At 40.1% G+C, this 72089-nt stretch overlaps 1 protein-coding gene across 3 annotated transcripts; it reads right to left on the bottom strand.

Annotated features, from left to right (window-relative positions):
- Window positions 1–40799: 40799 nt before the first annotated feature.
- Window positions 40800–70839, bottom strand: IVD (isovaleryl-CoA dehydrogenase). Of its 3 annotated transcripts, XM_083367798.1 has the most exons (13): window positions 70719–70821; window positions 70430–70625; window positions 68460–68544; window positions 59575–59626; window positions 59246–59415; window positions 55601–55694; window positions 53923–54059; window positions 52011–52107; window positions 48656–48749; window positions 44982–45063; window positions 44067–44171; window positions 42801–42873; window positions 40800–41875 (listed from the first exon to the last, which is right to left on the bottom strand). In XM_083367798.1, exons 2-13 carry the CDS (start codon window positions 70453–70455, stop codon window positions 41742–41744), a joined length of 1149 nt encoding a protein of 382 aa, XP_083223924.1. In that variant the 5' UTR covers window positions 70456–70625; window positions 70719–70821; the 3' UTR covers window positions 40800–41741. The 3 variants fall into 3 exon arrangements, with proteins under 3 accessions (XP_083223924.1, XP_083223923.1, XP_083223925.1); XM_083367797.1 differs by lacking the exon at window positions 70430–70625 and having other exon boundaries at window positions 68460–68549; window positions 70689–70839; XM_083367799.1 differs by lacking the exon at window positions 70719–70821 and having other exon boundaries at window positions 68460–68549; window positions 70430–70622.
- Between the last annotated feature and the right edge of the window lie 1250 nt (window positions 70840–72089).

Genomic DNA, 72089 nt, shown 5'->3' with positions numbered 1-72089 from the left:
ATTATATACGAAGATGTAAGGCAGTCAATCCAGCTTGACACCCTCTGGGTTTGTCAAACTTTAACATTACTCCCCCTCCCCAATCGCCAGATAAATTTGAAGATGGCTTGGAATCCAAGTACCATCCTTATAAGACTGGAGGAAGCTGCATCAACGTAACTCAAAAGCAAAGCTTAATTTCTCTGCATTTATAAAGCACTAAAGTTCCATCCTGGAAAACATGACTTAACAGCCATTTGTTTAGTGACTGTATGAAAATACAAGGGCACTGAGAAAAGTGACTTGACCGTTGCAGCATCCCTATGATCACGTGATCAACATTCGGATGCTTGGCAACTGGCATGTATTTATGATGGTTGCAGTATCTTAGGGTTCTGTGACTTTTCGCAACTTTCTGACAAGCAAAGACAGTGGGAAAGCCAGATTCCCTTGAAACCAAGTTACTAACTTGCAGTGATTCACTTAACAACTGTGGCAAGAAATGTCTTAAAATGGGGCAAAACTCGCACAATAATTATGTTTAGTACTAGAAATTTGGTCGTAAGTCAAGGACTACTTGTACTGTAATTTTAGTTTGTGCCTTTTTAAGCATGTGAAGATTGCCTTGGTTTGTAGCCATACAGTTAAGCAAAGATAGGTTTGGAGGCTTTGTGCGCTATGCTCACCTGGAACTTGGAAACTGGCTCTGGTGTATATCTTCCTTCTCTTAATAGGCTACTTTAGAGATATTACAGGGAAATCTTGCAGCACCTTTTCTGATTAATAAATTTTATTAAAAGGCATAAGCATAAGCTGCAACTTACAAAAGCTCATGCCTTTTAAAAACTATTTCAGTTGGAAAAGCTGCTACTAGTATCCTTTTTTTGTCACTGAAGAGTAATTTTGGCAGTTTAAAGTTTGATCTAAACATGGAAGAAGACCAAGACCAAAGACTAATTTGGCTGTTTGGGATAGCTGTCAGTTATAGAGAAGAAAAACTGCTCCTACATGCTTATATTCTCCTATGTATGGAACTACTGTAATGGTGGATCCTGGCCAGCCTTAAGCTTTGGTCAGGGGTTGGGACACTCATAGGGACATGAGCAACCCAGGGTGGGACTCTCCAATTCGTAAACCTTCCTTGAAGTATGCCACTGTGGAAGCTTCAGTACAGCTATAGCGCTCCCAAGTTTGAGAACCTCTGTGAGTTAAAAATTTTAGGGGGTTGTGTATTGCAGTGTTTGAGAATTCCAGCTTACCCTATTGTCTGAACCTAGTCATGAGCTAAGTATGGCTGATATATGTAGCATGATGTGTAAACTCAATGAATATGCTTGGCAAATTATAACTTAAGATTTATCATGCATGAATTCAGCTTACTGTAATTGATTAACTGTAGTTAAGCAGACCATCACTTGAAACATGACCACTGCCAATGTATTTTGTAAACCAGGGTTTATGGCATAGCTGTTAAAAAAAGATGCTATAAAAACTCACTTTAAATGTGTGAACCAGATGGCTTACTGGCTAAATGAGGATTTGAATTAAAACAAGTTGATATTTTTGCTGGCTAATTTCTTTTGTACTGAATTTTGGATATGGATTCACAGGGCAAAACCCTGTCCTTTTTATAAATATACTTCTCCCATCATCCTTTTATATCCTGCCCCAATCCTGACAGATTCTGCATAATATTGTTACTCAAAACATAAGATACAAAAGCCAAGTGAATAAAGTAACACATGACAAGGCACTAAGATGCAACTAAGAACTGAAAGTACACTTGAACAAGATGTTTTTTTACTTATTTATGAGATGGAAGCAAAAATAAATATAAATATAAAATACTGTATCTATAAAATACTGTATCTCCAAGGAGAAAGTATTTTAAAGGGTGGGCCCACCACTGAGAAGCCCATCACCTGATCCACACTCCATGAAATTCACAGAAGGGACCCTCAGCAGACCCTTATTAACTTGCTTGACTGAACAGGCAGATTATCTTCTGGCAAAACATTTCCTGATACTGTATATTCCAGTAATGAATCGTACAATGCTTTAAAAAGAATAATATTTGAATTACACCTAAAAGCATACTGTAAACCACTTAAAATTTGGGAGTTATATTGTGTTGGCTGGAACTCTTTCCAGTGTCAGGGATGTCAAATTGCCGGCCGGCAGGCCAGATCCGTAATCCGGAAGCCACGCCCACCCCATTGCCAGCAATGGCAAAACCGTCCCGATACGTTGTGCGACATCGCGAGTTTGACATGTCTGAGTAACCTACCTGCCAAATTTGTATCACCTGTAGTTGCTGGGTTGCCTTCAAAAGCAGTGTCACTTAAAACATGTTCTAGTAATCCAACCACGAGTTGTGAGATATTATTGCCAGGGCACATTGGCCCAAGTAGGATTATAACTGGCATACCCCCAAAGGTAGGCAACCCCAGCTGCCCTCTGCTTTATCAGGAGCTGAGAGGCCAGGAGGACTCCTAAGAAATGAGGAAAACCTCTAGGAAGAGGACTGTGACCCAGCTGAGAGTAACAACAGGGAGTGGTGTTAATTGTGCTGCCTACCTCTTATTAACAAACAACACCTCTGTCTTGTAGGATTTAGTCCTTGGTCAACCTGAATTGATCCTTGACCTCTCTGAGTGATTTTGTTGTCAAAGAAAGCTTTTGTTCAATTTCAAACATTTCCCCATGATATAGTTACAAGGGAGTGTCTAGAATCCTTTGGTTATCTGTTCCACACCTACTTTGGATGGCTACTGTTGTCCATATGTCTAGGGTAGATGCTGCAGTAAGAATGTAAATTGTATTGCTCGTGATACTCATGATGAGCTTCAAACAACTTGTAATAATTCAGCAGCTATTCAATAATGGATCAATTTTTCTTGTGTGAGTGGAGCATTACTACACTGGCTATGTAATAGAGAGCCGAGGCATAGTTTCTCATGATTTCTGGCTGAGCCACTCAATCAGAATTTGCAAGCTTGATTTTTGGGCAGTGACTTTGTTTCTCAGTTTCACTGTACAGTATGTGTTTTAAATGAAAGTGGACAATACAGGATCACTGTGAGGTGTGCCAGGTTTTTTATTGTGATCCAGCCATGTCCCACTGCAGCTAATGTCAATTTCCTGGTTTGTATCTTGATTGAACAAATGGAAGAACCTTGTATAATTTTTACTTATTATCTGTTCTAAATAGAAGATGCTAAGTTTTTTCTAAAGCTGCTGCAGGGCCCTTGGTAAATTGAATAAATTCCCTTGCCTGTGTTGCTATGGTTAGATGATACAACTTGGAGCTTATTTTTTAGTTGTAAGTCATTCCATTTAAAATACTATTATTTGCATTTACCTCCACATTCAACACAGAACCAACTTAATATATACGGTATATGGATCATTTGTGTTTATTTGTAATCCTTGTCATATTGTATATTCCCCCCACCACCATGAATTCTGTTGAATCTTATCTAGTGCCGATTTAGCTTGTTAGATGACCAGATTCTTGTGTATATGTAGCAATAATAAGATCTTCAGTGCTTTGAACTCAGCAAGTGTTTCTGGTTCTTTGACTCTGATAGTTAACCATTGCATCTACTGATAGTATCACCATTGTAAGTAGATCTTTAAAATCTTCATTATCTTAATCTTCCTGCTCATGTTTTGTCTATAATTTGTTGGAAGTTTCTTATATAGAAGCAGATGGTGGTTGGTTTTTTCATTATGGTGCTTCTTTGGGTCATTGTTCAACTGTAAAAATCATAAAATCATATCCCAAATTTTCTTTTTGTTACGAGGCATATCATATGTCCTGTGTTCTTCTTTAACCAGCATGTCTGCAAGCTTTAGTTCTACAAAGAAAGTATTTGGATGTAATTATCAAATATTGTGGATGGGTAAGGTGTAAATCAGAAACATATATAGCCTCTTATCATATGTTCCTGGCAGTTCAATGCAGCACCTTCCTAAAATTTTTGTAGTTTTCTGAGCTGAAAGAATAAGTGTTGCTCAAGGCTGCTACTGAAATTATTTAGGGTTTTCTAAAAACCTTTTTGTCATTTACAGGCTGCTTGAAAGAAGTCCTAAAACATTATTATTATCTTTATTAAGACCAATAAATATGGAATAAAAGTGCAAGCTTTTAAATTTTCCCAAATGCTTAATAGGGCAAGATATTTTGAGAAACAAAGAAGAAATGAGAAAAAGGTAACAATTAAAACATGGATATTGATTTCTAAGATGATTGGCATGTCATCCCTGTCCTTTATTTTTTTTATAGAAAGATATATTTTATGCCTAAAAAACAGGGATTGTACCCTGTGCTTTGTATAATGTATACATTGAATTTGTATTTAAGGCCCAAAGCCTGAAGTTGATGTCATATATGGATATGTTGCAATATCATACAGGTATTTCTTTGAACTAGGAAAAGGTATATACTGAAGAGATATTTTGGATGGGAAAACCAGTGAGGATTAAAATAATTCTTAATCCTTTTCTGTCAAACATTTGCTTATTCCACATTGTTCATATTCCTTGTGCCTTCTAAAAATCTTTTTTTCTTTCCACATTTAAATCATAATAGGAGAAATAATACTTGAATGGAATTGTTGAGTTAGCTCATGAGCAATAATTGATAGGAAAAAGAGTAACCCTTTCCACATTTCAGTGCAAATATATCACCTGTTCCTCATTGCCATTGACTGTTTTAATCATGCTAAAATGTTGATGTTATCAAGTTAACTCACAAAATATTGTCTTTCCTGAGCACTGGATGGTTTTGCTACTAATTTTGTTTTACTTGTTTTATTGCATTTACATTGCTAATAATGTTTTAGTAGTGAGATATACATTCGTAAAAAATAAAACAAGCTGGAATTGATGACCTGGCTTTTCATTCCAGCAGAATGGATTCTTATCAAATATGTATAAATGAGATATAAATTAAGGCTTTCATCAGTATTTTCTTCAAGGATCTGGGAAAGCCACTACAAAACATTTTCTGTTTGGTAATCTTTGAATATAGTCCAGAGATTAAGTTTATTTTCAACATTTTTTATGAATTTCTTTGGGTGCTCTTTAATCTTACCAACCTTTCAGCATATTGTTATCTTGCTGAGGATAACTCATTATGCGAAATGCTTCATGTACATATTTCTTTTTCTGAGTTAATCCCCTTTTATTCTATGGGAGTAAATACAGAACAGAATGACTTGCTGATCCATCCATGGATTGGGCTATAAGTTACATAAACAAAATATGTTATACAGATACAATGTATAGACAAGTGTCATGGAAAATAGACTAACTTTGTTTTTAGTAACTTTTAATCTTTTGCTAACTCTGTTTTATTGTGCTTTATTGAGGTGGTAAAAGTTTGAAATGGCTTTCCACACAGAATGTTAGAAATGTATAGAAATAACTGATTTGTTATCTGACAGGAGAAAATAAATAAGAAATATAAACATTTTCAGACTTACATAGATCCCAGTGATGTGTCTTTGATTTGCAGTGGTCCAAGGCTCAAAAGAAAATGCTTGAGTCAAGCATAAGTTCGCATTCTGTTTTGTTTTTCAAAATAACAGTATTTTCCCCCAATAAATGTTTTGTTGGTTTTCCTGTTAAAAACATAAATTAATTTTTAAAATCACATAACACACCACATGTAACTTTTGTCAGTTATTGAAGTAACTGCAAGATAATACCAGTATGTACTAAGCAGCAAAGTTAGAAATAAAGGTGTTGTTAATGTTCTTTTTTCCATATTGCAGTATATAAAACAAGAACTAAAATCAGCCTTTATTGATTAAATATTAACTGATAATGTACCCCTGCGAGTCTTCATCCAAACATTTTAAAGGGCTAAAGAGGCTCAGGAAAATTTCATTTTTTGTCTTTAACTGTTTCTGAAACTGATGGATTCTTCCTGTAGAGTTTTCACAGGACTTAAAGAGGATACCTACCATAGGTAATATTTTGCCTTTCCGTCTCTGAGGTTTTACTTATTTTTTAATCTCTCAGGAAAAACATTCTTGGCATTATCAAGATTAATGAGGTTCAGTGAAATAAAAATTTGGAATTGCTTTATATAGTTATGTGCATATGCTTGATTGATGGCAGCAAAATGCCATGATTTGAGATAAGATGACCTTTATTAGTGACTTTTCATATTTTCCTTTTCAAGCTCAGAGATCGGCAATTAATATTAATATGCAATTATAAGACTGGAATAAAAGCTATGTAGAAAGCCTTCCATTAAAAAAAAATGAACTCAACTCTGTAGAATAAATACAGGTGAAACTCAAAAAATTAGAATATCGTGCAAAAGTTCATTCAAAATAAACAGTTTTCAGTAATGCAACTTAAAAGGGGAAACTAATATATGAGATACTCATTACATGCAAAGCAAGATAGTTCAAGCCGTGATTTGTCATAATTGTGATGATTATGGTTTACAACTCATGAAACCCCAAATCCACAATCTCAGAAAATTAGAATATTGTGAAAAGGTGCAATATTCTAGGCTCAAAGTGTCCCACTCTAATCAGCTAATTAAGCCATAACACCTGCAAAGGGTTCCTGAGCCTTTAAATGTTCTCTCAGTCTGGTTCAGTAGGAATCACAATCATGGGGAAGACTGCTGACCTGACAGTTGTGCAGAAAATCATCATTGACACCCTCCATAAGGAGGGAAAGCCTCAAAAGGTAATTGCAAAAGAAGTTGGATGTTCCCAAAGTGCTGTATCAAAGCACTTTAATAGAAAGTTATGTGGAAGGGAAAAGTGTGGAAGAAAAAGGTGCACAAGCAGCAGGGATGACCGCAGCCTGGAGAGGATTGTCAGGAAAAGGCCATTCAAAAGTGTTGGGGACTTTCACAAGGAGTGGACGGAGGCTGGAGTCAGTGCATCAAGAGCCACCACACACAGACGGATCCTGGACATGGGCTTCAAATGTCATATTTGCTGCTCCTGAACAACAAACAACATCACAAGCGTCTTACCTGGGCTCAAGAAAAACAGACCTGGTCTGTTGCTCAGTGGTCGAAAGTCCTCTTTTCTGATGAGAGCAACTTTTGCATCTCATTTGGAAACCAAGGACCCAGAGTCTGGAGGAAGAATGGAGAGGGACACACTGCAAGATGCTTGAAGTCCAGCGTGAAGTTTCCATAGTCTGTGTTGATTTGGGGAGCCATGTCATCTGCTGGTGTTGGTCCACTGTGCTTCATTAAGTCCAGGGTCAACACAGCTGTCTACCAGGAGATTTTGGAGCACTTCATGCTTCCTTCCACAGACGAGCTTTATGGGGATGCTGACTTCATTTTCCAGCAGGACTTGGCACCTGCCCACACTGCCAAAAGCACCAAAACCTGGTTCAATGACTGTGGGATTACTATGCTTGATTGGCCAGCAAACTTGCCTGACCTGAACCCCATAGAGAATCTATGGGGCATTGCCAAGAGAAAGATGAGAGACATGAGACCGAACAATGCAGAAGAGTTGAAGGCCGCTATTGAAGCATCCTGGTCTTCCATAACACCTCAGCAGTGCCATAGGCTGATAGCTTCCATGCCACGCCACATTGAGGCAGTAATTGCTGCAAAAGCGGCCCAAACTAAGGACTGAGTACATATGTATGCTTATACTTTTCAGAGGTCCGATATTGTTCTATGTACACTCCTTGTTTTATTGATTGCATGTAATATTCTGATTTTCTGAGATTGTGGATTTGGGGTTTTCATGAGCTGTATGCCATAATCATCACAATTATGACAAATCACGGCTTGAACTACCTTGCTTTGCATGTAATGAGTCTATCACATATATTAGTTTCCCCTTTTAAGTTGCATTACTGAAATAAATGAACTTTTGCACGATATTCTAATTTTTCGAGTTTCACCTGTATATAACCTCCCCAACAGTTATTTCTGCGTCCATCATAATCAGCACTTATTATATAAAGCTTTTCCCATTCAGAATGATTTTAATGGAAATTCTCACTAGAGAAAAACCTCAAAAATCTTTGCTTCTATGACTTTCCAGGTTATTTATCAACATTTGATATATTTAAGAAAGGGGCTCTATGCTTCAGTTTCTTCTTATTGTTAGAGTGAAGCTCAATTTCAGAATGCCAGGAACGACCTCCCATCGCCCGGTGCGCTCACACAGGGAGGGCCTCCTCAGGGTGCCGTCGGCTAGACAATGTCGGCTGGCAACCCCCAGGCAGAGGGCCTTCTCTGTGGGAGCGCCTGCCCTGTGGAATCAACTTCCCCTTGAGCTCTGGATGGCACCGGATCTCCGGTCCTTTTGTCGCGGCCTTAAAACATTTCTCTTCCATCAGGCTCACCTGGACTGACGATAGGGATTTTTAAGTAGAATATTTTTAATATTTTATTATTTTATCATTGGGGCTTGTTAGTTTAATCTTTTTTAACATTTGTATTATTGTGTTTAATTGTTGTTAGCTGCCCTGAGTCCTTCGGGAGATAGGGCGGCATATAAGTCCCAAAAATAAATAAATAAATAAATACTTTATATGCATTCCCATGGCAGCATATGATGTTGTGAATAAAAAATTGTGACTTAACTACAGCTGTTGCCACAAACAAGTACTCTTGTCTAAACCCTTCAGAGAGAGTGTTGGATATCAAGGTGGAAGGAAAGAAAGGCTAGCAAATATTGCAGAAGGTTTGTGCTGATGTGCCATGTTTAGACAAAAACAGGCATATAATTCCAGTATAGCTCTCCAGAAATATTCTAACCCAACATTCTCCATTTTGGGAATGTCATGTAATTGTGGGACCTGTAATTTTAACAAAGCTGGAAGCATCAGGTTTAGAAAGGTGAAGTATATAAATGAAGTGAAAAAGACAGGACATTGTTTTAAAATTAATCTCACTGGTTCAGGTAAATCAATATTCCATTCTGAAGAGAATATTACACAAAGCCAATATTTATTTTAATTACACTTTTCTGAATGAACTCCAATGGCTGGATTCATGCAACATGTAAGCCATAAATGATAATTTATAAACATAGATTCTAGTAGATAAGCCATAAAGTGTTTTGGTAGAATCCATTTGCTATTTTAACTTAGTGTGAACCCAACCAAATGTGGTTTATTCAGTAAATCATAATTAAACGAACTATTTGTGAACCAAGTGACTTGTTTACTTTAGTATATAAATTAAGATCCACCAAATTTTACCCCATTAGGTAATTTAATGAGGTAATTGAGGTTTGACATGTGGGAATACAATAAGATGATTTAAAACAGTATATGGAGAATGTTTTTCATTCTACCTAGAGATATAATGAAATAGTATTTGATCATTCATTGCTTCTGCAGACTGAATTTATGGTTACTTACTTTTATTTGTCGTCATGGCTGTTCCCCCTTACAATGTTAAAAGTGACATACACCACAATGGAAAAATAGCTTATTATTATAATGTATCTGCCAAGAACGTCTGCAGTTCCTCTGTAAAATAAAAACAGAGACAGATGCCCCCCTCCTCAATTATAGTCTTGCCCAAAAAAAGTCATGAGATGATAAATTCTGTGGCATATTATTCCAGGATTGTTTTCTGACAGTGCCTTGGCCTGACATAACAAAAGTAGGAGGCAAATAATAGAACTATAATCATTGCTGCTTATTCCTCATGTGACAAAAACAAATTTATTACCTTTTATGATCAGCTTCCCCCAGAGCATTTGGTAAGCTGCTGCTGGAGATAGAGAAACTACCTGGATCCTTATTTAACAAAATACTTGTTGTGTTGTCATAAACTACTGTAGGCACAGATTTTTTGTCAGCAGAGGCCTGCAGCTTTATGTCAGCTTCCTAAGTTTGTGGTAAGTGAACGGAAATGGTTAATTACAAGTAATGAATTAAGAATAAAGAGCTGCTTGTTTTTTTTTAAAAAGAAGTCAGAAAATATATGTAAAATAACTGATATAAGTTGCTTAAAGTCTTGCATTTTCCCTTGCTCACTGTTAGTAGATAGTACTAATAAGAAAGATTAATAACATGTTTCCTTCCTTAATTTCCTCCTCCCCAACTCAGTCCCTTGTTATTTGTGTATTGTTTTGGTGTGGGTAATATTTGAAATGAGCATCATGTTGAATATGAAGAAAATGTTTAGAAAAATTGTACTAGTTTTATAGTTACAGTATTCTGCATTGTATTTTTCTGCTTGTAAGCCACTTAGAGTCACAATACTGAAGGGACAAAAAAGCCTACGCAAATAAATAAATATGATAGAGATCTGATTTACACAGTACAGTAAGCTACTAATCTGAGCAATCTGCAAATATGAAGATGAAAATAGAGATGGGCCAAGGTGGGAGTGACTTCCAATAGCAGGGAAGGTATAGTTCTTGTTTGTACAATAAACTGTGCATGTGTAGTATTAATGATGGATAGGATGTAAACAAGGACCTGTTTAGATAGCCAGTAATCTAGACAAAAAATAGCAGGAAAAGTGGTGTGAGATTATAATTGGTTTGAGGTTCCAACTCAAATGAAACAGCTTGTGAGAACTTTCCTAATATAAGGGATTCCACACATGGTTTTCAATAAGAAAATACCAAAAATACAAAAAGTATTTAAAAAATACTTTCCTGAATTATATTATTCGGATGATGCTTATATTGATAAAAGTACTTGGTTTGAAAAGCCCTTTACTTAATTCAATTGTAAACATGGATCTCTCTCTCTCTCTCTCTCTCTCTCTCTCTCTCTCTCTCTCTCTCTCTCTCTCATTTAGCACAATTTAAACATTGTTGCTACTGTGTGAGAATGGGTGGGTGTAGCAAAGAACTAGAAGAACTGTGTTCTTCAGTTATTTTAGCAGAAAATAAATATCCCCATGTTGGGTCAAGTCTTCTGCTGGGAAAAGATTTTCAAAGTCAGCAATACATTTTGCAGAGCAATATGCCACATCACTATACATAGTCTGCATCTTTAATAAGCAGGAATTTCAACGTCCATCTGCTAGATTTATGCCTAGTGGAAAATATTGTAATACAAATTGCAGAGAGCTTTTGAGTATGGAGCAAACTGTAATTCGCTGATTTGTCAAAAGTTGATAAGGTGCTTTATCATGTTCAAAGCACAATCTGACAATGCTAGTCCAAACGTCGTTTAGATTCAGCAGGAACAAACTATAGGGATTAAAAGTAGAAGATCAGAGGATTATTTATTTAAATTGGTTATTATAAGTCACATTTCCCAAGACAGCTTTAAGTCACAGGCTGGATTCACAAAATTGGCTTAATGCAGTTCATTTGCTTTTGGTTTAGTGCGTAATATTAATTTAGCTATTGGAATTTATTTGATGAACTGTATCTAAGCAAATTATGGTTTTGTGTGATGTATAAACCAGGTCACTGTGATATGGACTTCATAGAAAATTATATATGAATAGACTTCAAGACTGCTGAAGACTGGAACCAAGATTGGGCATTCAGTGTAGATTATGTTTGCATGACACATTAACTATTATGTACGGAATAAAGCAATTTGCTGATCTCACTCAATATATTAAACATTTTACAGATCATACACACGGATTGATTCAACATGTTAAGCCATCAAGCTCAAAGTACCTTTTGGCTTAGCTTGTTCTTTGAACGCATCTAACTATCAAGAACAGAATCAGGCTGAATTAGGAGACAAGGCAAAAGAGAGTCCAAAATATCTGTGAATCTGCATTTGAAATACAGAATGTAGTACAGAAAAAGATGCAATGAAAAATGTCAAAGATGAAAAACTTAAGATTGAGCCAATCAACAAAGCTTTTTCTTTTACAAATATTGTTTGAAAACAGTACAGCAAGCCAGGCAATTAAAATTATTTTCTCCTATAACTCATTTCTGAAATCCACACATATGTGGTCAATCCTTTCAGTACCCCTATACCAAAAGTCATGCTTTTCCCCAAGTCAGCAAGAACCATCTCCTATTTGTTTTTCTCTAGCCCAGGATAATAATAATAATAATAATAATAATAATAATAATAATAATAATAACAACAACAATAATAATAATAATAATAATAATAATAATAATAATTATTATTATTATTATTATTATTATTATTATTATTATTATTATTATTATTATTATTATTATTAAATTTCTATACCGCCCTTCTCCCGAAGGACTCAGGGCGGTGTACAGGGCAATACAATAAAATACAACATACAAAAATTAAAAAATATATTAAATATTACAGCCCAATTCAATACAATTAATACAATAACATTAAAATACCCCTAAACCCATCAGACCAGGCTGGCTTGTTCAAATAAATATGTTTTTAGGTCACGTCAGAAAGAGCGAAGGTCAGGAGCCATCCGGAGCTCCACCGGTAAACGGTTCCACAGGTCTGGTGCGCCCACAGAGAACGCCCTCCCCCTGGGGGCCACCAGTCGACACTCTTTGACCGACGGCACTCTAAGGAGGCCCTCTCTGTGGGAGCGCACTGGACGAAGGGAAGTTGATGCCGGCCGCAGGTGCTCCGGTAAGTAACCAGGACCCATGCCATTTAGGGCTTTATAGGTCGTAACCAGCACCTTGAATCTTACCCGGAGGACAACCGGAAGCCAATGCAGCTCGCGGAGTAGAGGTGTTACATGGGAGTGTCGGGACACCCCCACAACTCACGTGGCTGCATTCTGCACCAGTTGGAGCCTCCGAGTAGTCTTCAAGAGCAGCCCCATGTAGAGAGCGTTGAAGTAGTCCAAACGGGAGGTCACGAGTGCATGAGTGACTGTGCACAAGGCATCCCGGTCCAGATAGGGCCACAACTGGCGCACCAGGCGAACCTGGGCGAAGGCCCCCCTAGTCACAGCTCCTATATGATCTTCCAAAGAGAGCTGTGAGTCTAGGAGGACACCCAAGTTGCGAGCCCTATCTACGGGGGGTAATATCTCACCCCCCATAGTTAACGGTGGAATAATCTGAATTTCCCGAGACGCCGGCACACACAGCCACTCAGTCTTGTCAGTGTTGAGCCGAAGCCTGTTCCTCCCCATCCAGACCCGAACCGCCTCCAGGCATCGGGACATCACGTTGAGGGCATCACTGGGGTGGTTTGGGGTAGAAATAAAAAGCTGGGTATCATCCGCATATTGATGATACCCAACCCCAAAACCACGAATGATCTCACCCAGCGGCTTCATATAGATGTTGAACAGGAGAGGTGAGAGGACTGACCCCTGAGGGACTCCACAAATGAGAGGCCTCAAGGCCGACCTCTGCCCTCCTGCCAACACCGACTGTGAACGTCCCAGGAGGTAGGAGGAGAACCACCGTAAGACGGTTCCTCCCACTCCCAATCCCCGAAGACGCCGCAGTAAGATACCATGGTCGATGGTATCAAAAGCCGCTGAGAGGTCTAACAGGACAAGGACAGAGGAGCAACCCCTGTCCCGAGCCCGCCAGAGATCATTCACCAGCGTGACCAATGCCGTCTCCGTGCTGTACTCAGGCCTGAAGCCCGATTGGTACGGGTCTAGATAATCAGCTTCCTCCAGGAACAAAGGAAGCTGCTGCGCCACCACACTCTCGACAACCTTCGCAAGAAAGCGAAGGTTGGAGACCGGACGATAGTTGTTTAACACAGCTGGGTCCAGGGCAGGCTTCTTGAGGAGGGGTCTCACCACCACCTCCTTCAAGGCAGCAGGAAAACTACCCTCGCTCAAAGAAGCAGTTATCACTGCCTGGAGCCAGCCTCATGTCCCCTGCCGAGCCGAATATACCAGCCAGGAGGGGCACGGGTCCAATAAACACGTGGTGGAGCTCAGCCTCCCCATAATCCTGTCCACCTCTTCTGGAGTCACAAGGTCAAACTCCTCCCAGATGACATCGACAAGACCACTCATGTTCTCACCGTCAGACTCTGCCCAGTCGGAGTCCAAACCAGTCCGGATCCGAGCGATTTTGTCTGACAGATGCTGGCTAAACTCCTCGGCACGACCCTGCAAGGGCTCCTCCCTCACCTCCCGATTCAGGAGGGAGCGAGTCACCCTGAACAGGGCGGCTGGGCGATTCTCTGTGGACGCGATGAGGGTGGCAAAGTAGTGAGACCTCGCCATCCTCATCGCCACGAGATAAAACCTCGTGAAGGATGTTAATCGCAATCGGTCGGATTCAGACTGGCTGGACCTCCAACAGCTCTCTAGGCCCCGTCTCCGATGCTTCATTTCCCGGAGCTCCGCGGAAAGCCACGGAGCCCACTGGGATCTGCACTGGGTCAGGGGCCGCATGGGTACAACTTGGTCGAGTGCCTCCGTGGCAGCCTTTTCCCAGGCCTCCACTAAGGCCTCGGCCGAGCTGTGAACTAGGGCGGCAGGTGGGGACCCAAGCGCCGCCTGGAACCGCTCAGGATGATCTAAGTTCAGTTATAGTAGCTATAGATAGCAACTGATGTCTTTATTTGCTGTGGTGTTACAATACTGCATAGTTAAAACAAGGGATATTTCAGATTACAAAGGACATAATTACAATACTAGTTTCACTTTTGCAATTTGTAGAAATATTTATTTTTTATCTCACCTTTATTATTCTCTATAAATAACTCACAGCAATAAACATACCTATTATTCCTCCCTCCTCCTATTTTCCTACAATTACCTTGGGTTGGATTGAGAGAGAGTGACTGGCATCTATTTGACTGGGATAACCTTTTGTCCTGGATAACCCTACTACAGGTTTATATACTCTTGGCATTTGCTCGTCCCTCCCAGGAATATCTTGCTCTGCTTCCCACCATAATGAGGCAGTTCAGCAGGACTTGGCAGTTGGGGAACGATGATAAATACAGGTACCAAATATTTAGAGACTACTTAATTAGAGGCTATTTGGGCAAAGTTCCAATAAACTCTTACAACTTTTTTCAATGTCTAACTAGAAAGTCTTCATGCTAATTTATAGAAAATAAAACAATAGACAAGTGGTCTAGATAAATAAATACGCCTAGTAAGAAATATAATTATTCCCTGGAGACCTCAGCAAGGCTGGAGTTGCTAAATGACCTGCACTACAATCTCCCTTAGAGTAGCTCAGGTTCCCTTCCCCGCTGCATAAGCTGGGTGGCTTATAAATAAAGTGCTGGGTGGCTGTAACCCAGACCTATGCTTGGAGCCTGGAAAAATACAAACAACAATAGTACAGTTATAGTTCTAAGAGAAGGAAAACTAGAGAGTTTAACCCGGCAATTAAAATATATTTTAGTAAGCTGTTTTGTAAATGGGTAAGCTATTTTAATATCACAACGTATTTTGAAAATTCAAGAAATGCTCACTTGCCTAAAAGGGCTAATGATACCTGAATTACTCCACTGATAAAAATACAAAGTAACTTCTCTGTATAAGCTAACTTGGACAAGCAACCTTAAGATGTTCCCAAAGTCTTTTAGACCTGGTGAACTAGCAAGGCCAACTGCATAAGACCATGGCGGTTATAATAAAAAGCACTTGGAGTGTCGACGTCTACATTATATTCTAAATCAGGGGTCTTCAGACTTGGCCCTTTCATGACTTGTGGACTTCAATTCCCAGAATTCCTCAACCAGTGTGGCTGGCTGAGGAATTCTAGGAGTTGAAGTCCACAAGTCATAGAAGGGCCAAGTTTGAAGACCCCTGTTCTAAATTATCCATTGTTTTTTTATTCAGCCACTATGACTTGCCAATGAAGCCTCTGAGACAAAAGAATCCCTTGTCTATTGAGTTTTTATACTTTAAAGTTTAGTGCTATTTTTTTACCATATCTTCTCTGTTTAGAACAAAATACATTTGCACAATCTAGGGCTAACCAATAGGTATTGCATGTCAATTTCTGTTCTGGCTTTTTCTTAAGCTATAACAAGTATGATAATTCCTTTCATTTCAAATCTAAGAAAAACACACCTTACAATTTTGCAAAGATGGGAGGAGTAATTTTTCTTACTGATGTTATTTTTTATTTTAAAAAAGTGTAGCTGCACTTTAAGCATCACCAATTGACATGTACACTATTCAGACTGCTGTTTGTTTTGCTTTTGTGATTCTCCCCAAAATGTGGTTACTTCCAGTTATATTTTAAACTTAATTTGATATTTGTGAATCATTTTACAATATCTGTTTTCAGCCATAGTTTATAGATTAGAATGAGGCATATCTAGCCATTATAATTATTTCATATAACATGAATTAGTGTCAAACGTAAACCCAATTCGTAGGGGTGTTGCTTTAGTGAGAGATATTACTGGTTTTTTTTTTAAAAAAAGCTTGAAATGCAATTACTGCCTATATAGTGCAACTGGTGGAATATATGGCAGCTTTTCAGAGCTCCTGTGCCTTTAATTAGAAGCTTTCTTGCTGTAGCTTTTGCCTGTAATTGCTTTCTTCTCAGTAGGGACACTCATTATTTATCCCCAAAATGTATTTTTTTCTTTTTTAAATTAAAATACATTTCATTACAGTTTAAAAAAAATAATAAGAGGAAATCAATTACTAAAATCCTCTCTCATCTATATACTGTAGGTAGAAGAACTGGCTGATTCCGTGGTAATATAGTACAGTTCCATAATGATGCATGCTAGCTGAATGAGAAGCAATTAGAGGGGGATAAGCTGGCAGAAAAAACAGTTTCAGGGGAAATTTTCTGAAAGAATAAAGATACTGAGAGCAGGCAATAATATACAGTAGAACTATATTAAGTGATTACTGGGAACTCTGCTCTGAGTCTATAGGAGAAAGGCAGTATTATAGCAGTACTAAAGAATATTTGTATAGAATCAGTAATTTTTGTGAGATATGGCTATAATATTATACAATGTTCAAAATAGAGGTCTATTGTCTAATTTGTAATGGTTAGATGTATTATTAATATCCACCCAAATTAACAGTTTGCTATGTGAAATGAGATTCTGTCAGACTTTGAGTTGATGCTGGGAAGCTATGTGAAATGATTATTTAGTTATGCTGCCCAGGTGAAGTCTATTGAAGGGGAAAAAAGCAAATATGTAATGCATTTTTTATAGTCAGCATTTGGAATATTCTATCTGCAAGCATGAAAAACAAAACTGGATGGATGTTACTTGTATATGGCTACAACTGAGCCAACCGCTAGATTTCAGCAAAACGGTACCCCAAACTTTGCTTCCATCTAATGGTTGTCCAGATTTTACAGTCCAGAACCAGCAGCAGGATTTGTTCAACAGATTTAACAGGGTTCCCTTACCAATTCAAAATAAAGGCATCCAAAGTACTATTCTTTTCTGTTAAACAAGATTGCAAGCCTCCAGTTAGTAAGTCATTGGTGATAAGTGGTTTTCACAAGTATATTATAGATACCAAGGGTGAGGTTACTCATGTAAAGCAGAAAAAGAAAAATGTAGGGAAAAATTGCACCACATGAGAGGGAGAGGGTGAGAGGGACAAAACCTAGAGTCATTCCATTTTGCTAGGGTTAAGTCTTCGCCATCCAGACTATCACAACCTCCAGGCACTGGGTCAGCATTTGAACAGAATCAACTACCAGACAGAGATGAAAATTTTTGTCATTTGCATTTCTTTTTGTCCCTCCTTTTGCATCTTTTCTTTAATGATTCTATTCCACCAGTTCTTTGATATTAGTGTCCCGTGCTGAGTTGTCCCACAGTGAGCTGGCTGTGGTGAATTGTCCCGTGGCAAGTTGGCTGTGGCAAGTTGTCTCAGGGGTCTAGGGTTAAACCTCTCTCTCTCCGCTACACTGTCTGGAACTGGCAATAGAGGGAAAAACAGAGCTACTGCAAATAGTGCCACCCCCATTCCCGATTTCTGATGCCACTCCAGCAGATGCCACAGTTCATGACATCAAAAGCTGCCAAGAGAACCAGGAAGCCAGGAGAGATGCATCATCCCCCTTTTGAGCAGTGCAGATGTCATCTACAGGTGTGACTAATACTGTTTCAGTACTACAACCCAGTTTGAACTTTAAGTTGAAAAAGTCCAGATAATTTGCTTCAACCAGAACCAAAACATAGGTAGCAGAGCGCAGTAGTAAGGATTGCTGAAGGTTTTCAAGAAAAGATTGGACAACCATGTCTCCTGCTATGGACAGGGGATTAGACTAGAAGACCTCCAAAGTCCCTTTCAGCCCTATAATACTGTAATCTATAATCCTTGGGATCAATTAGTTCAAACTCTTTTCATATAACCAAATTTAGAAATATCTTATCACCTTCATAAGACCTGCTCATCTGGAGTCTAATTTCAAATGTGCCCGAGCGACTTTGTCCAAAAATGCTAAGAATATTTCCCACAGCAGCCCTACAAGAGCTTCTCAGGCCCCTCCAAGAAGAAGTGAGTTTTCCTTGCTGCTCTTATCACCACAAGGTAAATAATAAAGGGTCTTACCTCAGCCTACTCAACCTAGCCTTTTCCATTTCAGTTTTCCACTCACTTTTATTTCAAATAGCATAGTGCACTTTTTCCCCCTTAATGCCATTCATTCTACTCGAGGCTCCTTGTTTTGCCATTTTTACCAATTCCCTTTTTTAAATAAACAAACAAACAAACAAACAAACAAACAAACAAATAAATATTACTCTACATTTTCTGCCTCTTTTAATGTTAACTAATCCAGCACCACTATTGATGTCACAAGTGCATTAATCTACTATTAGAAATAAATCACACAAATTAGATCTATATGGGAGCTACGTCAGGTGTGTCTCTGCTGTCCAGAAAGAACATCAGAGCAAATTTGCTTCAGCACATCTAAGCAAAGGCCAGAACTTCTGAAACAGGGAGCTCAGGACAGACAAGGCAAAGATGGAGCTATTTGGCCCACTACCAGAATACACGTTTGGTGAACCATATTTAACATTTACCTTTAATTTTGGGTAGCTTGGTACCTGAAAAAATTAAGTTAGACAAGTTATATTATCGCTTAGCATTAACATGTGGATCCAGTCTGTATCTGCTGATTAAGCCTTTATCTTTTGTGTAAAATTATAAAATGCCATTTGCATGTGTGTGTTTGGGGATAGAAGTTATTGTTATTGGCCACCCAGTCAGCCAGATATTTAGACTGGATTTTTCATTTTGGTCCACCTATTAAGCCCTTCCCAAGAACCTGGGATAGGCAGATGTTGTTGACTCTGAATGACTTACAAAATCCAAATGAAATAAAACAATTAAAAACATATAACACACAAATAGCCCAGGATAAAACAGCCATAGCAATAGCAACCCACACCAGGACCTTCATTTTTATTTATTTATTTATTTTTATTACATTTATATCCCGCCCTTCTCCGAAGACTCAGGGCGGCTTACAAGCTTAGCAGAACACATGAACTGCAATGCCTGAAAAAAAAAATCCAGTTCAGCACTCCTAGTTTTGCAGGATACGTAATCCTAGCAAAAGAAACAAATTATGTATTTTATTAAGAAAATAAGCATGGACAATTGAGAAGCAGATGCTAGTGATTTAAATTATGGCCTGGTAATTGGACCCAAGCATATATGCCACATACCGATATAAGTATTTACTGATGTAGAATCATTTTTATACAAACTTTGATACAACAGGTGAGAGAGTTCCCTCCTTCCCTCCCGTTCATCCATCCTTCAGTGTTAACTTCTGGTGAATATTGGATTACTCCCTGCAGTTTTCTTGGTAAGGTTTTTTTAAGCAGTTTGCCATGGCCTCTTTCCTAAGGCTGAGAGACAGTGACTGGCACAAGGTCACCTAGCTGGCTTTGTGCCTAAGGCAGGACTAGAACTCACAGTCATTCCATTTCTAACCACTACACTACACCAAGCTGATTCTCGTTCATAAAAGTATAATTCAGTAAAGGACAAAAATGTGGTATGATACTTGTATACCCTGTGTGTGGAGGAAACACCTAAATGATTTGGAACATACTGTTTTACATGAGTTAGATTCTTACCACTTAAATACTATCCTATCACTAATGGGAAAATGACATCATTTCTTGGTATTGGGATCCTGCTGTTCAGGCCTGTCAAAAAAGGGTATAGATATTCTTTATTTCCTATGGTAGCTTATATTGAAAGGAGTCATCACAACTAGCAAAAAAGATTTGCAAAAGCAAAGGATGGAATATAAAGAATCTTAAATGTTAAACCTGCAGTGTGGAAAGAAATGACCTGGCTAGAACAAAGCATGGTCATATTCCTTTTAAGGACTGGCAGGACATTATGAAGGCCCAAGCAAAAGATAAGATGAAACTCTATTCCCACTACAAGATGAATCATATTCAATGCTGGTAGAGGGATAACAATCTTTATCCCAGCTAAAGATTGCATACATGGCTGAAGCCGAGTGAATTTTTATGGCACGCTCAGCTCAGGCCAACAGCTTAACTAGCTTTATCTTCCTCCCGACATTCACTGCCTGAGATGGCCACTTCAAGCTAAAAATATCACAGGCTGTATTGTTATCGTTTCCAAAGGGCATTTTTTAAATTGACAATAGCAAATTCAATGAGGAAAAGCCTTAGTTGCAGCATGAATTGTTGGGATCGACATGTAAGAACTTTAGCTGAAGAAAAGAGGTAAAAAATAAGTGAAGTCCTACTTTGGTGTTACTGATCATTCATAAATATTGAAGCATTTTTACCATAGAAGCTTTGCCCATAGCAATGTTCAAATTGCTAGTAATTTAAAGACTGAGAAAAACTAAAGAAAATATTGTGTTGAGAACTGATTGCAGACCCTATTATTATTTTCTCACTTTGATTTATCCATTTCTCATATTTATATACATATTATCAGAATCTAAAAATTCAGGCAGTTTACAATGATAGAAACATGAAACAGTATCGAGAAAATCTAATTAAAAAAAATCAAATCAATATTATCATAGTGATCATATAGTAAGCTCACCTTTGAAAATTCTTCAGATTCTCTTGTAACTTCTATTGGAAGTGGAGCCAACAAAACTGCTCACCTGAACCCTGACTGTACAATGTGATATCAAGGTGTTCCATTAATGATATATTATTTATCCCAAAGGCTTAGTTAAAGAACAAGCAAGGATCGTTGTCGCAGAACCCAATAACTCATACACCAGAATAGCTTGCCCTCCTAGAATTGTGGGTGCTGCATCACTGGAGGTTTGCAAAAACAGACTGGACAACCATTTGATTGGGATGATATCAGGCTCCTGCCTTGAGCAGGGAATTGGATTAGAGCAGAGGTCCCCAACCTTTTGGACACCACGGACCGGTTCCATGGAGAGAGGTTTTTCTGCGGACTGGAGAGTACGTAGTTTTGTGTACTACCTGCATCCCATGGATGGGGCTTTGCTTGTTTGTGCGGACTGGTTGCTGGCATGCCATGGCCTAGTACCGGTCCATGGACCTGGGGTTGGGGACCCCTAGACTAGAAGACATCCGAGGTCCCTTCCAGCCCTTTGATTCTAGTTCTGTTGTTTCCCTGAATGGGTAATTCAATTTCATTTTTGTTTCCCATTGTTCTTACTCTGTTGTGGCTCCCTTTCCACTTCAATTCTTTTTACCACTTTTTGTCCCCTCCACCCCCCACTGTCTGTCTCAGAAGTACTTATCAGCTGTTTTTGAAAAGTCATGCAGAAGGTTACTTATAAAGCAAAATTGGTGTGATGAGACACTTATTAAAATGCATATTAAGACAGCTTCTCTACAAACTCATTACAAAGTAAGGTTCTACACTTAGGCAGGAAAAATCAAATGCATAGGTATAGTATAGGTGGTACCTTGCTCAATAGTAGTAACTGTGAGAGGGATCTCGGAGTCTTAGTAGACAATCACTTCAATATGAGCCAGCAGTGTGCTGCAGCTGCCAAAAAAGCCAACACAGTGCTAGGCTGCATTAACAGAGGGATAGAATCAAGATCAAGTGAAGTACTAATACCACTTTACAATGCTTTGGTAAGGCCACACCTGGAATACTGCATCCAGTTTTGGTCACCACGATGTAAAAAAGATGTCGAGACTCTAGAAAGGGTACAGAGAAGAGCAACCAAGATGATTAGGGGGCTGGAGGCTAAAACATATAGGGAACGGTTGGTGGAATTGGGTAGGTGTAGTTTAATGAAGAGAAGGGTGAGGGGTGACATGATAGCAGTGTTCCAATATCTCAGGGGCTACCACAAAGAAGAGGGAGTCAAGCTATTCTCCAAAGCACCTGAAAGCAGGACAAGAAGCAACGGATGGAAACTAGTCAAGGAGAGAAGCAACCTAGAACTAAGGAGAAACTTCCTGACAGTTAGAACAATTAACCAGTGGAACAACCTGCCTCCAGAGGTGGTGAATGCTCCAACACTGGAAGTTTTTAAGAAGAGACTGGACAGCCATTTGCCTGAAATAGTATAGGGTTTCCTGCCTGAGCATGGGGTTGGACTAGATGACCTCCAAGGTCCCTTCCAACTTTGTATTATTATTATTATTACAATATTTTGAGATGACTATAGTTGGAAGAGTAAGTATATAACTGGGAATGGGAATGGGGTTTTATTTAAAATGTGGACCTTGCTCTGCACCCAAGAACACAGAAAAAATAGCACAACACTTCTTTGATGAAAAAGAGAACTAACTCATTAGAATATCTTTGCATCAGAGAAAAGCAGAGGAGTCAGAATGTCTTCATTAAAGATGAAGCAACAGAACTAGAGATTAGCTACTTGCAGGAAAAAAAATAAATTAGTGAACTAGCCCAGACACTCATGATACCTTACATTAGATGCCCTGCAATAAAAGAGGGTATTTATTTATTAAATACACGGCCACACAAACTTTTGGTGGTTTGCAACTATTAATTGTATTTCAGTTTTCCAACCAAGCTATTATATTAGACAGTTCCATTTTAGGCATCCCACTGGCTATGTCCCCATGGAGTATAGCATTGCAGCTTGATCGATGCTCTGATCTGTTCTTGCAGCCTATACATAAATAGGTAGTATCTTGGGCATGATTATTTCATTAGCTTGACCACCAGAATCCTGATAGGCAGTTTTAGAGCCAAAGCAGACAATGATTGACAGTCAGGGACCTTTACATCTCATGTAAAGCTCTAGGCTGGATAAGCTTAATTATTCTAGGAAAGGCATGGTAGTGAAGAATATCACTGCTATTGTGTAAGGAGGATTTGTAGTTTGCCTAACAGAGCATATTTTGAGTAGAGAATGGATGAAGGAGAATCATATTATGGTCAAGATTTCATGTTGACTCAAATCATGCACACATGAAAGGAAGAAACCTTTACAATACAAATCAGATAAAGGTTCTAATATTGTTTTGCTCTTCCAAATGGATTACTTTTAGAATTTTTTTTTAATGAAAGATGTGGCCTGGCATACCAATCTGGGAGCTTGGACAGTGAAACCATGTAGTTCCAGTTATGTAGCCAAAAGAAGTTTCTGCTTCAATAATCAGTGTTGATGCAACTTTTTGTCTTTACACTTGCAGCATATCCTGCTGGAAAGAATATATTTCTTGGGAACTGTATTTTGAGGGCAATATATAATACCCTCTTTGGAATTGAATTAGATATGCTGTGAGTCCTTGGACTGCAAGGCGATCAAACCGGTCAGTCCTAGAGGAGATCAACCCCGACTGCTCTTCAGAAGGCCATATCCTAAAGTTGGACACCTAATGAGAAGAAAGGACTCACTGGAGAAGAGCCTAATGCTGGGAAAGATGGAGGGCAATAGAAGAAGGGGACGACAGAGAATGAGGTGGCTGGATGGAGTCACTGAAGCAGTAGGCGTGAGCTTAAATGGACTGGAGATGGTAGAGGACAGGAAGGCCTGGAGGAACGTTATCCATAGGGTCGCGATGGGTCAGACACGACTTCGCAGCTAACAACAAGATATGATATTGTGTATCTGCACTTGGGAGAGATAATACATTTAGGCCTTAAAGATAGCAATGGGCAAATGTTGCAGTCTGTTGGAATCTGAGGGAGGAAAGAATTTTTGATCTGAGAGAGCAGTTCAGAAATTGGAGTGGTATTACCAGTGGGAGGAAGTGTACGTCAGAGAATTGTCTTAGCAAACTCTAAATGAATTAAAGGTCCTTAAGCACCTTCCCCTAGTTGCAGCAAAACGGGGCACAAGTGTGAACTGACAATATCCTTTTCTGGCTGTCTCTCCATGACGCTGTCTTCATCTGATCCTCAGCTGCACTGTCTCAATTATGGGCTGTAGTGGTATTAAAGTAGTATTCTCCCTTTATTCTGACACATGCCATGCAAAGATATCAATTAATGGATATCAGTTTTGCAACAAGCAAGAAAACACTAATGAGAAAGATGGATAAATAATGGATAAACATAAAGTGGTTATACAAAATCACTGAAATTGATGGTCATGCAGTTAGTACACTTCTGAGACTTGTGAAATACAAAATATTGTTTGAATCATCTGTTCACTGCCTTGCCTGATATTCTCCAAAGAGAAGCTCTAAGATCACTTCTATATTAAAGATTAAGTTTTTTTTATTTCTTCTAAGAATTAAAATTCTTATTCTGATCTTAACCAGAATGCCAAAAACTTGAGGTTCTCCACAGATGTCTCAAATCTAAGTGGTTGACAGGAATAAGGAAGAGAGTTGTTATCATAGTTATAATTAAGAAAACTGAGATTGGTATTACAGAAATTAATAAGACTGTAGATGTCTGCCCAGTTGTTCAGGATTAAAATTGGCAATCACAGAGAACAGGAAGTGATAAATGGTGATTCTGGACCCTTCTCTACTGCTGAGTTAAAATGCTATTCTGTTTTTGAGCTGGCAGAAAATTATACCACTGTATAATTTGTTATCTCTATTTCTGATTCATCTATTGCCTCTCTTTTGTCTTGCCATAGAATGGTGGTGTCGTAATTGTGCATGTGCAAACTCTGGTTTTCTGGTGCTTCCATTTTCTGCACAAGTTTTCCAGCTTTGGGGAAGTTGTCCACAAATGAAGACAGGGATTTGGGGCTGGAGGTTGGGCGGTAGAGGTTTTGATCCATCACTCCTGCTTTCTATTATGACTAGCTTCAAAACAGGAGAATGTTCTTGTGCCAAATTATCAACCCCACATGTCCACTGTTAACTGGCTTATTTTAACTGTAGACTTAGCCTTCTTTGAAAAATTCCGACGCCCAGGAGCTTCCAGAAATGCAGAGTTTTGAAGGTGCTAATCATGTGCCCAAAGCCCAGCAATTGTCCCAGCCTTCCTGAGCAGCTGTTTGGCAGGCAGCCTGGAAAATCTTGTGCAATTTGAAAGGGTAAGCATTCCTCTGCTTCATTCCTTATTTATTTATTTATTACATTTATTGACCACCCATTTCGCCAGGGGGCTACTCTGGGCGGCCTCCAACAATAAAATGGAAAACAATGATAAAGATGGCAATAATAAATGAATGAAACGATAAAAATAAACAGTGGACATACAATATGAAGCTAAAAAGATGGCTGGAGGGGGGACAGGAAGCATGGGCGGGGGGAGTTGGGGGCCAGCTAGTTAGTCCAGCAAGCACAGTGATAGATCCGATTGAGTCCCCAGGCCAACTGGCAAAATCAGATCTTTAGGCCTTTGCAGAAGGATAGGGTGGGGGCAGGATGATCCAATGAGCCAGCTTTTTAGTAGAGAAGCTCTTCTCCTGGATCACGTTAGTAGGAGTTCCTTGACAGCAATAGCATTTATTTATTTATTTGATTTATATACCACCCTTCTCCCGAGGGACTCAGGGCGGTGTACAGGGCAATTAAAATATGACATACAAAAGTTAAAAATAGATTAAATTAAATTTAGCCCCAAACAAAATAAATTATGAAATTTAAAACCCCAATCCCTCAGTCCAGGCCGGCAAGCTCAAATAACCAGGTTTTCAGGTCACGGCGAAAAGAGTGAAGGTCAGGAGCCATCCGGAGCTCCACAGGCAGCTGATTCCAGAGGACAGGCGCGCCCACAGAGAATGCTCTCCCCCTGGGGGCCGCCAGCCGGCACTCCCTGACCGATGGCACCCTGAGGAGACCCTCTCTGTGGGAGCGCACGGGGCGATGGGAAGTTGAGGCCGGCAGCAGGTGCTCCCATAAATAATCCAGACCCATGCCATTTAGGGCTTTATAGGTCATCACCAGCACCTTGAATCTCACCTGGAAGACAACTGGGAGCCAATGCAGCTCGCGGAGAAGAGGGAGTATCGGGAGGCTTATATACTGGGAGTATCGGGAGGCTTATATACTGCACCATAGTGCTTACAAGACTAGGGATCCTTAGGAGGCCTACTCTGCCGGTATGAGTAGAGTGGGCTTGTCTTAGTGGGACAAGACAATTCAAGTACTTTGGACTTATGCCATTAAGGGCTTTAAAGGGCATAACTAACACCTTGGACAAGTAAACTGGCAGCCAATGCAGTTTGCAAATCAGGGGTGTAGCATGGGTCATTCTATGGCCCCAACCAGTTGAAGCTTTCGAGTGTATTTCAAGAGAAGCTCCATGTAAAGCCCATTGCAATAACACAGACAAGAAATTATTAGGGCTTAATGAAGCATAGGGAATCCTGATCCAGGAAAGGCTGCAGCTGGTGCACTAACCAAAGCTGTGCAAAGACACAACCTAGACACAACCGCCATCTGATCTTCGAGCAGTAGTTGCAAGCTCAGGAGAACCTCTAACTTGCGAATTGGGTCCGAATGGGGTAGTGCAACTTATCCAGAACTAAAGATGTCAAAGACCCAGCTCTTGGAGCTCCGTGTCCCCAAAACCAGTCAGTCTTGCCAGGGTTCAGACATAGCCCATTGTCCCTCATCCAGGCTCCTACAGTCTCCAAGAACTGTGAGACAGCATCACGTGGGTCATTGGAGATGTAAAGTTGAGTATCATCAGCATATTGGAATAGAATAGGAATAGAAAAGAGCTGGAAGGGACCTTAGAGGTCTTCTAGCCCAGCCCTCTGCTCAAGCAGCAGAACCTATACTGTCTCAGACAGGTGAATGTCTAGTCTCTTCTTAAAAATCTCCAGTGATGGAGCGCCCACGATTTCTGGGGGTAAGTTGTTCCACTAGTTGATTGTCCTCACTCTTGGGAAGTTTCTCCTTAATTCCACGTTGCTTCTCTCTGCGGTCAGTTTCCAACCTGTTTTAAACCCTGGTGAGATATGGTCTCACACAGCAGCTTCATGTTGTTGTTGTTAGCTGCGAAGTCGTGTCCGACCCATTGCGACCCTATAGACAACGTTCCTCCAGGCCTTCCTGTCCTCTACCATCTTCTGGAGTCCATTTAATCTCATGCCTACTGCTTCAGTGACTCCATCCAGCCACCTCATTCTCTGTCGTCCCCTTCTTCTATTGCCTTCGATCTTCCCCAGCATTAGGCTCTTCTCCAGGGAGTCCTTCCTTCTCATTAGGTGGCCAAAGTACTTGAGTTTTAGCTTCAGGATCTGGCCTTCTAAAGAGCAGTCAGGATTGATCTCCTCTAGGACTGACCGGTTTGATCGCCTTGCAGTCCAAGGGACTCGCAGGAGTCTTCTCCAGCACCAGAGTTCAAAGGCCTCAATTCTTTGGCGCTCAGCCTTTTTTATAGTCCAACTTTCACTGCCATACATTGCAACTGGGAAGACCATAGCCTTGACTATATGCACTTTTGTTGACAGTGTGATGTCTCTGCCTTTTAGTGTGCTGTATAGATTTGCCATGGCTTTCCTCCCAAGGAGCAAGCGTCTTTTAATTTCTTGGCTACAGTCCCCATCTGCAGAGATCTTGGAGCCCAGGAAAATAAAATCTGTCACTACCTCCATTTCTTCCCCATCTATTTGCCAGGAATTGAGAGGGCCGGATGCCATGATCTTGGTTTTCTTAATGTTAAGTTTCAACTCAACTTTTGCACTCTCCTTCTTCACCCGCAACAAGAGGCTCTTTAGTTCTTCTTCACTTTCTGCCATTAGAGTGGTATCATCTGCATATCTTAGGTTGTTGATATTTCTTCCGGCAATCTTAATTCCAACTTTTGATTCATCTAGCCCTGCCTTTCTCATGATGTGCTCTGCATATAAATTAAATAGGCAGGGCGACAGTATACAGCCTTGCCAGACTCCTTTCCCAATTTTGAACCAATCAGTGGTTCCGTGTCCAGTTCTCACTGTTGCTTCTTGGCCCACATATAGGTTTCTCAAGAGACAAATAAGATGGTTTGGTATGCCCATCTCTTTAAGAACTTGCCACAGTTTTTTATGATCCACACAATCAAAGGCTTTAGCATAGTCAATGAAGCAGAAGTAGATGTTTTTCTGGAACTCTCTAGCTTTCTCCATGATCCAGCGTATGTTGGCAATTTGATCTCTAGTTCCTCTGCCTCTTCGAAATCCTGCCTGTACTTCTGGTAGTTCTTGATCCACATACTGCTGGAGTCTAGCTTGTAGGATTTTAAGCATAACTTTACTAACAGCTTCATATAGATGTTAAACAGGAGTGGAGAGAGTACCAAATTCTCAGGTATACCACTCCCTCCCTCAGAACCTCACCCACTCAAACCAGAATTATGTGCCTAGCACCTTCTGCCAGGAGGGATAAAAAAGGAATGATATAGAAGAGAGGGTTGGGATCCAATGGAAAGGGGTATGACAATGGGTTTTCCACATCACCTCCCAGTTAGCTGAATGTGCCACTGACAGAATAGTCAAGGAAGCTTATTGTGCTTTACCTGCCTTGGCCATTGCTGTGGGTTCCTGCTGGCTTAAGATTAAATTGTAACAGCTAATGACGTCTTACTCATAGGCTGAGGATAAGATAAAGACATTATTATATGAATAAAAAGGTTGCCAGAGCAGTTCCTTCCCTGGTGAAATGGAAAGGGAAATGTGACCTATGACACTTTCTAACAGCCTTGTAAAGTTTGTTTTCTACTTTCTGGATGCTTATTTATGTGAAATTTTGCAAGAAAAATTCAATAAGTGAACATGGAACTAACATACAGTGGAGAGTTGAACGAACCTGTTGGGATAGTATGATCTTCCAGATGATAGTACTTCTTAACCCAAATTAATATTTGTGTAAAAAATAATCATAACCCCAAGTAACAACTAGAGTGGAAGATCTGAAGTATTGTACCCTATAATTAGCACACACCCCCATTGCACACCTACTTATGAGTCTACGTAGTCTGCCACCTGGCAGAACTTCTACAGTGCAAATAACACAGTTGTTGCAAAATATTTCTGCAGATCAGTATCACCATTGTATATACTCACATAATCTCAAATTATGGCTAATTTAGAAAAAAATGTATTCTCAACTTCTGTCCCTAAAAGCTTTTCTACCTGAGATATTAGTAAAAAATATATCTATATTATAAGGGATAACCTCTATATTATATAGAGAGCATCTTGATGAAGTTCCACCACAATTCCAGTGATTTTATTTTTATCTTTAATGCAAGCCTAGATTGGTTTTTCTTTTAGACTCCACTGCACAAGTAAATAACAGACATTTAAATACTATGTCATAGTGACTGTTATAGAAACTTATTAAACACAAAATCCATTGTCTAGAACTACACTTTATAATATTAATTATATTGTTCCAAGCTGTTTAGACAGAAGTGTATGTTTGTATATGTCCTTCAAGTTAACGTTGATTCCTGGCAACTGCCCGGACTAGTTCCTGCTGGTTTTTTGGCAAGTTTTTTTTCAGAAATGATTTGCCATTGCCTACTTCTTAGGACTGAAAGAAAATGACTAGCCTAAGATCACCCATTTGCCTTAAGTGTGCTGTTAATTGGAGTTGCTGGAGAAGATTCCTGCGAGTCCCTTGGACTGCAAGGCAATCAAACCGGTCAGTCCTATAGATCAACCCTGACTGCTCTTTAGAAGGCCAGATCCTGAAGCTAAAACTCAAATACTTTGGCCACCTAATGAGAAGGAAGGACACACTGGAGAAGAGCCTAATGCTGGGAAAGGTTGAGGGCAAGAGAAGAAGGGGAAGACAGAGAATGAGGTGGCTGGATGGAGTCACTGAAGCAGTAGGCGTGAGCTTAAATGGACTCCAGAAGATGGTAGAGGACAGGAAGGCCTGGAGGAACGTTGTCCATGGGGTCACTATGGGTTGGACACGACTTCGCAACTAACAATAAGGTCACCCAGCTGTCTTTGTGTCTAAGGCAGGCTAGAACTCAGTCTCTCAGTTTCCAGCATGGTAGCATATATGCTGCACCAAACTGGCCATTTCTTTAGATTGAAACTTAAATTTAACTCAAGCAATTCTCAACATAACAACTGGATAAAACCATTTCTGAAACCATATTAAGAGTCTGTCCTCACTAGGATCTTATACCTCATGCTTTACTGTACGAGATCAATATTATTCTTTTATGGGGTAATGGTGTCTTTAACTCTTTGACTTTTGCTGACCCCGATTGTCCTAAATGGTTGTGGGGTGAATATTTTCCAAACTCACTCGCTAGACTCACGTTCCTCCTTAGGAACATAGCATTGTGCGTTAGCACTGAGAGATTAATGGGAAAATTGGGAGCGCCAGCATGCTTTAATGCTGGTGTAAATTGCAAATGAGGAAAGGCTACCTAGGTTGTTGATAAAAGTGTAATGAACGCCTACATTCAAAGTAAGGGAGGGAAAAAAAGTACTTTTTTTTCTTTTAAAAACCTTACCTTTTCAATGTCCTTTTATGAATCAATAAAAATTTAAATCCGTGTTTTGATTAATGGGGGCAAACTCGAGTCGATTAGATTATACGGTACTTTAAACCAGGGGTCTTCAAACTTGGCCCTTTTATGACTTGTGGACTTCAATTCCCAGAATTCCTCAGCCAGAGTGCCTGGCTGAGGAATTCTGGGAGTTGAAGTCCTCAAGTCATAAAAGGGCCAAGTTTGAAAACCCCTGCTTTAAACCGATGGATCTATTCTAACCAGTCGGTTTAAACAGCGCAGCGCCGCGATCAAATCGCATCGCTGCTGACTGCTGGTGCCCCGGCCGCCACACAACTCTCGCGGTCAGATTCTTAACGCAATGACAACAGGGAATAAGATTCTTGCACAAACTGCCGAGGGCCTTTGCAATTTGCAGACCAGACAAGCGCCGGCTGAATACAACCCCCCCCCCCACACCCCGGTTCCCTATTAGGGACGGAGTATTGTCGCCCATCCTCGAATCCTCTCCCCGGCACCCCCTCAATAGGGTTGAGCCGCCGCCCTTCGGGCTCTTTGAAATCGGCGGCGCGCCATTTCCAGGCTTCGCAACGCCGTTGCTTTATTGCAGGGGGTCTTCAAACTTGGCCCTTTTATGACTTGTGGACTTCAACTCCCAGAATTCCTCAGCCAGCTTTGCTGAGTGGAAATAAAAGTTATATACTCCTATATAAAGGTTGGACTAAGTCAGTTGCATGGAGCTGCTCAGTGCTCTCATTCTTCACTATCCCCTAATTTGACAGATCCTTTCTGTTATCTTGTAGCTTATTGTGCAATACTAGGAACTGCTGCTTTGCAAATAATAGCTTTCAGTTTAAATCAGGGGTCTTCAAACTTGGCCCTTTATGACTTGTGGACTTCAACTCCCAGAATTCCTCAGCCAGCAAAGCTGAGGATTTCTGGGAGTTGAAGTCCACAAGTCATAAAAGGGCCAAGTTTGAAGACCCCTGGTTTAAATGCTAAAACTTGCACACGTTAAGAGGAGAGACTTGAAGGAAATATGTTATTTAACCTAATGGAACGGCCCACATTTTGACTCAGCTTTCTTCTTAGGAGATTTATATCCTGCTTTTGCTGGCTGAGGAATTCTGGGAGTTGAAGTCCACAAGTCATAAAAGGGCCAAGTTTGAAGACCCCCTGCTTTATTGCTTATTAGCCTCTGGGAGCGGGGCGGCGAACCGGACGCCCGGCCGTTTTCCTCTTGCCTTCGCCGGGGTGCGAAAGCGTCCAGCCTTCAAAGATGAACGGGGGGGGGGAAGAAGGAGGGGGGAAACTGCTTCTTCCCTCTCAAGGCCGAATGAGCCAGCCGCCCCCCCCCCGCCTCCCCGCCATCTCCAGGAGGCGGCGTTACTTCAGCGGTGCCCTCCAGGCTTCTGCTTGCTGCTGCCACGCAGATTATAGCCGGAGCGCTGGGAAGGAGCGGCAAGGCGAAGGAGGGATTAAGAGCCCGCGCGCTGGGAAAGGCCGCGCGAGGCACGGCCGCTCCTCAGAGGCGCCCAGCGGTGGCTGCCCAGCAGGAGGGGGCGGAGCGGCCTGCGGTGAAAGGGCTCCCTTAACGCGGCTCGGCTGGATGCCAGCGCGCGCGTTCAGGCAGCTCGAGGAGGCCGCCTCTTCATTCGCCCGCTGTGGGCTGAGAAGTGGAGCCCTGGTGATTAACCGCCTTCCCTCTGCTATTATTCATCTTTAAAAAAAAACACAACACTTTTGTTCTCCAAGGGGAAAAGTTCTGGAGGAAGGAATGCTATGAATGCGGTCTTCGGCTTCTGGGGAAAAAAAAAAAGCAGGATATAAATCTCCTAAGAAGAAAGCTGAGTCAAAATGTGGGCCGTTCCATTAGGTTAAATAACATATTTCCTTCAAGTCTCTCCTCTTAACGTGTGCAAGTGTTAGCATTTAAACCAGGGGTCTTCAAACTTGGCCCTTTTATGACTTGTGGACTTCAACTCCCAGAATTCCTCAGCCAGCTTTGCTGGCTGAGGAATTCTGGGAGTTGAAGTCCACAAGTCATAAAAGGGCCAAGTTTGAAGACCCCTGATTTAAACTGAAAGCTATTATTTGCAAAGCAGCAGTTCCTAGTATTGCACAATAAGCTGCAAGATAACAAAGGATCTATCAAATTAGGGGATAGTGAAGAATGAGAGCACTGAGCAGCTCCATGCAACTGACTTAGTTCAACCTTTCCTAGCCAGGTGTTTTCTAGATATATATAGGAGTATATAACTTTTATTTCCACTCAGCATAATGGCATAAGGACATAATGCTGGAAAAAGCTTGACGTAAAAGTGGAAAAATAGGTAAAAAGATCCTCATTGTCATTGGATCTTTCTCTTGTAGTGTCCTTCCTGTGGGATATCAAGATTCAAGTCATTGCAATGAAGATGCTTTTGCATCTGAAGAATTCTTAAAAGAGGAACTGTCTACTAAGAAAATTATTTCTGGCTTAGCTGGCCAGGCAAGTTTTAATTTGTGAAAGCCAAATCCTCATCTAGATCTTCATCAGCTGGGTAAACTCATTCTGTGTTTATGCTAGCAACAAGCCAGGGTGTAACCCTGCTATAATCAAAATATCAACTCAGCTATGCAGAGGCTTTAAGACTAATGTCTTATTTATTTATATGTCCAGGAAAAACAGTTCTACTAACAATTAGTTATATTCATACTTGCAGTATGGACTTCATTAGACTTCAGTGTCTCAAACTTTGTTCAAAGCAGTGTTTGATAATTTGTCTATTAGGGTAGGAACAGAATGTATCTTTAATTACTGATTAAAAAACCTCTAAGCCTAAAGATGAAATGCATTTCAAACATTTCTTTTAATTTGTAACCATAAGACAGTCATGTAAATAAAGTGGACTACTGTTAAAGGAAACTATTGGCATACTTTATGGGGGGCGGATTCTGGAGTTTGCAAAAATATGCCAGTAAAAAAAATAAAAAATATTTTAAAAAATAAAAAATAAATTAATCTGGGAAGCAGAAGGATTGTCATACAACATTTTAATGATTAACATGAATGAATGAATGATGAATTGGGAGAGTGAGCTCACAATGGAGTATCATTGAAGAGATATTACTTGACTGACTTGAAGCTTTGCTAAATATTAAGAGATAAGGCTATAGATATGAAATGGCAAAAATGTAAAAAATCCCATACTTTAAAGTGAAAAAATATTGAAACAATTAAGAAGGGATAATATATGAAAGAAAGTTTTACGGAGAATAGTTTTCAAGAAAACGCATGTTGATATAGAATATATCACACACATACGTATAATTTAACTTGTTGAGAAAACCCTACTCATTCAGATTATTATTTTGGAGGTCAGCTCCAAAGGAGCACACTCAGTTGCTGTAGCTTGCAAATTTTCTAGCACTATAACTTCAGTTGGGGGTAAATTATTTAGTTGATTTTGTTGGACATTGATTGTAACTTAAGTTGGTCTATTCTTCAGTAATAATTCAGACTGAAAATGGAAATGTTCATTAAGCTTCTATTGTGTAGAAAAGCGTGCCTAGCTGAGGAATTCTGGGAGTTGAAGTCCACAAGTCATAAAAGGGCCAAGTTTGAAGACCCCTGCTATAATTCATAGCTGAAGCAGGGTTTTTTTTTTGGGGGGGGGGGTACAAGACATACTTGACAGTTAGAAAAACTTAAATGTCTGTGAGATAATGGCTATTTAAAATTATCTCCTTGAAGCCCAGTATAATGCTACTAAATGAATCTCATTAATAATAATAAATAGCCTGCTAAAAGCTGAATTAAACATCCCATCCTTCATAGATGACAGCCAATGCCATTTATGTAGCATTATAATGACTTTTAGTATGTGTGTTTGTAAATTAAATAATGATTTGACAAACACAGTACTATCTCTTACTGTAACCTAAGGTTAATTTCAATTTATCTAGATCCCTTGTTAATGTTTCTCCTAGTAGTAGGGAATGCATTATCCTACTGTATATATTAATTTTCTTCCTAAAGAGTATTAATGGAAGGCAGTTGGCAATTTGTATAAATTGAGACTGTATGAGACTTTAATTTATTAAAGAAGAAATGCAGTTTGTTAGCAGTAAAGTTTGAAATTGGTATTTTCATGGATGCATTTCACTTGATTAATTTTTCAAAATGTATAGCCCAACTCCAACAAATCAACAGACTTTTTGATGCAAAAAAGTCCAAAGAAATAAATATATTAAAGATATGTGGACAGTAATACATTTTAAACAGGCATCAAAGGCATTGTTAAATTAACTTTGGGGTCAAATGCCTACTGAAACAGTGCTTGTTTTCATAAACCTTGTAGAGTAGCAGCCACATGTATCTATTCCATTAAATAGGGATCACCACTGAGAAAGTAAGAAGTGAGAACCAGGATGGTTAAGATACTGGACTAGGACTAAGTTGTCCTAGTCTATTTTTAGCTATGAGTGATTCCAGGGCCTAAACATTTTCTTTCAGCCCGAACTCCTGATGGGATCATTGTAGGGGTAAAATGAGAGATCCCTATGTAAGTCATGCTGAGCTCCTGGAAGAAAGGTGGCATATACTGTATAACAAATAAATTAAAGTATTATTATTAGGTAATAAGTTGGAGTTTGCTTTTACGTATCTATTACCTACTTCAAGCATAGCAAGCGATTAGGGATAGAGACTGGGTGGATGGATGATCTATACTTCTTAAGGCTATGTTATACCAGAAAGATCTTGCATTTAGGCAGGAAAAACCTTCAAAACAGTAACTGTGAGAGGGACCTTGGAGTCCTAGTGGATGATCACTTGACTATGAGCCAGCAGTGTGCAGCAGCAGCCAAAAAAACTAATACAATCCTGCATTGTATAAACAGGCATAGAATCAAGATCATGCAATTAGTACCACTTTATAAAGCCTTAGTAAGACCACACCTGGAATACTGCAGCCAATTCTGCTCACCATATCACCAAAAAAAAATGTTGAGAGTGGAAAAATTCAGAGAAGAGCAACAAAGATTATTAAAGGTCTGGAGACTATATCAAGAACGGCTGCAGGACTTGGGTTTGGCTGGTCTAAAGAAAAGAAGAAACGGGGGAAACATAATAGTGTTCCAGTATTTGAGGGGCTCCCACAAAGAAGAGGGGGTCACGCTATTCTCCAAAGCACCAGAGGGCAGGACAAGAAACAATGGTTGGAAACTGACCAAAGAGAGAAGCAACCTGGAAAAGGAGAAACTTCCTGACAATGAGGGGACGCGGTGGCTCAGTGGGTTAGGACGCTGAGCTTGTCGATCAGAAGGTCGGCAGTTTGGCGAGTCGAATCCGGAGTGCCGCGTAACAGAGTGAGCGCCTGTTACTCATCCCAGCTTCTGACAACCTAGCAGTTCGAAAGCACGTAAATGCAAGTAGAAAAATAGGGACCACTACGGTGGGAAAGTAACAGCATTCCGTGCGCCTTTGGTGTCTAGTCATGCCGGCCACATGACCACAGAGACGTCCTCGGACAAGCGCTGGCTCTTCGGCTTTGAAACGGAGATGAGCACCGGCCCCTGGAGTCGGAAACGACTAGCACGCATGTGCAGGGGAACCTTTACCTTTTACCTCCTGACAGTGAGGACAATTAACCAGTGGAACAGCTTGCCTCCAGAAATCGTGGGCGCTCCCTCACTGGAAGTTTTTAAGAAGAGGCTGGACAGTCACTTGTCTGAGATGGTATAGATCCTCCTGCTTGAGCAGGGGGCTGTATAGAAGACCTCCAAGGTCCCTTCCAGCTCTATTCTCTTCTAGAGGGAGATGCTGTTCATTCTGCATTTGTGTATCATCAATTCAGATTATACGTGGAATATTTTGTAAAACCTTATTCCTTTAAAAGATATATCAAGAATGCAGAATTCTCAGGTTGCAAACAGTTGCTGGTGGGACCTCTTCTTGACCTTCCAATGACCTCCAAACTGCTTTGACTGGAGAAAAAGGGGAAGAGAGTTTGAGAGTAGCTGCTGTTTTGCCACTGCAGCTACTGAGAAGGCAGCTGTTGTTGTTTTTTTCCTCCTGACAAAAAAAAGGAAAGCTTCATTTTTGCACTTTTCTTTATACAGTAGTACAGTCTGAAAATTGGGAGCGTGTAAGAGAGATCACAGACATGGAGATGAACAAGAAGAGGATGCATGGTTTATGCATGCTGGTACGGAGGGATTTGGATCTCCGAACCAGCACCTGCAGCAGCTCTAGGTCTCAAATGCATGTGCCAGATTGGATTCTGGCTTGCAATCCGCTTTAGGCAAGCTGTACGCATAGCAAGTTAACATGTTTGCACTGGTATGTGCGCATTTCTCTATAGAGAATTCATGGCAAGAAGTGTGAACATCCTCATTTATGTTGATATGCAGAAGGTGTTAGGATCTTTGTTTGTTAATTTTACAAAAGCGGCAGCTTGTTTGCTTAAAGATCCTGCTACAAATACCATCCTTTCTCCTGTTCCCATAACTATTTATTTATTTATTTATTTATTTAATTAATTAATTAAATTTTTATACCGCCCTTCTCCCGAAGGACTCAGGGCGGTGAACAGGGCATATCATAAAACTACAAAAATACAAAAGTTAAAAAAGAATTAAATTATTGCCCACAATAAAAACAATAAAATATATATATAAATATTAAAACCCTAAGTAATTTCCCATCAGGCCAGGCCAGCTTGTTCAAATAGCTGTTTTCCATATGACTGATGCTTAATAACAGTGTGCATCATTCAGCCCGTCATCTCATCTTCATTGAACTTACCTCCCTGCCCTTCCACTGCTGCATGAACTCATGTGCAGACAGGATGCGTGCCTTCTGTTTTTTTTCATCTGGAGAACCGCTCAAGCTTTTTCATTCAGTCTGACAACTGGGCCTCAGTATTAGCCTTTCATAGAACAGCAGGTGCAAGTGGAAAGATCCTAACTCTGCTAGCAGTAATCCTCACACCACCTCCCACCTCCACAATATGGTCTGCTCAATGAATGATGTTTTTGTTTGCTCTTCACAGTTGTTAATTCCTTTACACTGAAGTGATATGTCTTCCCAATCTTTCTGTAGTGATTCCTCAGAGAAGATACTGTGCGATATTCTCAAGCTACAGTCATGGCTCTAAAGAACAAGCCTGCTCTTGCAAAAAAAAATGGGAACCACAATCTGCCTGCCAATTGTCTTTTTAAAATGTGCACATGCAACAGAAGAAATTCTATAAAAACAAATGCATTAAACAAAGCACAACAGATTTCATTAAATTATTGAAATCAGTTTTCATAATAGGGAAAATGAATAAAAGCAATCTAAAATTCTAAATAATTCCTTAAATAGATCTCCCACGAGTAAGATGCAAATATGGACAGAGTTCTTAGTTGTTGGGCTGGTTTCTTTTGTATAATTGAGGGGGAATGGATTGTCCGTCCATCCTTGCAGTACCAAATATTTGGTATGTCAGGTGTCATACAAGATTATCATTTGGACAACTACAGTTGCTATCATGAGCAAAACAAAGAGCACAGCTTGCCTTATGTGGTTAGGATCAGCCTACTACTTTTAAAACAATGCTAATTACATGCTTTAGGCGAGACAATGAAAAGCTCTTATGGGACAAGATATTAGAGTAAATGATGTGCAGACAATATTCCAGCCACTTTTTATTTAGGGCTTTTCTATCTGACATTTCTACGGTAGTATCAAAACTATGATTTATATATAGGTATGTATTTTTAAGTAGATAAAATTATACCAATATAAATGGTTGATTAGACAGTATCCTAAATAGTAAGTTTGTGATCAGTTTGTGAAGTACAGAGAACTTATGAGATATTTAAAAAACAAATGAACTCTGGTAGCACATGTGTCACTTTTATCTGCTGGTAGTATATTCTGGAAGACTGATTCAAAATCTTGTTTAAGGACTTTAGTGCTATACTAAATCTCAAGTAAGGAATTCATTCATGCGATAGGCTACAAACTTTGCCTGTGAACTAGCAAATTACCCAGCATCAACCTGCACCTGAAAATGCATTTAATAGGCCAACAAACATGCTGTATAATATTGCATAACATCAGATATAAGATAAAAAATTAAATACAGTAGATGACATTGTCATGTCCCTATGCTTCTTCCTATAATCTTGAATGCAATTATTATGGAGTATTGTGTGAAATATGACACACATTAGCCCAGTCTGTTTATACATTTATTCTAAAATTGGTTGCTCTATAATAAATAGCTTTCAGGATAATGTACAAGGAAATCAGGAGCCAAAGCTGAAATCCATAGAATAAAAATAAAAGATCTAAACCAGGGCTTTTCAACCTTTTCACCCATTGTACCACTTTTAAGATATGGCAACATCTGAGTACCACCAGTCGCCTAGCAAGGTGTCAAAAACTTGACCAAAAAAAAAAAGGAAAAAAATGATGAAGTACAGTTAGTCCTCGACTTACAACAGTTCGCTTAGTGACTGTTCGAAGTTACAATGGCACTGAAAAAAGTGCCCCCCAAGCCACAGCCGAGCAAGACACCTGCCTGCCCGCCCGGCGGTGCTCTTCCTCCTGTCCGAGGTTTTCATTGTTGTGAACATTTCTGTTGAGAATTGGCAGCGGGGGTGGGGTGGGGAGGTGTTTGGTTTTTATTCCCACCCCCCCCCATGTGCTGGGTGGTTGCAGCAGGTTTTGGTCACTTCACATGACCCTGGGACACTGTGACGGTCATAAATATGAATCAGTTGCCAAGCATCTGAATGTAAATCACAAGACCCTGGAGATGCTGCAACATTCCAGCTAATCGGCGCTTCTGGGCTCAGCAGAAGCATCAGGATCAGTGCCGAGCTCCAGCTGGAGCCTGGCACTGATCCTGGCGCTTCCGCTGAGCCCTGACAGCCCTGTAGCTTCAGCCGTCTCTCGCTCAGGCTTGTGCACTGCTGCCACCGGTTCAGCTCATCCCCCTCCCCCACTACCACTTTTCTAGGATGGTCGCGTACCACCTGCCAGGTGTCAATGTACCACAAGTGGTACCTGTACCACTGGTTGAAAAGCCCTGATCTAAACAATAAATTAAAAAGGGTTGAGTTAAATGTATGAATATGCCATGTATCTCTTGTAAAGTAATACAATAATAGAAATATTGATATAATTTCAAATGACAGTTGAAATTCCCCAGGAAATTAATGTTTTGAAATCTGACCAATATTCCAGTAACTTTTAATGATTATAAGACAATATTGAAGGAAGAGTTATTATAGCTAAAAAAGGAACATCTTTTGCTTCCACAGAATGAGGGAGGATTCAAACTTTTGTTTATGATGATGTAATGTAAATGAATATAGAAATTTTTACCCACTTTCTGCTGGAGGAAATAGACATGCTAACAGTTGATGCATAAACAGAGAAGCAATATCTTTGTTTTATAATTGTTTATTAATACTAGTGATCTTACAAAGCCACAAATTAACCAGCAATTTCCCCATGCCTTACGACAGCAAAAGCAGCTTAAAAGAATAGAAAGAACCCTTTGTATAAAAAAGATCAATATATTCTTCATAGTGAGCTATGAAAACTTTCATAGGATTGATTCAATGCTTTTTAAAGAGTTACGTTTTTTTCCTTAACTCCAGATACCATGTGGCAAATTTTGGAACCAGATTCCAGCTTGATTTGAATTATTAATAATCCCTTGCTTGATTGGCTATATTAATTACAGTTCAATAGGAGTGATAAAATTATGATATTATGACACTTCCTGATCTTTAAGAAAAAATATTGTAATTGATTTTTGAGCTCAACAGTTAAGAGAAAGTTACACTGTTGCACTGTTGCATTTTAAAACTTCATTTCTATATTGAGTAATTGCTTCCATGCTGCATACTTTAAAAAGATGAAGCCAAAGTTCACAGGCTAATATGTGATATGGAAAAACCATAACTGGATTGTTACGGAATATATATGTGCTGCAATTTAACAGTACTGTATTGGAAGCTCTCACCTTCAATATGTAATACTTCCTTTTAAAAATTAACATTTTCAGGGATCCTATATCGAGTCTGTGAAATATATAATTATTCCATTGAGATTTTCAAATGCATTTTTACGTCAGGCACTGATTTCTAGAATGTAGAATTAATTTAATCATATGGATTGCATTGCAATTAAAAATAGGTTAGATCAGGAGCAACAAAGCTTTTTTTATTTACAACTTAGTTAAGAAGGAAAAATTGGATATGGGTATTTTTTTTTAAAAAAAATGTATACTGTGTGCTGCTGGTTAAGTCAAAGATTCTCCTGAATTTGGAAAAAGAATTACCAGGGTTTTTCCCCCCTCTAGTCAGACCGGCTATGTTGTCATGGAGTTTTTGTACCACCTTCTTGAGTTTAATATAGATTTTTCTTGCTTGTTCCACAGAAACACTGGCATAACACAAAACATTTGGTCCTTTCCCTTCTTACAATATCCTGTATTAATCAAGGGGAAATTTTCAAGAGAACCAACTATCTCCTAGTGAAGCAGCTGCTTAATATTTTAATTGCTTCTGGAGTGATAGTGATACTCTGACAAGAATTAAACATGAAATGGCAGTCCATCAATAACTGCAAGCTTCATGTGGTGCTAATATACTTCAATTAATACTGAGACAGAATACACAGAAATACATACCTCATATTTTAACAATGTTTTAATGATAGCCTCTTTAATATTCAAAAGATACCTAAAATTTCACAAAACCCAGTAATCAAAGATCCTCATGCATTCTGCTAGCATTTTGGAAATAGGGTGCATTAGAGCTCCACTATTTCCATTCATAAAAGTGACACGTTAGGTGGAAAAATATAGTTCAGTGATTCCCACATAGGCAATGTTTCAAACTGGATGAAATCTCAGTCTTCTACAATAAGACTTGAATACTATTCACATCTTCCACTCAAACTGCCTATTCTGTTCCACTACAACTGTAACATGTCCTTAAATTTAGCAGCATAATAATTTAAAAAAGGATAAATGGGGTGGATATTCTAGTATCCAGATGCAGAACAACAGTTGTGTGTGGTTGAAGATTTGGAAAGAAGGCATCCTGGTTTGAAGTTCAATTCTTCTTTACAACAGTCTTATTAAACAAATGCAGCATTAAATGACCGACCAATTATTATTCTGCGCACCTCACTTGTCCCTGCCCCAATTTCATACAATTTAGCATCACGCAAAAAACGTCCCATGGGATAATCATTGATGTAGCCATTTCCCCCTGAAATGAAAGGAAAAGATCTAAATGTTAAATGAGGGACAAGAATCCTGACAGTAGGTTAAAAGAGAAGCCATTTGGTCTAGTGGTTAAGGTACCGGGCTAGAAAATGGAAGACCATGAGTTCTAGTTCCACCTTAGCCATGAAAGCCAAATGGGTAACCTTGGGCCAGTCACTCTCTCTCAGCCCCACTCACTTCACCAGGTTGTTGTTGTGCATCTAGCAGTGTGTGGGCGAGTATTATCGTGAACCAACACTACACTAGAAGTCAGCATGCCCCGATGCTTACTATGGAGGCTTATCTGAGTTCGTAATGTTTCACAGCACATTTCTGAATTGATGGTTGAACCACACTCCCTGAAGTTCACTAGCAGTACTCCTTTGTCATCTTCACATTTGGTGGGATTTTCGATGGCACCACTTCCAGTGTGGTGTTGGTTCACGATAATGCTCACCCACACACCACTAGACACACCCAAGAACTTTTGAAGCAGTTTCGTTGGGATGTTTTTGATCATCTCCCCCATAGCCCAGATTTGGTGCTGAGCGACGACTACTAAGGAATTTCAAAACTTCTAAGATGTTATGACAAATGCCTCAATTTGAATGATAATTATGTTGAAAAGTAATGTAATGTTATAATTTTCTAACGTGTATAATAGCGGTTCTGTATCTGCAAGTGTCTGTCATTGATAACCAAACGGAGGTTCATTTCCAAATTGCCTTCATAACAACAACAACAATAATGTATGCATATGCAAAGAAAGCTTGCATGCTAATTAGTATTAAATCCATTTGAAAAGAAACTTAAATTATGAGATATACAATGGAAATCAGTAAAGATGAGATGGACGTAACTATATAATGATATGCAAACTTTTAATTAGTTGGTCTCCTAGTGGAACAGTCAGGTATCTCCACTCTTACCTAAACACTGGATCCCATCCAAAGCAACTTGAGTAGCACATTCTGCAGAATAGAGGATCACTCCCGCACAGTCCTGAAGAAGAAGACAAGATCACTTGCACTGAAATAAAAGGATGCAAAACAATTCTAATCTGAAAAATAACCCAGCAGAATTGCATATTTATTTCCATGTCCCACTGTACATTTAAATGTATATAATCGTTATAGCAAAATTTATTGTTTTCTTATGAGAGAATTGTTATATATCTGGACTTTCAAAAGAAGAAATGGCAGATAAAAGACAACTCTGTGAAAAATGAAATCAATGACTGCGGCAGAAAACAAACAGCCAGTGAGTTGTCAGCCGTCCCAGGTAAACCAGACAGGAAACACAAAATGAACTAATTATACTTTATTGCAAGGCTACATTAAGAGAATATTGCAAGTTTGAAAGTACAGACCTCCCACCGCTGCTTTTAACTGCTTGACGCATTAGGGCAGGTCCTTCATTAATTTCCTTTTCTGACTGTTAAGCCACTGAGGTCTCCTGCCTCTCTCTTCTGATTGCTTCCTAGGCAACATCTCTTTCCCCGTTTCTCAGAATCATCCACATATTCCATTACATGAGCAGAACAGCTGTTCAAACCTCTCTGGACAAAGAGAGGATGGGAGATTGGCCACAAGTGCTCCAGATAGTTGCTCCTCATGAGGAGCAAGGTAACAAGCTGTGGCAGGTTTTGAGCAATGGGAGAACAAGGGAATAGCCATGTTGTTCATGCCATGGTTAGCGCTTTTTAAAGGACACCAAACCTACTCTAGTGACTTCTTATGCTACAGCCGTAAATAAATCTTTTGTAGATAGGTGCAAACCTAAATGGAAAACAGGATATTTAAAATATGTTATATTTCTTGTCTCTTAATTTCCAGTAGTACTAAAACTTAACGTACTCCTGGCGAAACAAAATACAGGATACATTGTGTGGGAATTAGAAATATTTTATAAGTAGACTCACAGTCTGGGAAACTCATTTGGTAAGATGGGCAAAAGTGGTTATTATTTTGAACAAATAATCCATTTAGTAATTACTGAATCAAACATTAAATTGTTGAATCTCCTTTTTTTTTTAAAAAAACTGATTTTCTGATAAATTGCAGTTATGAATTTTACTGCTTTATTGTGCAGTAATTTATTCTTTTTCTTTCTCAGTTTGTGTTATGAATAGAAATATAAGATATAAAAGCTAAAATAAAATAAAAACAGTACCACAATATTCTCCACAAACTCACCTTTGCATTGAAATGTCCTTGATCGCAAGCCTTTGCTACGTTATATACATACTGCCGGCATGCCATCAACCGGGTATACATATCAGCCATTTTACCCTGCATCAACTATATACAGCAGTATAAAAAGTTGAAAAAAGCAAAATGTTTGAGGTTATTTTCAAATGTTATGTCTAAAAACCTGTATTACACTGGCTTCCGTTCCTGAACATTCCTAAACTCAGTCCTGTAACAGCAGTAAAGAAAGGAAAAATTAAAAAGATATTTCATTATTGGTATATAGAAGATAGAAGTAACATACATTTCCAGCTGCTGTCCACAAATCAAAGTGCAAAATGAAATAGAAGCAAGAACTACTTGTGTTGGATTAGCAAGCCTTAGTGAAATGTAACTGGAAGAACAGTTATTACCGGAAAATGGTGATTAACAGTAATTGGATAAAATCCAACATCCTTTGAATCACAGTAACCTCTGTAGTGCCAAAGTACTTTGAAAATCCAAATCCTACTTATTCTCCAAAAAGGGAGCTGCAAACTAAAATAGTTACTTGTTTGTTAAATTTACACAGTCCCTAACTTCCAACTATCCTGGGCAGTGAGTGTATGGAAGCAACATAATGAGTAAATCAAATCCAAATGTTGCTTCCCAAAGACACTATATTTCAATTTTAAGAATATTCTAGCAGTAAAATGCCATATTCTCTTACTTTGAATCATCCAACAATTAAAGTGAGGGGAAAACTACAATGGCTTTGTACTTTGTTCCTTAGACTGCAAACACCAACGTAACTAGGGTGAAAACAATTAAAAGCCAATTAATCCAAAATCTATTTAATACGGTTCTTATTGATGATCAGATACTAGCCAACTATTGAATTCTTCCCTGGAAGTCAATTGGTGTCACTTTCATTATGCTTACCTGGAAGTGGCCAATTTTCTGCCCAAATGCTTCTCTGATATGCAGATACGGAACAGCATGGTCTAGGACTGCCTGCATGATTCTGCAAGGGAAACAAGCGCAGTAAAACTGATTTTACGAATTTATAGCATATCTCTGAAAAGGTGGCCCATAAAAATTCAATGAGAAACATAGTGAATCCAGAAAACCATGAAACTAAAAGGGCACGAAGAAAATCAAGATAGACGAGCAGTAGCAAGTGATTAAAAGAAATAGACCAAATATTAAGAAATGCCTTGAACCTATCATGTCCTCTTAAGCATTTCAGTATAATAGTATATTTTGAAAAGGAAAATAATATATTTTGGAAAGGTTACAGAGCTATATAAAACTGTGTTGGTCCATTTTGCAAGTGTAGCGATTGTAACAGGACGGAGGCTATTATGATAACCTTTTCCTCGTTAAAATTAAAAAAAGAAAAGCAAGTACTCCATGTTGGGAAAGTCTTCTAAATCAGACCATAAAACAAAAGACTAAAACGTAGAGTTATCTGACTAGGTAGTATGACCCTTCTTTTTCCTATAATTAGGTAATAATGTATTAAATTAGCAAACTTTCAATTTCCTCAGGATAAACTAGGGGAATTCAATACAGAAATTAGGCAAATAGAAATGTGTGTGTTGGGAAGGATGAAGGGAATCTTAATAATGATATTTGATTTCAAATAATTAACATTTATATCATTGAAACTTAATATAAAATATTTCAAGTAATTAAAAAAGATTATGAAGTTGGGACCAAAGAGTATATCTGCTAAGTAAGCATCATTAAAATATTATGCACACTTGAAAAATGCAACTCAAAGTAATTTTTTTGAAAAATGAGACAAAACCAATGCTGGGGGAAAAACAAAATCTGGGGGAGGAGGGAATTATAGCCTCCAGCTTCTCTATTTAAGGGTTCATTAGAAGACTTGGTCTCATGTGGTTTTCATTCTGCTCATGGACCGCTGAACTGCAGTATTAGTATATTATGATTCACTGATTAGGCAGCAAGAAATTATGGTAGGCTGCAATACTCTGCAGATAAGAATAAATTAGATTAACCTTATCTTACTCAAATTTGACCTGAAATACTTTGTTATGGTGTCTTATACAGGGTTCTTTGAAAGCATAAAGATATCCAGCACTGCAAATAGAAGACTGCATCTCTGTATTGTGCAGCTGTATTTTAAAAAGTTCAGACATTGCTTCCCTTTTAATATGTCATATTAGGACAACACCCTCCCCCCCCACACTGCATATTGCCTGCTGTCCCTCTGGTATCCTCTTCCCTGAACACCCTTATTTTACTATCCCCTTCCCTTCATGCTGCCAAAGTTTGGCAGAAAAGGGGCTATGATTGGCAGCATGATTTTTCTTCCCATTCAAGCAGTAGCATAATTGCACAAGTCTCTTAACTCAAACCTTTAAAAACAATACTTAGAAATGACAATGTCACTTCGGTGGAAACTCACTCTGGTGATGATCGCTTCGTTACTTCATGCTGTTCTGTAACCCTCCGAATACTATTTTTATTTTTTATTTTTTTTAAAAAATGTAAAATGCAGCCCTTCAGTGTTGTCAGTCTCCTTAAAAAAGTAATGGACTGTATAGGACCAGCTTTATGGGCAACTCGTGAACTGAACGTCCTCTCAAATGATTACAGAGACAGTAATGATACAATTATCTCAGCCACTGTTTTCATAGGTCTTAATAGCAACAACTGGACATAAGTCATTGCTTTGAATAAATCACCTCAAAGCTATAAAAATCACAACGATGGCTCCTTTGCTCCTGGAGACAATTGTGAGGGGAGGGGGAGCAACTGTATTAGTATAAGGCACAAGTCGGCAACCCGCGGCTCCGGAGCCGCATGCGGCTCTTTGAGCCATCTCCTGCGGCTCCCAGTCGCCTGGTGCACGCGCACCTCTCTGAATGGGAGGAGGTGCGCGCGCACCACTCCAAATGGGAGGTGCGCGCGCACCACTCCAAATGGGAGGTGCGCGCGCACCACTCCAAATGGGAGGTGCGCGCGCACCACTCCAAAGGTTTGGAGACCTGTGCGCGCACCTCTCTCGCACCTCCGCCCGAACACCCGTTTGGAGACCTGCTGGTGTTCGGGCGGAGGTGTGGTTTGGAGAACTGCTGGTGCCGGTTTAGAAAGCTGCCGCGGCCCGCAACAACTTTCTAAACCAGCACCAGCAGGTCTCCAAACCGCTGTTCGGGCGGAGCTGTGCGCGCACCTCTGCCCAAACACCCGTGTCGAGACCTGCTGGTGTTCGGGTGGAGGTCGGGTGGCAGTTTGGAGGTCCCGGGGGTGGCTCCGGCGACGCCCGGGCTGAAGGCGGTGCCACAACCCAGTGCCCATCACCACAGCGACCCGTCGCCACTGGCGTGCAGGTGCGTCCACCGGCACCAGCAGGTCTCCAAACCGCTGTTCGGGCAGAGCTGTGCGCGCACCTCTCCAGTTTGGAGAAGTGCGCGCGCAGCTCCGCCCAAACACCCGTGTCGAGACCTGCTGGTGTTCGGGCGGAGGTCAGGCAGCAGTTTGGAGGTCCCGGGGGTGGCTCCGGCGACACCCGGGCTGAAGGCGGCGCCGCAACCCAGCGCCCGTCACCACGGAGACCCGTCGCCACTGGCGTGCAGGTGCGCCCACCAGCACCAGCAGGTCTCCAAACCGCTGTTCGGGCGGAGCTGTGCGCGCACCTCTCCAAAGCTTTGGAGAGGTGCATGCGCAGCTCCGCCCAAACACCCGTGTCGAGACCTGCTGGTGTTCGGGCGGAGGTCGGGTGGCAGTTTGGAGGTCCCGGGGGTGGCTCCAGCGACGCCCGGGCTGAAGGCGGCGCCGCAATCCAGCGCCCGTCACCACGGAGACCTGTCGCCGCTGGCGTGCAGGTGCGTCCACATAAAAAAAAGTGGTACCACGCGTGTGTATCCACCCGCGTGCATGCACAAAAAACATTTCGCATGCGCAAAACATTTTGTTCTATGTGCATGCGCGTGCGTGGATGCACGCGCGTGGCTCCCACTTTTTTTAATGTGTGATGGAACCGGTTCCCAGTGGCTCTTTTGCTTTTTCAGGTTGCCGACCCCTGGTATAAGGTAAAGGTTCCCCCGCATATGCGTGCTAGTCGTTTCCAACTCTAGGGGCCGGTGCTCATCTCCATTTCAAAGCCGAAGAGCCAGCGCTTGTCCGAGGAAGTCTCCGTGGTCATGTGGCTGGCATGACTAGATGCCAAAGGTGCACGGAACGCTGTTACCTTCCCACCGTAGTGGTCCCTATTTTTCTACTTGCATTTTTTACATACTTTCAAATTGCTAGGTTGGCAGAAGCTGGGACGAGTAACAGGCGCTCACTCTGTTACGCGGCACTTGAGATTCGACCCGCCAAACTGCCGACCATCTGATCAACAAGCTCAGCGTCCTAACCCACTGAGCCACCGCATCCCGGGTTAGTATAAACAGGTTGCTTAAAAATAATTTTAAAGATAAGGAGACTTAATGTAAGAAAAGCAAAGTAAAAAAGACTAATTGAAATACTGGAATAATTTCTCCTGTGAATAATACTTTACATAAGGAATCATTACCACCAGCTAAGAGAACTTGATAAAGTATCACAATGTTCTCAGGATAATAAAATAAACTCATATTTACCCCAGTGGTCCACCACTCAGAATGAGTCTCTCTAGATCCAAGCCACTCATCAACACATAGACTCCTTTACTTAGTTGTCCCAATATATTCTTAGCTTTAATAGACAAAGGGAAATTGGTTACTTGTATACCTTCAACACTGATTCAGAAAAGAAATGCACCATGGATAGGTTATGTGTAAGCCTACCTATACACAGCAATGTGTGATATAGAGAGAATTACATTTTTAACCAATACTATTGTTTAGTTACTTTGTTTAGTTACAAAGCCAGTTTCTTACATATCTTGACAAATAATAATTAAACGTGCAAATCTCAGTGTCAGGGTGATAAAATCAAATTATAAATAAATTAGCAACAATGGAAACCTGTTGTGTCTAATATAAGTTAATTCTAATATTAAAAGCTACAGTACTGTACTAACAACCTGGTTTTAAACATACCAAAGAAAGTGACAGTGAAGGAAGTGTATCTTTACCCCTTGTTTATGCTGATACACAACTGTGGAATCACAAGGTGAAAAAAAGGCTCAGCAACTGATGTTATTTTGGAATAATCTCAGGGGGCTGGGAGTGGGAGGCACCGTTTTACGGTGGTTCTCCTCCTATCTCCTGGGCCGCTCGCAGTCGGTGTTGACAGGAGGGCAGAGATCCACCCCGAGGCCTCTCGTTTGTGGAGTTCCTCAGGGGTCGGTTCTCTCGCCCCTCCTGTTCAACATCTATATGAAGCCGCTGGGCGAGGTCATTCGTGGTTTCGGGATGGGGTATCATCAGTACGCTGATGATACCCAACTTTTTTTCTCTACCCTGAACCAACCAAGCGATGCTCTCGCCGTGATGTCCCGTTGCCTGGAGGCAGTCCAGGTCTGGATGGGGAGAAACAGGCTTTGTCTCAATCCTGCCAAGACTGAGTGGCTGTGCGTATCGGCATCTCGGGCTAACCAAACTATTCCACCTTTAACGATGGGGGTGAGGTGTTACCCCCCGTTGATAGGGCTCGCAACTTGGGCGTCCTCCTGGACTCATGGCTCAATTTTGAAGATCATATAGGAGCCGTGACCAGGGGGGCTTTTGCCCAGGTTCACCTGGTGCGCCAGTTGCGACCCTACCTGGACCGAGATGCCCTACGCACAGTCACTCATGCGCTCGTGACCTCCCGTTTAGACTACTGCAATGCTCTCTACATGGGGCTGCTCTTGAGGACCACTCAGAGGCTTCAACTGGTGCAGAATGCGGCCGCGCAAGTTGTGATGGGGGTTTCCCGATACTCCCATATAACACCTCTACTCCGTGAGCTGCATTGGCTTCCGGTTGCCCTCCAGGTGAGATTCAAGGTGCTGGTGATGACCTATAAAGCCCTGAATGGCTTGGGTCCGGGACATTTGAGGGAACACCTACTGCCAGCATCAAGTTCCCTTCGTCCAGTGCGCTCGCACAGGGAGGGTCTTCTCAGGGTGCCACCGGTAAAAGATTGCCGGTGGATAACACCCAGGGGGAGGGCCTTCTCTGTGGGTGCGCCTGCCCTCTGGAACCAGCTGCCCGTGGAGCTCAGGACTGCCCCTGACCTGCGTTCATTCCGCCGGGATCTGAAGACTTGGCTCTTTGAGCTCTCTGGCCCAGGCTGAGAATTTTAACTGGGGTTTTATTTTCAGGGATAATTTAATCTTTTTAATTGTCTTTTAACTTTTGTATTTTGTATTGGTGTGATTTTAAAATGCCCTGTAAACCGCCCTGAGTCCTTCCGGAAAGGACGGTATATAAATCTAATAAAATTAAATTAAAATTAAATTAAATATATGCAGCTGTGTTGTTTGCATAACTCCCCCCAATAAGTAAAAAGCAGTTGCAAACTGTAGATAATGCAATTACATGGAGTGAATGCATTCTTTCTGAAATGTAGAAAAAGAGCAGTATCTTAATTCTGTTAATGAATCTCAGAGAATAACCTTGAATAGATATACATTCAGCAGAATACAAGATGAGCCTTCTGAATCTGCTTTTCACCTTTGCTATATGGCATGGGTGTCAAACTCGCCATATCATGTGACGTGTTGCGACATATCATGACTTTTTTTGCATTGCCGGAGCTGGGGTGGGTGCGGCTTCCGTGTGATGCAACCAGCCCACAGGCTGGCAGTTTGACACCCCTTCTATATGGCCTAAGAATATAATTCTGTGGATGCTGCTGGGGATCAAAGGAACCTGTGTTACATCCACTAGAATATGACACAAAGCCATGTGTGACAGAGTTGTATTTCTAAAATACACTTTGATCCAAGTGAAAGAACTCTAAAAGCTCAGAAAATTACTGGAACAGGTCAATGTTGGACAGCTATGGAAGTGACCCTGTTGTCATTCCCTTCCACTGAGCTGAGGAAATGGAATCTATTTTTTACAAAATAGAAATGACAAATTCCCAAGTCTACCTAAAAAGATGGAAATCAGAAATCCACTTTACTGCCAATAAAATCTGAAAAAACAAGAAGATGCATTTTCAAGAGTAAATAAAGACGGCCTTTTCTGCAGCTCGTTAACAACATGTACCATGAGCAAATATGGGAAGGAATGGATCCACAGAGAAAACCCAGTGAAAGATATTTCTTTTCATCTCTTGAAATCAAATATAGGAAACTGTAATCTTGAACCCTGTGCTGAATACTCACCAAGATAAAATGGATGATGTTAACCATGAGCGGTTCTATTGAATGTTTTTAACATAAAGATGCCAGTGGCACCTTAACTCTTAACACTTTTAAAATTTACTCAGACATAAACATATGTCTAACTCATTTCATCAGGTAGATGGAGGCAAGACCCATGACAGAGAATTTAGGCATACCTGGTGGAATTAGAGGACAAGGGAATGGAATGGGAATAGGTAAGACTACTTTGGAAATCAGGAGACAGAATTACTAGAATGGTTTTAAACAAACTGTAGGCAGTAACTGTCAACCCTGGCTCCTTTAACATGTCTGGACTTCAACTCCCAGAGTTCCCCAACCTCAGCAAACTGGCTGAGGAATTCTAGGAATAGACATCCAGACATCTTAAAGATCGAGAAATACCCTGTAGAGTCCACTGTTATCTTAAAGATCAATAAATCATTGCTGATAAGTAATATGTCCAGAAAAAGGAGTCTGTTTAAACAAATCATTGTTATTAGAAAAGAGAGGAGAAGGGAAATGATGGAGGGAAAATGAGATTCAGAAGAAAAAAAGAGGTTAAGTATGGAGAAACAATTTTTGACTTGAATTTTCAGTTTTCAAAAATATTTTAACATTCAGAAAGACAAACCTAAGGAGAGAGAAACGGGAGTTGTCACTACAACTGAAAGTAGCACAGCTGCTGTGTTACTCACCAGGAACTTTGCAATCCTCAAAGATTAATTCACAGGTATTTGACCCTCTCATTCCCAGTTTATCCAGTTTTTGTGCTGTGCTAAAACCAGGCATATTCTGAAGAACAAAGATAGAAAATGCACAGGAAAGTTTTCTTCCATTAAAGTTAGACCAAACCACAATTCTTAAAGCTTCCAACTGAATAGTCTGTATGGAATAAGAGCTAATCACAGAAATGACTCATGCAAAGTGTATTAATGGCATCACGGTAAAGAAAGATTTTATTTATTTTATTTATTTTAATCCCATTTATATCCCACACCTACAGAGATAGCAAGTCAGAGACCACAAATCAACATACATATACCCAATTCTTAATACAAAGCCAAAACAAGTTTAGTTTGAGTTATTTTCACCCTTGCTCCAAACTCCAAGGTAACATAGCCCTCTAAATGAATTAGGGTTGGTATATACAGTAATTTGAATGAAAAACAGTAATTATTTATTTATTTGGCAGGGAGTTAATCTGTCAGATTTTCACGAGATGTTTTACAATGGCTGTAAATGGCTTACTAGTGAGTGAAATCCAGCCCTGTGCCAGAAGACGGTTTATATAGCAGAATTTTTCCTTTTATCCTGCATAGCAGCCTGTCCTCCACTTAAAAGAAAACTTTTCTGAAAGATTTGAAACTATAAAGACTCTGGGCTCATGAGTCTGATATGAAATGAAGGAATCTTGCTCCAGTTTCCTGATTTCTGATGTTCCATTCAAGAAATTTGCCTTCTACTCATTCAATGCTGGATCTCTTCTATCTTAAAAAAATGTGCACAACAATATTTTAAAGAACTTGAAGTCTATTTTCTCCTTTTTCCACATTTATTGAGGTGACAACAATTAAACCACCAAATACAATTGCTCCAAAAATTTAACAACTTGTTCAAGAAATGTAAAAACCACAGACTCAGCCTACATACAAATCAGGTGGATTTATGGGTATGCAGGGGTAGGCAACCTTGGCTCTTTGATGACTCGTGGACTTCAACTCCCAGAATTCCTGAGTATGGCATATTCTGTTCATATAGCCCTATGTCCTTTTGGTAGAACTGAGTTTTCATATTTATGGTCCTTGAACTCATAATTTTGCAATTGCTGAAATATATAAATGTTTAGGTGGGGATGATTATTGATTTCATTTTTTTCTTAATAGTTATTAAACTGTTTACAATATATAGTTGGCTGATGCTTCAGGGTTATTCACTAATTATGAATAATGCATACAGAAAATCATCACGGCTCAATCCTTCTAACAAGAGTTTCCTATCGGATGTGGCAAAGTAGTTTTTATTTTACACAATTAGAAGATAATAATAATAATATAATAATAAGTTGGAAGGGACCTTGGAGGTCATCTAGATGGACAAGGGAATGACTGTAAAATTATTTTAAAATGAGAATGCCATCAAATAGGTTTACATCTTTTCTTACATCATCACGTAGGATATGTTGTTCCAATTCAGAAACTCAGAGAACTTCCACGAGCTCACTGAATTTTAAACATCACAAGGTAAATCTATTATTTTAAGGTTCTAATCTTGCCAGTTTAGAGCTGTTTTTAAGGAACTCTTCTTACCATATGGACAGAGGCAGCTCTATCTCTGCCAAAGTTAACTCTGTTGCTCAGGACACTCAAGCGAGGTCAGCAGTCTGGCCTTTTAAGTTTCGTATGTAAAATTGGCCACAGAAGAAGGAACTGCTGAACCTCTTATTTTGAAAACAATGTTGTTTCAATGAATTCAGGAGCGTGGCTTGTTTTCCCCCCTAACAAATAAATTCTTTCGCATCCAGTTGAAAGGACATGATATCCATAAATATGCGTAAAATATTTTACATGGAAGAAGAAAACAAACTTTTTTACAATCCTGGAAACTTACCTTTTCCACAATGAATGCTGTTATACCGTGAGAAGTTGGAACAGCACTGGGGTCTGTTTTAGCATAAACAATTAGAACATCGGCATCTGGCCCATTAGTAATCCAAAATTTGTTCCCATTTAGAACAAAATAATCCCCTGGAAAGGAAAGATGAACTGTTTGTCTGGTTCACAAAATACCCAAAGACTATGTATTTACAGAAAGTCTTATACTTCCCAATTGACATTTCCATGAATGTTTTTTCTCAAATTCTGCATACCTGTTTACTTTTATGTCTGTGTTCATGAGATCATTTTTATGGTTAGATACAGAGAATTACTATATAACTTAGCTCTGGAGCTGGCTCTTTCCATAATCAGCCAGTTTTCTTCAAAAAAAAAAAAGGGGGGGGGAGCAGAGTTGTCCTACGCAAACAAAGCATTCTTCAAAGGATTAGTCAGCTAAAAGGCCTGCCTAACAGGTCAGTGTATCTCAAACACTATGAAGTTATGACTCACTCATACCTCTTTATTTTTCAACCCACAACTCTGCTCCACACATTTTTTGCTTAAAGTGGTTGAAACAATCAGAAACCTGTGTTCCCCATGCCTGCCAATGAACCCAATACTCAAATCTGAAGAGAAAGCAAATGTGAATATCAGAAAGACACAGAGATATTATTTTAAATATCAAAATAAACCTGGACAGATGTAATATCTTTCAAAGCTGAGGTATCTATATGAACTTCAGCTAGATGATGCTTCTACACCATTGCAATGATGGGCCAAAATTGGGGGGGGGGTAAGGGGCGTTTCCCCTTCATGGATTACTGGAAGATCAAACCGGTCAGTCCTAGAGGAGATCAACCCTGACTGCTCTTTAGAAGGCCAGATCCTGAAGCTAAAACTCAAATACTTTGGCCACATAATGAGAAGGAAGGACTCACTGGAGAAGAGCCTAATGCTGGGAAAGATTGAGGGCAATAGAAGAAGGGGACGACAGAGAATGAGGTGGCTGGATGGAGTCACTGAAGCAGTAGGCGTGAGCTTAAATGGACTCCAGAAGATGGTAGAGGACAGGAAGGCCTGGAGGAACATTGTCCATAGGGTCGCGATGGGTCGGACACGACTTTGCAACTAACAACAACAAGGGGCGTTTGAATCCAGAAAAGGATACATGGAATTCTACATCAGCAATGAGGATTTCCTGGCTTTGCCTACTTTGCACCCAAAGCTTGAAACTTGATGGAGCTTTTTAAACAGAATGCAACAAGTACAGGGGACATTTGCAGAAAGGGGAAATCAAGGACACCTTTTCCCACTCACAATCAATAGCCTGGGATGCGGGTTGATTGGCAGTGACCAATAAAAATAGAGAAACTGAGGACCGGGCAATAAGGATCCACGTTGGATAACACATTGTGAGCTGCATTTAGCCTAGCAACAGTTGCTTTAGACAGAACTGCTGTATTCACATCTGTGGTAGCTCATCAGCCTTTTTTTTTTGCTCAGTTGTGCTTTGCAGCATTATCCCAAGCCCTTTGGCTTGGGAATTGCTCAGACATACATCGTAACTAGTATAGTTAATGTGTGGACATAAAAGAATATCTAAAAAAACTTAATGTGTTAAAGTGGAGGTCCAAGGGACATTAGATACCTTTTACAAACACTTTTTTCCATATATATGCAATAGTTTTTACCTTTTTTGTCTGCCCTCAGCTTCATGGAGACAACATCAGAACCAGCATTGGATTCACTCATTGCTAGTGCTCCAATATGCTCTCCACTAATCAACTGTGAGGATAAGATGAAAAAGAAGTCAATTTTGCTGCTATTGTTATTATTATTTTTTATTTATAAGAAAGTTCACAAGAATCTGACTTTCATGCTTTGGGGAAGTGCAAATAAAAAAGAGCCTTGGTGGAGCAGTAGGCTGATGCCTCCTTAAGTAACACCAGCTGCCTGCAATTAGTACAGGTTCGAGTCCCACCAGGCTCAAGGTTGACTCAGCCTTCTGAGGTAGGTAAAATGAGGACCCAGATTGTTGGGGGCAATAAACTGACTTTGTAAAAATGCCGCTTGGGGGGGCGAAAGCCCTAATAAGCAGGCTATTGCTAAGCACATTGATTTGTGCTTCTTAGATTGTAAGCCGCCCTGAGTCTTCGGAGAAGGGCGGGATATAAATGGGATTAAAAAAAAATAGCAAGTGTTATCACTGGCAGAATTCTCCAAATAATTTTACTAATGGCACCGTAGAACTTTGCATCAAACAAGAAAATATACTGTAGCTCTGTTATAGCAAATGAGTAATGAAACATTATTTGGAATGGGACTTTACAGCTAGGAGATGGTACCAAGACAAAAATATTAGTAGCTTTGTAAAACATTAGTAACTTTGCATGATGTCCTTTCCCTTAGTGCCTTTTGAAAACAGGACCAAATTGATGTATATTTGAGAAATGACCAGAAAATTGAAAACAAGGGTTTAAAAATCTGAAAGGAGCTTTGGGTCTGGAACAAGATGCCAAAGTCTCAGGCCATATGTTAAAACTACAAGAATCCTTCTCAACTCTCACAATATAATAATAATAATAATAATAATAATAATAATAATAATAATAATAATAATAATAATAATAATAATTGTAGATAATATTGTTATGCCACCCTGGCACAACAGCCCTCTCATCTCTTGCTTTCTGTTCTTTCTCTCCCCACCCCCACCCCCATCTTCATATTTACATTTATTCCTTTTCCAAGCTCGTTTAGTGCACTGGAATCTATGAAGCAACAGAGTTACACTCTACAGATTAATATTACTTCAGTCTTTCAATTTAAGAAAGTGAGGTGCTTGGGTAAACTTGGGCATTTCTCAAGAAGAATGAAATAGATAAACCATAGAACTTACCTATTTTTTAACAGCATTACATAGGAAAATAATTTTACTAATTGGAGAGAGGGTAGTACAGAATAAGGAAGAATGCAGAAATTGGGTTCTTCCTTAATGTTCCAGCCCAGATTTTAATAAATGGAAAACAACTAAGAAATTTTAACTGTCAGAGCATTTTTTAAAATATCACCAAGTCCACCGTATGGAAACTGTCATCCTTCCTTATTTAGTTTGTATTTAAAGCTCTGTTAGCTCATCGCTCTGGAACTTGCCTACTGAATGCAAAGTTCTTTTTAACTAAATGCTATCTTGCAATAATGGGTATTCATTTGGGGAAGGATGATTTAAATAAAAATAAAAATTAGAATATTCCTATTCTAAGTGAAAAATGTAATGGTGCAAATGGAAGATATTTCATTTTTTCATCAATTGGGCAGTGATTGCAATCTTCTCATAGCAGTATCAGTGACGAGCACAGAGGGATAAGAATAGAAGACTAATCAAATCAAAAACCCTCTTCATATCAGAAATTCATTATTTTATTCTCTAAATAAGGAGGAAAAAGACTGTCATCTTCTTCGAGGTCTCCTGTAGGCAGCAGACACATTAGAGCTGTGAACTGTCCTTTCTGAGGAGTTAAGAAGAGCAACATCTTGTAGCTACCTCAGAACTGTAAGGTTCTTTTCATAGATGCATTAAGCACAACAGAACACAGGTAGACTACCCTCATTGTCTATGGAGATTCTCAGTCATCCAGGTCATGGTTGTCCCAAAGAGGCTTTTTCAAGAGGCAATTGGACTTTCTTGTTTTTCACTTCTCATCCAAGAAGCTTCTTCAGCTCTCACTGGATGGTAGGGAATGGAAGGATTTATATTCTGGTGAGTTGCATTCTTTTAGAGAGTCGTTGAGGCCACTTGGAGGTTTGTCGGTGTCCTCAGGGTCACCTGAGTAGTGAAAATGAGCATGGAGCCTTCTTGGAACTGCTGAAAGGACTGTGTAGAGCTGTGTTTTCTGCAGGATGTTTTCTGCCCTGTGATCCTTCATTGTTGAACCCAGGCACAGGATGTTGGGGATGAATCTGTGTTGTCTCCATCTCAAACTGAAGTGAAAATGGTTCAGTTCAGAAGATCACCCAAATCACCCATAAGCTACAACTGACTACCATTCAATTACTGAGGAACCGTGAAAGAGTAGAAGTCAGAAGAACTCTCCGTTTAGCACAAAATTCATGTTCCAGATTCTTCATTTTTTTTTGAAAGGCACCATCTGGAAACATATTGCTTAGGATGTAGAATATTGTTTCAAAAATACACCCAGATGGAAAATTTAGCATGATAAAAGAGAAAAGAAATAACTTCCAGTGACAGAATATCAATGAAAGGATGAAGTAACTAAGCAGAAGGCTGATATTTTTTTTCTTGATGGACTTGCACAATAGAAAAAGGCTTCCAGGGGTTTTGGGGTCCTGCTCTTTCCAGTCTGCAGAAGCCTCCTGGGTATATCAAATACCTCCTCTTCACCACTACACCACAGGCTTGCAATGGCAGGAAACAAATGTGGAGGTAGCCCAATCAAATACCTTATGTGAGAAGTCTACTTGAAAACACTGCTAAGTGTTTAGCTTGCACTAAAGCAAATGAGGGAGGACTACAGAGGCCTGCAGTACATGTTTCATCATTATAGGTTGAAATACTAGCTTCTGCTTCTGGTGAAGCATACAGAACAAGCTCACATATACCTGGACACCACTTACAAAGACTGACAATTGGTTATATGAACTGAGTTCATGGAAAAGGTTCCATTCAAAGTGAGAGAGAGACAATATGAAATAAGAAGCACCAACTGAGCCTGCTCTATGATGGATCATTTGCAAGTGACCAAATAGATCTATAAAACAGCCTTCAGAGACAACCAGATGACTGGAGGGAAGGTTATATTTTAAAAGAAAGGTATGCGCTTAAAACACTGAATTTTCCAACTTTCTTCTCCTTCATACATGTGCTGCAGGTTAGTTCAACTACAGCATATGTATGAAAGGGCTCTCCTGTAGATGTTCACTCAAAATTAAGCCCTACTAAATCCAGGGGAACTTATTCCTAGGCAGGTGTGTGTAGATTTGATGCCTAAACATGTAAGACACTTATCCTAAACTCGGTGATAAACAGGCTCTCAAACCTAGAGGGACTTAGTAAATACCTTTTGTAGATTTAAGATTGTTTTATTTTTCATTAATTTGTAGCAACAAATCAGATGTGAAAGTTGAACATGGGTTTTTAATCCAGATGTTTTTAAATGGATTTTTGCTTATAATACATAAACAAAATACATTTTATAAAGATTAACAAAACAATTGAGGCAAAATAATGTTACTTGCTGTATTCTAAAACAAAATATATCTAATTCAAGTTGTTGCATTCTTTTGTTCTACAGTGTAATTGGCTTATTTCTACAAACCTTGGGTAGATATTTCTCTTTTTGTGCTTCATTGCCATTTCTCACCAACTGATTGATGCACAGATTCGAATGAGCACCGTAGCTTAATGCAACTGCTGCTGAAGCCCGAGATATTTCTTCCATTATCAGTACATGGTCCAGATAGCCCATCCCTGATCCACCATATTCAACTAGAAGGAATTAGGGAGTGGAAGGGTAGAAAAGTTTATAATTAAGCTGATTAACCTAGAAATGTTACTAATTGCCCCAAGTCCAAAATATCCATATCACCACATATTGCAAATCCATAAGCCACAAAGGCTTGTTTAATGCGGAATGCATGTACGTACCTGGAACTGTTACACCCAGAACTCCTAGGTCCCCAAGCTTCTTCCAAAATTCCTACAAAGAGTGGAACAAAACTATAAGCAAGATTTTGACCTAATGTAAGGCCACTCAGGTTTTGCAATGTCCTTAAGTATCCCAGTTTAATCTTCCTACCAATACAAAATGCTGGGTAAAGTAGCTATTGCCCGAAATTACAAACAAAGGATTGGTCAGTTGAAAAGTGGTTCATTTGCTGTTCCACCTGGTACAACTCTAAATTAACACTTTATCATCATTGTGTAGGTAATCATTAGCTCACTAAGAGAAAAAAAAGAGAATTTCCATGCTGTGAGACCAATTAATTAAATTTTGAAACCGACATTGTTTATCAACTATAGTTAATAGAATCTCTGCATTGAAAGATCATTTTAATATGTAGTGTCTTGTAAGATTATAGTTCAGGTTTAGAATTTACTTGCTGAATTGTTAATTTTCCAAAACTTTAAGGGAGAACACTCCATAAAGTCTTTTCCCTAGTCCTCGTAGGACTCCAAATAATGATGTCAAGGTTGCAAGTGTGTGGAATGCTAAAATTTTTACAATGTTGGTATTTGGCTTACTAATTCTGACTATGTTTTCTCAGTTTAGCATTAAACATGGTGAAGGTACTTGCCCAGTAATCATACCTGCTATGTCACAGTAAAGCATAAGTAAATGCAGTTTGCCAGATGTCCTCCTTTCTGGTCATATCACAGCACCTGGCTGTTTTATACCCACACCCTTATCTTTACAAACAACATTAGCCCTAATGATCTGAGCAAGACTGTCACATACAGGATAACGGAAGATTAATCCTTCCTCCAATCTCTGTGCTTGAAAAAACAACATCCTAAACACTATTAATAGTGAAAAACAGTGGAGCTCCAGAGATGCTGCTGTAAAAGCAGATATACTTTTCAGCCTTCGTGGATGGTGATGGTGATGATGATAATGTTAATGTTAATTTTATTTGTATACCGCCCTTCTCCCGAAGGACTCAGGGCGGTGAACAGGGCACATATAAAATACAGGATACAAAAGTTAAAAAAAGAGGATTAAATACAAGGCCCAAGCTAAAACAATAAATAATAATATAAGAACCACAATAAAATCCCAACCCATCCCCCATCAGGCCAGGCCAGCTTGTTCGAATAAATAGGTCTTCAGATCGCGTCGGAAGGAGCGAAGGTCGGGCGCCGTCCGGAGCTCAACCGGCAACCGATTCCATAAGTCCGGGGCACCCACAGAGAAGGCCCTCCCCCTGGGGGCCACCAGACGACATTCTCTGACCGGTGGCACCCTGAGGAGGCCCTCTCTGTGGGAATGATCTTGCTTTTTTTCCTCTGGGAGCTCAAAGTTGTTTACATAGCCATTTCCCTTCATTTTTACTGTGCAACAACCACCCTATGAGATAGATGGAACAAAGACAGTACACAAGATCCACAACAGAGGATGAAGTTGGACAAGGGACTCCACGGTCCTAGCCCAACTTCTTAACTGCTACACTGCACTGGCTCTAAAGTACAGTTTTCTTCAGGACTAGTTGCTGCTCAATCATAAATTAACCATTAGTTTGGATTCATAGTCACTGAACAAATGGTTGTAACTCGGGGACTATCTGTATCAGCAGCAACTGGTTGGGCTAAAAAGGAGTTTTCTTACGAACGTTCTTTTCAGAAGTAATTCAAAAGTGATAGAAAATAAAGTGTTAGGCAAAACAGAACTGTGCCAATTACATTTTTCAGGAAGATCTTGGGATTTCTACTACCTTTAAACTTACCCTAAAAAAACACTTTTCCCCCTCTTAGATTGTTTTTGTGGGCTAGAAGCTCCCTTGAGAAGACCTAGATCAGGGGTAGGCAACCTCGGCTCTTTTATGACTCATGGACTTCAACTCCCAGAATTCCTGAGTCAGCTATGCTGAGAGTTGAAGTCCATGAGTCATAAAAGAGCCGAGGCTGCCTACCCATGACCTAGATGCTTTAAAGTGCAACCTAACATTTGGAACAAAGGTGAAGCTGCAACTAGTTCATCAAGTCCGACAGTAAGGTTTGTACAGATTTGCTATTTGGAATTCTTTAGCTAATTTAATTTAATTTAATTTATTAATATTTCTATACCGCCCTTCTCCCGGAGGACTCAGGGCGGTGTACAGGGCAAGAATAAAACACAGAGATTTACAAAAAATAAAAGATAATTAAATACATGCCCGATTAAAAATACAGTTAATACATGGTAAAAACCCCAATAAAAATAGTAAAAAAGACCCCACCAATCCCCCCTCAGGCCAGGCCGGCTTGCTCGAACAAGTATGTTTTCAGATCGCGGCGAAAGGAGCGAAGATCGGGCGCCGTCCGGAGCTCAACCGGTAACTGGTTCCATAACTCCGGGGCGCCCACAGAGAAGGATCTCCCCCTGAGGGCCACCAGTCGACATTCTCTGACCAGTGGCACCCTGAGGAGACCCTCTCTGTGGGAACGCACAGGGCGGAGGGAAGTAGACGCCGGCAGCAGGTGTTCCCTAAGGTACTCCGGACCCCTGCCGGAGCTAGACTTTACCAGTAACTCAATCCAAGATTGGTCTCTAAGGAAAACTTCCATTTTATTACTGAAGTTGTCATCCCTCCCTTGAGATAGAATTCTTGGATTGATTTTTGGCTTATAGTATACATAGACTGAGGAAAGAAATTATTTTTTTTAGATCAGAGGAACGTTAACTCTTAAGAACTGGCAGAAGTGACTTGCCTCACTGTATGTGGCTTCATTCATACTGTTAATCCCTGTGAACTGTTTTTTTGAGATATGTGCCTTACAGTACTGTTACAGCTTAGCTGCACTCTCTTAGAACAGACAGCCTTGATTTGAGGTGGGAAGGCTGGGACATTCTATTCCTAGAATTATTTTATGGTTCTCCCTGAACTCCCAGCTTCATTTACAATTTAAATCATTATGTAAAAAGTTTTTTTTTAGAATCAAAGAACCACATTACCTACAAAAAAGGGTGACTTTGGGAAGTAGACATTCTTAAATGGTGCAAATGGCATTTCAACATATATGAAAATTCAAACACCATGTACACTGTGAAAATATGAAAAAATTACTGATAAAAATATACTCTAATTACATATTAAAAGGTAAGGTAAAGGTTACCCCGCACGTGCGTGCTAGTCGTTTCCGACTCTAGGGGCCGGTGCTCATCTCCGTTTCAAAGCCGAAGAGCCAGCGCTTGTCCAAGGACGTCTCCGTGGTCATGTGGCCAGCATGACTAGACGCCAAAGGCGCACAGAACGCTGTTACCTTCCCACCGGAGTGGTCCCTATTTTTCTACTTGCATTTTTACGTGCTTTCAAACTGCTAGGTTGGCAGAAGCTGGGACAAGTAACAGGCGCTTACTCTGTTACGCGGCACTCGGGATTTGACCCGCCAAACTGCCGACTTTCAGATCGACAAGCTCAGCGTTCTAACCCACTGAGCCACCACATCCCTAATTACATATTAGGAAGCATAAACTTACTATATCAAATAACTTAACGTTATAATGTATTTAAAAAGCAGTCTAAAAACTCTAGTCATGTTCTACAAAAAAAAGGCCATAATGCAGTATATTCCTGATTTTGTTGTTGTTAGCTGCGAAGTCGTGTCCGACCCATCGCGACCCTATGGACAACATTCCTCCAGGCCTTCCTGTCCTCTACCATCTTCTGGAGTCCATTTAAGCTCACGCCTACTGCTTCAGTGACTCCATCCAGCCACCTCATTCTCTGTCGTCCCCTTCTTCTATTGCCCTCGATCTTCCCCAGCATTAGGCTCTTCTCCAGGGAGTCCTTCCTTCTCATTAGGTGGCCAAAGTACTTGAGTTTTAGCTTCAGGATCTGGCCTTCTAAAGAGCAGTCAGGATTGATCTCCTCTAGGACTGACCGGTTTGATCGCCTTGCAGTCCAAGGGACTCGCAGGAGTCTTCTCCAGCACCACAGTTCAAAGGCCTCAATTCTTTGTCGTTCAGCCTTTCTTATGGTCCAGCTTTCACTGCCATACATTGCAACTGGGAAGACCATAGCCTTGACTATACGCACTTTTGTTGACAGGGTGATGTCTCTGCTTTTTAGTGTGCTGTCTAGATTTGCCATGGCTTTCCTCCCCAGGAGCAAGCGTCTTTTAATTTCTTGGCTACAGTCCCCATCTGCAGTGATCTTGGAGCCCAGGAAAATAAAATCTGTCACTACCTCCATTTCTTCCCCATCTATTTGCCAGGAATTGAGAGGGCCAGATGCCATGATCTTGGTTTTCTTAATGTTAAGTTTCAACCCAAGTTTTGCACTCTCCTTCTTCACCTGCAACAAGAGGCTCTTTAGTTCTTCTTCACTTTCTGCCATTAGAGTGGTATCATCTGCGTATCTTAGGTTGTTGATATTTCTTCCGGCAATCTTAATTCCAACTTTTGATTCATCTAGCCCTGCCTTTCTCATGATGTGCTCTGCATATAAGTTAAATAGGCAGGGCGACAGTATACAGCCTTGCCGGACTCCTTTCCCAATTTTGAACCAATCAGTGGTTCCGTGTCCAGTTCTCACTGTTGCTTCTTGACCCGCATATAGGTTTCTCAAGAGACCAATAAGATGGTCTGGTACTCCCATCTCTTTAAGAACTTGCCACAGTTTGTTATGATCCACACAATCAAAGGCTTTAGCATAGTCAATGAAGCAGAAGTAGATGTTTTTCTGGAACTCCCTAGCTTTCTCCATGATCCAGCGTATGTTGGCAATTTGATCTCTAGTTCCTCTGCCTCTTCGAAATCCTGCCTGCACTTCTGGTAGTTCTCGATCCACATACTGCTGAAGTCTAGCTTGTAGGATTTTAAGCATGACTTTACTAGCATGAGAAATGAGTGCAATGGTGCGATAGTTTGAACATTCTTTGTCACTGCCTTTCTTAGGAATTGGAATGTAAACTGATCTTTTCCAATCCTGTGGCCACTGTTGAGTTTTCCAAATTTGCTGGCAAATTGAGTGTAGCACTTTTACTGCATTGTCTTTTAAGATTTTGAATAGCTCAGCTGGAATACTGTCACCTCCACTAGCTTTGTTGTTGCTCAGCTTTTCTAAGGCCCACTTCACTTCACATTCTAGGATGTCTGGCTCGAGGTCAGTGACCACCTCATTGTGATTATCAGGGACGTTAAGCTCATTCTTGTATAGTTCTTCTGTGTAATTTTGCCACCTCTTCTTAATCTCTTCTGCCTCTGTTAGGTCCCTGCCATTTTGGTCCTTTATCATGCCCATTTTTGCATTAAACGTTCCCTTCATTTCTCCAATTTTCTTGAAAAGATCTCTGGTCCTCCCTATTCTATTGTTTTCTTCTATTTCTTTGCACTGTTCATTTAAGAAGGCATTCTTATCTCGTCTAGCTATTCTCTGGAATTCTGCATTCAATTGGGTGTATCTTTCTTTTTCTCCCTTGCCTTTCGCTTCCCTCCTTTCCTCAGCTATTTGCAAAGCTTCCTCAGACAGCCATTTTGCTTTCTTGCATTTCTTTTTCTTTGGGATGGTTTTGGTTGCTACCTGTTGTACAATGTCACGAACCTCTGTCCATAGTTCTTCAGGCACTCTGTCTATCAGATCTAATTCCTTAAATCTATTTGTCACCTCTACTGTATATTCAACAGGGATATGATTTAATTCATACCTGACTGGCCTAGTGCTTTTCCCTACTTTCTTCAGTTTAAGCCTAAACTTTGCAAGGAGAAGCTCATGGTCTGAGCCACAGTCAGCTCCTGGTCTTGTTTTTACTGACTGTATAGAGCTTCTCCATCTTTGGCTGCAGAGCATATAGTCAATCTGATTTCTGTGTTGACCATCTGGTGATGTCCATGTGTAGAGCCGTCTCTTGGGTTGTTGGAAAAGAGTGTTTGCTATGACCATCGTATTCTCTTGACAGAATTCTATCAGCCTGTGCCCTGCTTCATTTTGCACTCCAAGGCCAAACTTGCCTGTTATTCCAGTTATCTTTTGGCTTCCTACTTTAGCATTCCAATCCCCCATGATGATAAGAACATCATTTTTTGGTGTTAGTTCTATAAGGTGCTGTAGTGCTTCATAGAACTGGTCAATTTCATCCTCTTCAGCACTGGTGGTTGGGGCATAGACTTGGACTACTGTGATATTGAATGGTTTCCCTTGGATTCGAACTGAGATCATTCTGTCATTTTGAGGATTGTATCCCAGTATTGCTTTTCCTACTCTTTTATTGACTATGAAGGCTACTCCATTTCTTCTGAAGGATTCTTGCCCACAGTAGTATACCTGATGGTCATCTGAATTAAATTCACCCATTCCTGTCCATTTTAGTTCGCTGATACCTAAGATGTCAATGTTCAGTCTTGTCATCTCTTGTTTGACCACGTCCAGTTTTCCTTGATTCATGGATCTTACATTCCAGGTTCCTATGGAGAAAAAATCTTTACAGCATCGGACTTTCCTTTCACCACCAGACACATCCACAGCTGAGCGTCCTTTCGGCTTTGGCCCAGTCGCTTCATTCTTTCTGGCGCTACTAGTACTAGCCCTCTGCTCTTCCCCAGTAGCATATTGGACGCCTTCCGACCTGAGGGGCTCATCTTCCAGCGTCATATCGTTTTGCCTTTTGGTACTGTCCATAGGGTTTTCATGGCAAAGATACTGGAGTGGGTTGCCATTTCCTTCTCCAGTGGATCACGTTTTGTCAGAACTCTCTGCTATGACCTGTCCGTCTTGGGTGGCCCTGCACGGCATAGCTCATAGCTTCATTGAATTACGCAAGCCCCTTCGCCACGACAAGGCAGTAATCCATGAAGGGGATATTCCTGATAGTTAGCTGTTAACAGATTTGCCTGTTTTGTTTCCAGGAGGGTATTTGTTCACATAATCGCACCACAAATATCTTGGCCACAGATCTCAGTGGAAGGTGATACAATAAAGAAAATTGAATAGCGTGTTAACTGTGGTTGGCAGGCATTCAGCAAGCTAAGCATAATTTTCAAGAACCTCCCCCTATGCCTGAAGAGAATAGTTTTCAATCAGTCTGTGCTACCTGCTCTAACACATGCCAGTAAAACATGGACACTAACCTCACAATCGATACAAAAGCTATGAGTGGCACAAAGAACCATGAAAAAATACAAAACGAGTCAAGCTAGAAAAACCAGGGAACAAACAAAAGTATACAATATCCTCAAAAGAGTAAAAGAATTGAAATGGAAATGGGCTGGTCACATAGCAAGAAGAACTGATGACAGGTGGACCAGGAGACCTGAAACAAGATGGATCAACGACATCAGCAAGTATTGTGGGCCCAATAAGAAAGGTTAGGACCATATTGTTTGGAAACGTGCGGAAGATGCTTTCATTCTGCAGTGGATATATGGCTAAATGACAATGGCTAAAATGATGAATCCCTCTCTAGCATACCAAATGCCTTCACATGATATTCTAAACCTCTGCAAATTCTGCTCAAATGCAGTTACAATCAAGTATAAATAAAATGAACTATATTATAGATTAGCCTGAACTTTAGTATCCAGGAAGAACTGGTGCCTTTCACCAGTCTGTAAGCAAACTTCTTAATGGAAAACTTTTAATTCCACAAAATAGACACCAGAGTCTGGGAAACTGTTTTTTCTTCCTTGTTTTGCGAACAACAGCTAAATTTCCCACAGATAAACAAAGATATATTACATAATTCTGGAAAACGCCCTCTGCCATACAATTCAAATATCTAAAAGTGATATTTACTACTCTTTTGTGCAATTGCTAGAATCATGAGTGGAAAAGTGAAAAACGTATTGCCATTAACATCTTACTAATAGTAATATTTTTACTTATATCCTCAGCTAGAAAAGGCACAGGTTGCTATCTGGATGGTTCCCTTGAGACTTTTAGCTGAAGTGGAAAATAGATAACCTGTGTGTTGCTTTTTATAACTGCTGAAGAAATATTTGAGTGGGTAAACAGAAGAGGAAGTTGTAGAAAAAGTGAACACTTGACATCTTTCAATAATAGTTCTGGAAGAGTACCAGGCTATTGTTTGCTGAAATGACTGAGTGGAATAAAATAAATGACAATCATAAGACATCAAGTAAAATATTTTAGTAAAATACCGGTAAGCTAGCATTGAACATACAGGTTTCAAAGTTTTACAAAAGGCAAACCACAGACATGGACTAGCATAAATTCTCAAACTGGGATTTGTTTCATACTCAATCCTTCCCTAGCAGATAGGCAGGATCCCTTGCCATTTCCATTCCAATTATCATGGTCCTTTCTGCCTTTTACAACCCTGACACATTTCCCTTTGATCATATGACACTGGCCTTAGTTCATTCTGAGCCCATGATTTAAATAACCTTTAACCAATTTTTAGGTATCATATTTTTTTTCCTGATAGAGCTACCATTTCATCCCCACCCCCAACCCCTGCTTCAGGATATGTTCCCAGCCATGAGCACTTTTTGTGAAACACCAAAGGAGGTACCTGTATTTTAGAAGGGAGGACAAGTAGCTATTTTGCCATGACTGAGCCAAAGGAGAGAAAACCAAGTGCAGAAAGGTAATGGAAGAGCAGGAGTTCTTTATTCTGACCCCAGTATGCAAGTACAACAGTGCCCTATAACCCCTAATAGGCTTAATTCCTTAACCAGCTTGGCTGGCTGAGGAATTCTGGGAGTTGAAGTCCACAAGTCTTAAAGTTGCCAAGGTTGGAGACCCCTGGTCTGTGCTACAAAGAACTAGTTATTATATAAGATCCATCTGCATAATTACAGAGCACCTAGAACTGATTTCATAAACAAGCATATTTTAATAAATTTAACCAGTTGCATGGATATTGGAAGCACTTACCCTCATATCTTTGAATTCATTATCCTGATCAATTTCTTGAGCCTTTGGAGCTAAGTGTTCCTGACAGAATTTGGTCATGGTTTGCCTAAGCTGTCCAAAATACAATGAAAAATACATATTAGAAATCAACATAGTTAATTTTGTTTTCTTGCATAACATTAAAAAATAATCTCCTTGTTGGCAATATAAGGTAATTATCAGCTGATGGAGAAGCTTCCCCTATGTACTTGTGTAAATTGAAGCAAGAACAGTTTTATTATTTAACAAATGAAACACATCTGTGTCATTGAGAAAAAACGGTGATGGGAGCAATAGTTCCAGTGGGACCTGCATGTCAGTGTTAGGGCATGATTCCATAGTCCTAATCTGTTTGCTATTATTCCCATATTCCTTGCACAATCCCTGGGTGTGTGTATGTGTGTCCCTGAGTAGTTACCTGAACTTCCTCTAAGGGAAATTTGGACATCGATCTTATGATTCACTCATAGTACAGCATTCAGTACTGCATTCATTTGATACCTCAAGCATACAATGAGACAACACAGTAGAAGCTCTATTTATTGTCCATAATATTCCTTAGGATCCAACTGTATGGCTTCAGGAATGTTGTCACAGGTACAACAGGAGAAACTACTTTTCTTCTAACCTGTTCTTAGGACATTGCAAGACTCCAATGAATAAATTATGTTGGAGAGCTACTGCTAATAATATAGTATTTCCCAAGACTGGCTACTTTTGACATAAGGAAAATCCAGCATCAGGAAGAGTCCCAAAGTCATGACAGGTAAAGATCAATTTTTATTTTAATCAATTATCGGGCTGCCTGAATCCTTAAAGATTATGGAGAGCTTTCAATTAAAAGAGAAAAAAGCATATAGAAAAAAGAATAGTGGGTTGTGGCCCAGATTTCCCAGTAGGTACCCTTAGCATCACAAAATCTATGCAATTCCAATACTAAATGTATATGTATGTTTTCCCAGAAATCAGGATGCTCCTTCTATAAGGCCTGGATGTGTCCACAACCTTTTGGACCTGGAGGTTAAGCTATAGCTAGTGATGTGTTTTGTTTGTTTGTTTTGGTGCCTTCAACTGAAGTCACTCCTGATGATTGCCAGGTCAAGTCCCTGGACTTTTCTTGGCAAGATTTCAGAAGTGGCTTGCTATTGCCTTCTTCCTAGAGTCAGATCCTGCTGACTTTATGCTTAAGGCAGGGCTAGAACTCTCAATCTCCTGATTTCCAGTCTGATGCCTTAACCATTACATCAAACTGGCTTTCTATTGATAGGCACAAATGAGAAAAACTTACTTTTGCAATAAAGAATAAAATGAATCTGTAAAATTCAACTTCCTTTCTTTAAAAGCATGTCAATATCCCTTAGATGCTTTTAAATTGAAAGAACGGGAAAATAGCCTTTTAAAATCAGAAAATTTCTGTATGTTTGTCCCAACCAAAAAAACATATATCCATTTTATATATCAAAACTGTTATTTGACTTTTTAGAACATTACTTTGTAGTTCAGTCTGGAAATTATCCTACTGATTTACTGCTCAATAATTAATTTACTTTTATTTATTTATTTTGCTTTTGTTCAGTCTTTTTAAAAATTTAAACTGGTATTCATCAACCCATCTGATGACAGTAAGGTCCACAGTTTAATAGTCTAGCATTCTGTTCCTCGGTGCTCAATTCAAATTTCTTTAAGAGGGGGTTTCAAGCAATAACACAATGCTGCTTTTGTTCCTAAATAACTAATAATGTGCAGAACAGTCTGCAAAATTAAATTGTGACTAGTTCCGTGGACAAATCTAACCCTTCAAAGCCATCCGGGTTAGAGATCATTACCAGCATTCTAGTCACCAGATTCTATAACATGCTTATTCAACTTTTTCTAAGGAAATAAATATCCAAACATGGTAACCATTTCTCACATATTGAACTAATTTTATTTGCGACCGTTTTCTTAATGACCTCAACAAGGTAGATGCGTTTCTCATCGCCGGCGCATACAGGATCCCGTCTGCATCTTTGGGTTTCTTATTCCCGTGTGCTCCAGAGCAGAATTCTGGGATCCAGAATAGACCCGGTCCCGCTCATGGCAAATGATTCCTAAGAGAGCTCACGACACGAACAGGAGTCGGGAAACTCAGCAGCGGGTCGGTGGAGGCTGCAAGAAGGAAGCAAAGCAGGACGCTGGTTGTTTAACGTTTAAAGACGTTGCCGGGTATACCTGACGCTGCTCTGCGTTCAAGCCATTCACCGTATCATCCACCGAGATCCCGGCGCAGCCTCGCCGCCAGACTGACAAGCCTCCAAGGAAGCAGCGTCGGGAGCAGCTAGCGACGCCCTTGCCGACCAGTCCGACAGCCGCCATCACGAACTCCGCGGCGACCTCCCACCCCGGCGGATCCTGGCAGCATTCCTACCGCTTTCTTGACCAATCAGCGAGAGGGGCGAGGCTTAACTGTCCACTGGGAACTCTCGAAATGAAGGGGAACAGCCAATCGACTGCAAGACGGTGCCGTGCCTCTTATATGTGTAGAGCTGCTATGTCTGTTGCTTCGCCGGGACCGCCTGGAAGAAAAAAAATCGCCAGGCTTAATCCGATTTCGCTGCCCAAAGGCTAAGGAGGACTTGGCGCCGTTCTCCTCTATTCCGCTTTCAGGCTGATTCTTCTGCGAGGTTTCATGATCTATGTTTTTTTAAGGCTCCACTCTCCCACTTTCCCCTTAGTTATATAGCAAAGAAAGCATTTTTTCTAATATTATTTTTGTAACCCGTAGAAACAAATCGCGCCTTAAAGTTTCAAAAACTGAAAAAGGAAAATTAACTCGGAAAATAGGGAGATTCTCACGAACAGGGAAAGATAGATTTTAATTAGGAGCCCCTGCCTACTGGCAGCAGAATGGCATAACATTACATTCCTTTGTAGGTTTACTGAGAAAAACCCAATTTCACTTTACTTGAATGAAAGTTTTAGCATTTGTTTTCTAGAGATTACTTTGTTGATCCTTGGGCAAATTTTAGATACTTAATAAATATAATTGAAATTATATATGAAGTCTTAGGCAACCTATATGACTTAAATAATTGGAGATATCACACTTCCCTCAGTCCTTGGAAAAGAGCTATGTAGTGTCCCACTTAAAAAACTCCAAAATAAGATCAAACAATATATGCATGAAGAACAAGCCAGAATTAGACAAGGTCATTGATGCAATGAACAGATCTTTTATTTATTTTATTTTATTAGATTTATATACCGCCCTTTCCCGAAGGACTCAGAGCGGTTTACAGGGCATTTTAAAATCATACCAATACAAAATATAAAAGTTAAAAGACAATTAAAAAGATTAAAGTATCCTTGAAAATAGAAACCCAGTTAAAATTCTCAGCCTGATCTTTTCACTGTGAAATATCATTGAACAGAGTAAGGAGTACCAAAACCAGGTGACATTGATTTAAAAAAAACCACATCTGAACCTGTGTCAATAATCACTGTGGAATACCACCTATAGCGGGGTGTCAAACTGCCGACCCGTGGGTCAGTTTCATCATTTTTTTTTTAATTCCATTTGTATCCCGCCCTTCTCTGAAGACTCAGGGCGGCTTACAAGCTTAGCAGTAGCCT

The sequence above is a fragment of the Vipera ursinii genome (genome assembly GCF_947247035.1).
Source record: "Vipera ursinii genome assembly, chromosome: 1".
Lineage (NCBI taxonomy): Eukaryota > Metazoa > Chordata > Lepidosauria > Squamata > Viperidae > Vipera > Vipera ursinii.
The sequence above is the reverse complement of the archived record's forward strand: the minus strand, read 5'-3'. Positions and strand labels throughout refer to the sequence as shown.

What these genes read in the sequence shown, in the direction of transcription:
- IVD (XM_083367797.1), bottom strand. Translation starts at nt 70,832, where the DNA reads ATGGCGGCTGTCGGACTGGTCGGCAAGGGCGTCGCTAGCTGCTCCCGA. An exon ending in CAGCATTCATTGTGGAAAAG is followed by an intron (nt 52,108 to 53,922) that starts GTAAGTTTCCAG and finishes TTTGTTCTTCAG; the next exon opens with AATATGCCTGGTTTTAGCAC. An exon ending in AAGGACATTTCAATGCAAAG is followed by an intron (nt 42,874 to 44,066) that starts GTGAGTTTGTGG and finishes CTTCTTCTTCAG; the next exon opens with GACTGTGCGGGAGTGATCCT.